Raw genomic sequence first — 72,089 nt, forward strand, 5'->3', positions numbered from 1 at the left:
CCCAAGAATGGAAGAAAAAGTACCCAATGTACACAGCCCTACTATGAAACTAATTTGGGACTCTCACATGAAAGTTATAACCCAGCTGCAACTTAACAATAGGGGGAAGTGGAAGGGGGGGTGGGTAGAGGGAGGGGAATCGGTGGGATCACACCTGTGGTGCATCTTACAGGGGTATTTGCGAAACTTGGTAAATGTAGAATCTAAATGTTTTGGCACTGTAACTGAGATAACGCCAGAAAGGCTATGTTAACCACTGTGATAAAAATGTGTCAAATGGTTTATTAAGCGAGTGTATGATGCCCCATGATCATATCAATGTATACAGTTATGATTTAATAAAAAAAAAAATTTACAACTCACATGAAATGGAAAAATTCCATGGAAAACACAAACTACCAAAACTCACTCTGGAAGAAACTTAATAGCTTCATATATGTACATACATATATATTATATATACATACACACACATATATACCTATATGTATATGTCACACATACATATGCATATATTTATGCTGTATATATGTATATAATATACATATATAATATACTATTTTATACATATGTGTATATATTATATATAATTATATGTTTTTCATGTCATCATATATATACATATATAGCATATCATAATATACACATATATATGATGCATATACTTGTGTATATGTATATATGATGACATTAAATTTGTGGTCAAAAATCTTTCCACAGGAAAATCTGGGACAATAATTCAGAGGTGAATTTTACCAAACATTTAAAGAAGCAGTAATGCCAATTTACACAGCATTTTAAAAAAAAATTAAAAAAGAAAGAATATCCCCCAACCAATTCTATGATACTGGAGGTAATAGCAAAATTAACAAAGAAAATACAAGGAAAAAAACTATGAAAAATGTTCTTAGTTTGTGAAAACTAATAAATTTGGTTAGGTATAGAAATTCTATTCTATTTATTTATTTATTTTTTTATTAAATCATAGCTGTGTACATTAGTATGATCATGGGGCACCATACACTTGGTTCATAGATCGTTTGACCCATTTTCATCACACTAGTTAACATAGCTTTCGTGGCATTTTCTTAGTTATTTTGCTAAGACCTTTACATTCCGCATTTACTAGGATTCACATATACTCTCGTAAGATGCACTGCAGGTGTAATCCCATTAATCCCTCGCCGTCCACCTACCTCCCCCCTCCCTTCCCTCCCTTTCCCCCTTCTCCCTATTCTTAGGTTGTAACTGGGTTATAGCTTTCATGTGAAGGTCCTACATTAGTTTCATAATAAGGGTGAGTACATTGGGTACTTTTTCTTCCATTCTTGAGACACCTTACTAAGAAGAATATGTTCCAGCTCCATCCATGTAAACATGAAAGAGGTAAAGTCTCCATCTTTTGTTAAGGCTGCATAATATTCCATGGTGTGCATATACCACAATTTATTAATCCATTCGTGGATCGATGGGCACTTGGGCTGTTTCCATGACTTAGCAATTATGAATAGAGCTGCAATAAATATTCTGATACAAATATCTTTGTTATGATGTGATTTTTGGTCTTCTGGGTATATGCCCAGTAGAGGGATTATAGGATTGAATGGCAGATCTATTTTTAGATCTCTATGTGTTCTCCATATCTCTTTCCAAAAGGAATGTATTAATTTCCATTCCCACCAGAAGTGCAAAAGTGTTCCCTTTTCTCCGCATCCACGCCAACATCTCTAGTCTTGGGATTTTGTGATGTAGGCTAGTCTCACTGGAGTTAGATGATATCTCAAAGTAGTTTTGATTTGTATTTCTCTGATGATTAAAGATGATGAACATTTTTTCATATGTCTGAAGGCCGTGCGCCTGTCTTCTTCAGAGAAGTTTCTCTTCAAGTCCCTTGCCCAGCCTGCGATATGATCCCTTGTTCTTTTCTTGCTAATGCGTTTGAGTTCTCTGTGGATTCTGGTTATTAAACCTTTCTCGGAGACAACCTGAAAATATATTCTCCCATTCTGAGGCCTGTTTGCTTGCTTTACTTACTGTGTTCTTGGCTGTGCAGAAGCTTATTAGTTTTATTAAGTCCCAATAGTGTATTTTTGAAGCAGCTTCAATTGCCCAGGGGGTCCTTCCCATAAAAAACTCGCACAACCCAATTTCTTCAAGGGTTTTCCCTGCACTCTCTTCTAGTATTTTTATAGTTTCATGTCTTAGGTTTAAATCCTTAATCCAGTGAGTCTATCTTGGTTCATGGTGATAGGTGTGGGTCCAGTTTCAGTCTTCTACAGGTTGCCAGCCAGTTTACCCAGCACGATTTGTTAAATAGGGAATCTTTTCCCCATTGAATGTTTTTAATTGGCTTGTCAAAGATTAAATAACGGTAATTAGCTGGATTCATCTCTTCATTCTCTATTCTGTTCCAAATATCTACTTCTCTGTTTTTGTGCCAGTACCATGCTGTTTTGATCACTATCGATTTGTAGTATAGTCTGAGGTCTGGTAGCGTGATTCCTCCTGCTTTGTTTTTATTTTTGAGTAATGTCTTGGCTATTCGAGGTTTTTTCTGATTCCACATAAAACGAAGTACTGTTTTTTCAAGATCTTTAAAGAATGACAGTGGAGCTTTAATGGGGATTGCGTTGAAATTATATATTGCTTTGGGTATTATGGACATTTTAACAATGTTGATTCTTCCCAACCAAGAGCATGGTATATTTTTCCATTTGTTAACATTCTCAGCTATCTCTTTTCTTAGAGTTTCATAGTTCTCTTTATATAGATCTTTCACGTCCTTTGTTAGATACACTCCCAAGTATTTCATCTTCTTTGGAACTACTGTGAATGGGATAGAGTCCTTAATTGTTTTTTCAACTTGACTATTGTTGGTATATATAAAGGCTACCGATTTATGAATGTTGATTTTGTAACCTGAGATGCTGCTGTATTCCTTGATCACTTCTAAGAGTTTTGTAATAGAGTCACTATTTATTTTCCAGATATACAATCATATCATCTGTGAGAGCAAAAGTTTGATCTCTTCTGACCCTATGTGGATACCCTGGATCGCATTTTCTTCCCTAATTGCAGTGGCTAAAACTTCCATTACAATGTTAAAGAGCAAAGGAGACAATGGGCAGCCTTGTCTGGTTCCTGATCTGAGTGGAAATGATTCCAATTTAACTCCATTCAATATGATATTGGCTGTGGGTTTGCTGTAGATGGTCTCTATCAGTTTAAGAAATGTCCCTTCTATATCAATTTTCTTAAGTGTTCTGATCATGAAGGGATGTCGGATGTTATCAAACGCTTTTTCTGCATCGATTGAGAGAATCATATGGTCTTTGTTTTTTAATTTGTTTATGTGCTGAATGACATTTATAGATTTATGTATATTCAACCAGCCTTGAGACCCTGGGATAAAACCGACTTGGTCATGGTGTATGATTTGTTTGATATGTTGCTGGATTCTGTTTGTCAGAATCTTGTTGAATATTTTTGCATCTATATTCATTAGTGATACTGGTCTATAATTTTCTTTTCTTGTTGGGTCTTTTCCTGGTTTGGGGATCAGGGTGATGTTTGCTTCATAGAACGTGTTGGGTAGTCTTCCTTCTTTTTCTAAATTTTGGAACAGGTTGAGTAATATAAGTACTATTTCCTCTTTAAAGGTTTGGTAGAATTCTGACGTAAAACCATCTGGTCCCAGGCTTTTCTTTTTGAGTAGGTTTTGTATAGTTGATGTTATTTCCGAACTTGATGTGGGCCTGTTCAACATTTCCACTTGATTTTGGTTAAGTCTTGGAAGGTGACGTGCTTTCAAGTAACGGTCAATTTCCTTCAGATTTTCGTATTTCTGAGAGTAAAGTTTCTTGTAATATTCATTAAGGATTTTTTTGGATTTCTGATGAGTCTGTTGTTATTTTGTCTTTGTTATTTCTGATTGATGAGATTAGAGATTTTATTCTTTTTTTCCTGATTAGGTTGGCCAAAGATTTATCTATTTTGTTGACCTTTTCAAAAAACCAGCTTTTTGATTTATTGATCTGTTGTATTATTCTTTTGTTTTCAATTTCATTTAGCTCTGCTCTGATTTTCGTTATTTCTTTTCTTCTACTGGATTTGGAGTTGGAGTGTTCTTCCATTTCCAGTCTCTTGAGATGTCACATTAAGTTGCTTACTTACTCTCTTTCTGTTCTCCTGAGGAGGGCTTGCAGTGCTATAAATTTCCCTCTTAGAACTGCCTTTGCAGTGTCCCAGAGGTTCTGATAGTTCATGTCTTCATTGTCATTTTATTCCAAAAATTTGGCAATTTCCTTCTTGATCTCATCTCTGACCCAGCTATCATTCAGCATAAGGTTATTTAACTTCTATGTTTTTGTATGAGTATGCAGATTCCTCTTGTTACTCATCTCAAGTTTTATTTAATGATGGTCCGAGAAGATGCATGGAATAATTTCTATTCCTTTAAATTTACTGAGGTTAGCCTTGTGAGCTAAGATGTGATCGATTTTGGAGTAAGTTCTGTGGGCTGATGAGAAGTATGTGTATTCAGTTTTGTTGGGATAAAATGTTCTGTAGATGTCTGCTAAATCTAAATGCTGGATGGTTAGATTTAAATTTAGAATTTCTTTACTCTGCTTTTTGTTGGAGGATCGATCCATCACTGCCAAAGAAGTGTTAAAATCTCCGACTATTATGGAGTTGGAGGAAATCAAGTTGCTCATGTCTGTTAGAGTTTCTCTTATAAATTGAGGTGCATTCTGATTGGGTACATAGATATTCATAATTGAAATCTCATCATATTGAGTCTTACCCTTAACTAATATGAAGTGACCATTTTTGTCCTTCCTTACTTTTGTTGGTTTAAAGCCTATTGTATCCGCAAATAAAATTGCAACTCCTGCTTTTTTCTGGTTACCATTTGACTGAAATATGGATGACCATCCTTTTACCCTGAGTCTGTATTTGTCTTTTAAGTTAAGATGTGACTCTTGTATGTAACAAATGTCTGGCCTGAGTTTTTGTATCCAGTCAGCTAACCTATGTCTCTTTAGAGTGCAGTTCAAGCCATTTACGCTAATGGAGAGTATTGATAAGTTTGGTGAAATTTTGGGTATTGAGTTTTTCTAAAATCCAGTGGGCATTTTTAATCCTTTTGCCATTGTGGAAGTTGGAGTTTGATCAGAAGTTTCTGAGTGAGTTTACTTTTGTAGTAGAGGATTGGGTTGGTTATTATGGAGGATAGGTCTGAGAATATCCTGAAGAGCTGGTTTGGTTATGGCAAATTTCTATAGCATATGAATGTCATTAAAGTATTTAATTTCTCCATCATAAATGAAACTCCATTTAGCTGCATACAAGATCTGGGGTTGAAAGTTATTTTGCTTGAGGAGATTAAAGGTTGATGACCACCCTCTTCTGGCTTGAAAATTTTCAGCAGAGAGATCTGCAATCATTCTAATGTTCTTCTCTTTGAAGGTAATAGTTTTCTTTCACCTGGTCGCTTTGAGAATTTTCTCCTTAGTATTAACTTTAGGGAAGTTAATTATGATATGCCTGGGGGATGTCCTATTGGGGTTGAGTCATGCTGGGGTTCTGAAGCTATTTGCTATCTGAATTTCAGGTTTTCTAGGCATGTCCGGAAAATTCTCTTTCATAATTTCATGCAGAAGGCCCTTGTGCCCAGTGAGGCCACTTCATCTGTTTCAGGAATTCCTATGAGTCGGATATTTGCCTTCTGCGAGTTATTCCAGAGCTCTGTGAGAGAATGATCCATTTTTGCTCTCCATTTCTCTTCCTCTTTGAGAGTTTGGGAGCATTCAGAGGCTTTATCTTCAATGTCGGAGATCCTTTCTTCTGCTTGGTCCATTCTGTTGCTAAGGGATTCTACTGTATTTTTCATATCTTTGAGGGCTGCAAATTCTTGCTTCAGTGTGTCTAAGTCTTTGGTGGTTTTGTCTTTAAATTCGTTAAATTCTTGAGACAGCTTTTGAATTTCTCCACGAATTCCTAGTTCCATTTTGTTAATCTTGTTTGCCATCCAAATTCTGAATTCAATTTCTGACATCTCAGCCAGTTGTTTGTGAATGGGATCTTCAATTACATCTGCCGTATCTTTCCTTGGGGGGGTTGATCTATTCTGGTTATTCACGTTACTAGAATTTTTAGCTGATTCTGCCCCATGATTGTTTTACTCCCTTTGATTTCTCCCCTGGTGTTTTGTCGAGGACCCATACAGTGCTGTGGCCTGAGAAACTGGGCGGTGTTTTGTGTAGAGTGGCTAAGTGTTTCTGTCTGTTTTCAGCTGGTTTCTGTTTGACCCTAGTGAAACAGTTACTTTGGGTTGAAGTCTGAGCTGTGGAGAAATACCAGAAATTAAGTCACCCCACCCACCACAGGCAACAAATAGAAAAGGAAAATCAAACCTTCCTACAACCACACACCCAGGGCACCACCTGGATAGTCCCCAGGTGAGTGGCTCAGTTCCAAATGTCCAAATCAATTGTCTCAGTCAGCAGCTGCCTCAGGTGGGAGAGTTCAAGAGGTCCCTGGGAAGTGGATCACAGGGGTCTGGTGACTGCTCTAATATGGCTTGCTCCAGTGCTGCATGGAGTCAGGAAGAGCCACCCATTAAATAGATCAGTCTGGGAAGATTGATGCCTCCTTCCCCACCTTGTAGCTCTGTCACACCCAGTCGCTGCTAGCCCCACAGGGCTGTGACCCAGTCAGTTATGTTCAGTAAGCAGATACTCCAGGGGTTTGTACCTGCCTTAGTCACAGGGTAGTCTGTGTCTGCTCATCTAGGCTGCTACTCTCTGTCTTTATCCAGCAGGGGCTGGTGTGTCCTGTCAACCTGGGCACTTGATGGAGGCTGGAGGTGTTCACTCAGTTCCAGCCCCACCCTTAGTTTATGTTACTGGGTGAACAGAACAACCCTGTGGGAGTTTGTTTCTGATCCTGCTAGATTCTTCTGCAGAGGAGAGGCTAATTTGAGTTCCCAGAACCTGTGCCTCAGGCCCTGTCTTTAGTCCTGTGGGTTTGTATTCGCAGCATGATCAATTGTTGGCTGTAGCCTCTTGGCCTCCTTTGTCTATATACTGGTGATCCCCTGAGGGCCAGGTGTGTCTTAGGCTCAGTAAAGTGGTCCTCTGGATCAGCCCCACCCTGGGAGTTTCATGGCTCTGAGGGTGTGTTTTCTAGTCCCCGTGTTCCACCCAGGTCAGTGCCGCCTCAGGCAAACCCTTTACTCACGGGGCCTGTGTTTCAGTCCCAGGTCTGTTCCATGGTGGTTGCCATCTGAGAACATGCTTGGCCTCATCTGGTTGCCCAGGAAGACAGGAGGAGAGGCTATGGGATATCTGGGGGTGGGCCTTGTTATTGCTGAAGATGGCTGTTGCTCTGCACCTTGGAGTACCACCGCTCCAGTGTAATTCCCTCTTAGCCGACCATCATCTTCTCACTCCTTTGCTACAGAGTCAGCACTGGCCAGGTGCAGTCCAGGTCCTGTCTGCACCTCTCAAGAGTTCACCCAAGAATCTGGACTCCTGGGGGGCAAGTCTCCAGATCACAGAGTGAGAGTGGAGGGGAGTGTTAGGAGCTCAAAGTCGCAGGTCGTAACACCAAGCTCATTGAGACCAAATGAACAAATAAACAGATACAAAGGTTACCAGGCACACGGGCCCATAGATACAGAGACAGACGGAAACACACAGACATACAGGTAGCAGCCACAACAACAGCAATATACGAACAACTGCAATAAAAATAGTGATAATTGTAAAATAATTGAAAGAAAGGAAAAAAAGAGAGAAAAAAGTGGTGTTAGTAGGGTTGTTAAATGAAAAGAAAGAAGAAATTAAAATTAGAAGACATAGAAATAAAAAATATATCTGTATAAAAAGTAATAATAAAAAATTATCAAAATCTCCTCTAAGAAAATGGTGAGGAAAAGAGAAAAACAAAACAAACAAGCAAAAAAAAATACGAAAGCCAAAAAAAAAAACAAAACATAACAAAAAAAAGGCACCAACTACAAAAATATTCTTGTGTGTAGAAATATACCTATATATATCTATATGTTTGCTGTAGGGAACAACTTTCATAGGTATATATTCATACTGCAATATACTTTCTGGACACCAGGTGGCACTGTGAGTGGTTCCGAGACTTATACCTGATTTACAGGTTATATTGTTACCATGGTAACCACCTTCTGTGGCCGAGCACCATTTTGGAATTTCTGTAAAAGTTTGTCGCCTAAGAATTGTGTAACCTCAGCTGTTATTTTCCAGACAGCACTTGCGACCGTCCTTCCCACTCAGTGCAGATGTCCACGCTTCTTAAGTCTTTCCACTCTGTTCCCAGGTTCTCCTGCAAACTGGCGACTGCAATCAGCTGTAGGGGGAGTGTTGCTGAGTTGGCCCCGTCCTTGGCTGGCTTGCGGTTTTATCTGCTGTAGCTGGCTCCCAGGGCTGAAGCCAAGTTTGGGACTTTAGCAGGTAAAGCTGGGTCCGCAGCTTCAGTAGTTTCACGGCTTTAGCAGCTAAAGCTGGGTCCTCAGCTTCAAGCCTGTTCCCATGGTTGGAGCATTCGGGGGACTTATTCTGAGTTTTATGGTTCAGAGTTTCCCTTTTGGATCAGCGCATGCTAGTTCCCCGCACAGCCTGAACCGCCAGCCCCCTCCAACAACTGGGGGAAAGGTGCCTGCCCTTTTGGGTAGTTCAAAATGTCTGTTTCCCGGGCAGGATCCCTTCCCTTCAATTGTCCAACAGTTTGCCCAGCTCCCTGTGGTTTTGAGTGGCTCTCCTTTCGGATGCCTCCCTCCATTCAGGAATAATTATTTGTCAATTGGGTTTTGTCAGCATTTACAAGCTGCTGACCTCCGTAGGGGAGGGGCCTGCTGGCTGGCATGGACAAGCAGGGAAGAATCTCTACAACAGAGTCTGTGATTTTAAATTACCCCTCATATATAGCAATCTGCCAGTTCTCTGGGCGTCTCCAGCTGTCTGTCCACTCCAATAATCCACACACAGGGAAGGTCCAGACCCCCTTTCCTCTCACCTGATGGCTTGGGAGAGGTTGGGCTACACGTCCGTCCTGTCCGCCATCATGCTCCACCCTGGTATAGAAATTCTAAACAAAATACTATCTAGTTGAATGCATCAATACATAAAAGATATAAATATAAATATATAATTATATAAAAATATAATAACATAAATATATGATCATATATAAATACAATACATAAAACAATACATAAAATGCATCATGACTAAGGATTTCATCTCAGGAATGCAAGGTTAGTTGCACATTCAAAAATCAGTTAATATAGTTCATCATATTAACAAGCAAAACAATAGAAATAAATTTGACATTTATCATACCGAATAAAATTTTTTTCCAGGAAACAATTTTATAAACATAATTTCCTCAACCTGATAAAGAACAATTATGAAATACCTGAAGATAATATTCTTAATGAGAAAAAACTGAATGCTTTCCCACTAGGATCAGGAAAAAGATAAGGAAGTCTGCCTGCAACACTTCTATTTTATCTTAGCATATGGGTTGTAGCTATTGCAGTAAGGCAAGAAAAATAAATGAGGTGCATCTAGATTGAAGCAGAAGTAAAAGCATCTTCATTAACAGATCACATGATTATCTATGTAGACAATTCAAAGCAATATACAAAAAGGTCTACCAGAATTAATAAGTGAGTTTAGCAAAGTTGCAGGACACAAGATCAATGTATGAAATTTCATTTTTATATACTAGCAATGAATAATCAGTTGTTAAAGCAATAACATTAACAAAACCATTATATATAAAATATTTAGGGATAATTCTGAAAAAAGATATAAAACATTTGTATGCTAAAAGCTACAAAACATTGCTGAGGAATTGTAACAATTAAACATTAAAGGTATTCATCTTGTTTATGAGTTTGATACTCTTAAATAAGTCTATTCTTCCTAAATTAACCTACGAATTCAATGCAAGCCCAATCAAAATCCCAGGAGACTTGTCAGAACAAACTCTAAAGCTCATGTGGAAATTCAAAGACTTACAATACCCAAAATAATTTTGAAATAGAGCAAAAATGGAGGTCTAAACCACCTGTTTCAAACTTATAATAAAGCTACCATAATCAAAACAGAATGTAAAGGAGTAAAAATAGACAAGTAGATTAATGGTATGGGACAGAGACCTGAATAGACTCACACAGTTGACTTGTGACAATGATGCAAAGGCATTCAGTAGAGAAATTCTTTCCAGAAAATGAGGATGAGACAATTTCACATCCATATTTAAGAAATAAATTTCAACTTACATCCCTGCCCATGTATAAAAATTAAGTAAAATAGACCACAAGCCTAAATATAGATCCTAAAATTTCTAGAAGGAAATGTGTGAGAAAATCTTCACAATGTCGCAAAAATTTCTTAGATAAGACATCAAACCAGACAGAACTATAAAGGAAGAAATAGATAAAGTGGACTAAATTTAAACATAAAACTTTTGTTCTTGACAGTTAAAAGAATGAGAAATCAAGCTACAGGTGGGAAGATAATAGTTGCAAAATATATATTTGATAAAATGAATACATAGAGAACTCACACAAGTTAATATTAAGAAATTAATTCAATAAGAAAAATGAGCAACTTCACAAAAGATTCACGTATCCAAGTGGCCAAGAAGCATACAAAAATCCCCAACATCATTAGGCTTTAGAGAAACGCAAATTTAATCCACACTGAGATGTTTCTATATGCCATTCTGCTTATAAGAATAGATAAAATGTAAAAGCCTGACTATACCAAGTTTTGGTATGGATTTGGAAGAATAAGAACTCTTATGTAGGGCTGGTGGTAAAGTAAATTCACAACACCACTTTGAAAACTGACAGTTGCTTAAGAAACTAAGCATACATCTACCCTATGATTCAGTCATTTCAGGCTTAGCTATTTGCCCAACAGAAAAAGAACATAATATGGGCTCAGCACCTGTAGCTCAGCAGCTAGGGAGCCAGCCACATACACTGAAGCTGGCGGGTTTGAGCCCAGCCCAGGCCTGCCAAACAACAATGACAACTATGTCCAAAAAATAGCTGTGTGTTGTGGCAGGCGCCTGTAGCCCCAGCTACTTGGGAGGCTGAGGCAAGAGAATAGCTTAAGCCCAAGAGTTTGAGGTTGCTGTGAGCTGTGACGCCACGACACTCTACCAAGGGTGACATAGTGAGACTCAGTCTCAAAAACAAAGAAAACAAGAACAAAAACAAAAAATGAAAAAGAACATATGTCCACACAAAGTCTTGTGCAGAAATGTTATTTATTATAGCCCCAAGGTGGTAACATTTTCCAAATGTCCAATGACAAGTGAGTGAAAAAACAAACTGTGATATCCATACAGTGAAACACCATCCAACAATATAAATAGATAAACTATTAACACACACACGACAACGTAAAAGAATATCAAAATAATTTTTGTGAATGAAGCCAGATATAAAAGAATATATACTATATTCTTCCTTTTATATAAAACTCTACAATAATACAAATCAATCTGTTAGTGACAGAAAGCAGATCAGTGGTTGCCTAGAGAAAAGGATGGAGGCATAAGGAGGAGGGGAACTTTGATATGATAAATGTGTTCACTATATTAATTGTGGTGTATGCTTTAGATATGTGTAATTCATTGTGTGACATCTTGTCTCAATAATTCTGCTTAAAAATCTCATTTTGGGACAAAATCTTTACTTACATCTCAAAGTACCTAGAGAATTTTTAAGGTGTGTAGCTTGAGGCTGGGGATGTGCAGATCTTGTATCTTCACCTGCTTCTGAAGCACACTTCATTCAAATTCTTTCAATATTCTTTGGTGTTGTCATGTGTGTGCTCATAGTTCACCTCTTCAGATTGTTGGGACAGCATTCCATTGTGTGGACAGAACATCTGCCTGTTGCTATTAGCCTGTTGACAATGAAATGGAAACCCTAAGATATTGTAGGTGCTCTTGATGTTCAGGGGTTCCATGCAAGATTCTTAAAGACTCAACAGACACCCAGTTCTATGATTCACCTTGATGGACATGTGGGAAAGTGTAATAGCTCTGGTATAAATGGGTTTGGATATAGCAAAAGTTAGGAGACTTGCATAGACATTGTGAATGAATACCCTGGAGCCAAGGAAGCCATCACACCGCATGGGGTGGCCTTTGGTGCCAGGCAGGAGAGTTAGAGGAAGAAACTTGCAACTATGGGGGAACTTTTGAGTTCCAAAATTAGGACTTGTTGCCAAGGAGTCCATATTTACAGAAGGGAGAGGGGCTCATCTATTTGGGGAATTAAATGAACAAAATAAGAAAGCAGTGAAATTGGGTCTGAAGGGGTGTGGGTAGAGCAATATTGAATTGGGATTGTGGGACAAACCTTGTCTCTCAGCATTCAATGTAAATGAGAATACTTGTTCTTATCCTGAATCAGAAATAAAAGAACCAAAAAATAGGATCACAAAAATTGTGAGGGAACCTCACTGATCTAGGTAAATTCTAAAATTCTGTTTTATGTATTAATCTGGGCAGGTGGAGCTGTGCACTTATAACCTGAATAACCTCGGATAGGACACTTTATTTGATCTTAGAAAATATGATTTACACAGCTCTGCAAATAGAATTTGAGAGTACTATATGCCTTCTGTCAAGACTTGTTTGCAATGTGATACTTATTCCAGCCACAAAATGCTAAAAACATTTCACTAGAATATTATTTGATTTTTCAATAGCTGTCTCAATTCGTACTATTAAAATAGAATACCTTTTGCTTATCACACTTCCCATAACAACCATGGATTTTAGTTGCCATAAGAAGGCCTTTAGAAAGGTAAGCTAGGGGCATTAGATGAGAAAATAAAGGGTTAGGAGAGGCTGTAGTAAAATAAACAAGCTACTAGACACATCATGGATTGACAGAATGTCCTATGACCTTTAGAAAACATGATTACCATATTCAAAAACTCAAGAAGTTTCCCAAAGTTTGCACCACAAAACTCCCTCATTGGGCAGCATAGCTTTAAAGGATGGACAGAGAATGAGGCCTCAACAGGGTGCCAAACAAAGAACCAGGGCAGAAAGGCTGCTCCTTGGATCTTGCTCCAGAAGGAGAAAATTCTTCTCTCCTAAAGGTTGGAAACATCACAAAAGTGGTTTGAGAGCCTTCTCTGCGGGCGATTTTTGTGAAGAATGTTTTTTACCAATTCCAGCATATGAAAGCCAAGATCAATTTTATCTCCCAGAACTACCTTCCCCCCCTTTTATTGTCATATACACATACATCATGAATACATTTATGCATTTGTAGGGTACAATGTGTTGATTTTCTAATACAATTTGGAGTGTTTATATCAAACTAATCAATATAGCTTTCACCTCATTTACTTAATTATTGTGTTAAGACATTTATGTTCTATACTTGATAGATTTGACTTGTGCCCTTGCAATGTGCTCCATAGGTGTGGTCCTATCATTTACCCTCCCTCCACCCCACCCCTCCCTTCCCACTCCATTTCTCTCCTTCACCCTGGGCTATAGTTGTGATCTATCTTTCCATAAGAAAGTGTGAGTAAATATAAGTTGGTTTCATAGAAGTACTGAGTACACTGGATACTTTTTCTTCCATTCTTGAGATACTTTACTAAGAAGAATAAACTACTTTCATATACCCTACTGTAAAGTTTCTCACCTTACAGCAGTACTTGGCACATTACTTTCACTGGATACACATATGTAGTTTTCACAGTGTGACTGTGGCAGTGGTTTTCATCTATTTTTATAGTCATCTTAAGCTGCCTGCTGGATATTTCGCCTGACTTCTGTTGATACCTCCAACTTAACATGATCAAACAAAATGTCTACTGACTTTCCTAATTCCCTTTTATTGTCTCGCTTCCTCCTCCTGCCTATGCAGCTAGTCATTCCATTTTAATCCTACCCTTATAATTTCTCTCACATTCACTTTTTTCACTTTTTTTTTTTTTTTTTTTTTTTTTGCAGTTTTTGGCCAGGGCCGGGTTTGAACCCACCATCTCCGGGATATGAGGTCAGTATCCTACTCCCTTGAGCCACAGGCGCCGCCCTTCTTTTCACTTTTATGTTGATTCTTTTATTAAGGCTTGATTATCTTGTATTTATACTATCAAGGGGGGGAAATTTGGTCTTCCTTTTCAAAGCATGAAGTCCCCAAGGGTAGGCAGACTGTAGGCTGGATGGATGGAGAAATGGTTTTCCTTCATGTGGACGGAGCTCAGGCAGAGTGGGGTCAGACCAGGACGGGGGAGCTGTATCTGGTCAGAGCTGCGAATCAGGGACTGAGGTGGGAATTCTCACTCCCTATTATCTGTAGGTCAGAGTAGGGTCAGTACTTCTAGAGACACTGTGCCTGCTCTTCCAGATAAATATTCACCTTTTGCTTATTTGTAGCTTCAACAAGAGAGAGTATGTTTGTTGGAGACAGATATTACCCTTTTCCTTATAACGCATATGATCAACACAGTGCTTTATAGGTGGTTGTATTGTTGCTATTATGTATATTATTTTAATAGTCTTTATTTCAGAGTTTAATCTTTTAGTTCCACTTCAAGACCCATGGAGTTTTCTCTGGAGTTGTTTATTAGATCATTGGTGTTCCCTTAAGCTAACTTAGAGTTTATAAGAGCTTTTCTGTTCAGAAAGGATACTATTTTCAGGAAGAGATGGGTCCTAAGTTGTCTTTGAAATACTCAACCATTTGCCTGTGACAATATTATACATGTGTATCTTCTTTGTAAAAACTGTTTCAAAGCATAATTTGGATTTATTTTTCTCAGAATTCAAAAAATAAGTATTTTGAATCTTTCATTTGGTTTCTCAAGATCATCTCTAAATCCCCCATTTGAATCATCTTGTTAGATGCCATACTATTTTATGGTAATTTAATTTATATAAACATTCCTAGAGACTCCTCCCCAAATACCAATTCAAACTTTAATAGCAGTTCTTGTTTTTTCAAAACTAGAAGCCTTTGTGAGAAAAATATTCAAATATAATTTTCACCTTTTGCTTCAAATAATTTACTACAAGTGTCTCTCTGAAGAATACTGTAATCCTTTTCTTAGTTACCAGCATAACTATTAGTCTGCCAAAGCTAGATATACAAAATTTTCCAAAACCCAGTTTTTGCCTCACGTTCTCTTTGTCGTATGTGACTCATGTGTCTAAGAATTTAAACATTAAACCTCATAGTACCCACGTGCCTTTCCAAAAACAACCAACCACACTGTAACTACTAGATGAAATAAAACTTCAAATGAAAAATAAAAATCAACCTAATTTGTTTTCAGTGGTTAAATTTTTGACTTCCGATCACCCCACTAAATGCTGCTTCTTTGTTCACTTTGAATTATAAAAATCACTGATTATTGCGTGACTATTCAAGAGGACTGGTTGTAAGATCCAGCCTTGTAGATAATTTGCCGGATGACTTTGAGCGAGTTGTTTAATCTCCGTGGTTCTTAATCTTGTAGCTTAAAAATGAGGAACTTGTAGTATTAGATGATTTCTAAGTTTTTCCCCACTCCAAAAGTCTGATTCTATTCTTAAAGAAGAAATCCAAATTATTTTTAAATATCCAAACTGGATATCCTGAGTAAGGAATTTTGAAACCCAGTGACATGAAGAGTGCTGGAGGGTCTATGGAACCTGGTTTGGAGGAGAGGACACCCAGCAAGTCACCGGAGAGGAACGTCATAGAAGGAAGCAGGTGAGCCTGGAGGTCAGCGGTGGTTCCACTAACCCAGGCCGATGGGGCCAAGGTGGCCGCAGCACCTGATGGCACCCGGACCGCGAAAGGGCCACCCCGCGCGACAGACGCGCCCGGGGGAGAAAGGGCGGCGTCCCCTCCCAGGCTATGACGTCTGCGGCCCGCGGCTCCGTCCGCTCCGTCCACCTCTGCACGCGTCCCTGCGCCCCAGCCCCGTCCTCTCCGAGCCCGCCGCCCAGTCCGCCCCCCATCCCCGCGCCCCGTTCTCCATCCTCGCAGCCCCGTCCGCCTCGTCCCCGTCCGCTCCATCAGCCCGGTCCCCGTCCGCCCGGTCCGCCTGGCCCCACGCGTTCTAGCAGCACAGCACCGCTGGCCCGGTGGCCGTGACGAGCGGTGACGCCTCAATGGTTGCCAGGGCGCGGCGCGCGGGTTTGGAGGCGGCTGCTGCGGGCGGCGGGGTCGCACCTGTCTTGGACGCGCCGCTCCTCCAGCCACTGCGCCATGAGCCCCGGGGGCACGGGCTGCGCCGCGGGGCTGCTGCTGACCGTCGGCTGGCTGCTCCTGGCCGGCCTGCGGTCCGCGTGCGGGACCAACGTCACCGCCATCCAGGATAGCGGCAGCCTGACCCGCGCGGGCGAGGGCGACGGCGAGAGCGAGAGCGAGAGCGAGGCCGAGAACGAGAGCGAGGCCGAGAACGAGAGCGAGGCGGCCGAGTCGGAGAGCCCGCCGGAGCCGGAGGAGGACGGTGAGGACCGCCGGGCGGGCGCAGGCGGGCGGCCAGGGGCCTGCTCTCAGCCCCGCACCCTGTGTATCCGCCTCGTGCATCTCGTGGCCTTGAGGAAGGACGTGCTAATTCTTCAAGGCCAGAGCCAGATAAACAAAGAAACATAGAAATCACTGCAGAAATACTGCTAGATATTGCTTTGGATACGCAAAACGATTTCTTTAAGGAGTGGGAGGTAGCCACCACCCCCCACCCCCAAAGGAATCATTTTGACTCCTCTCGGAGTCGTGTTTCCTTCCCATTGTCCACTTTTAAGTTCCAAATTGCTTGGGGTCCTCTTCCTTTCCATGCCTGCGCTTGGAGTTGGGACTCAGTATAATTCGGAATTCCCCTTACTGCGACCATCTAGACCAATATGTTGACAAAACTGCCCAGACGCCGGGTCTCACCTAGGTGAGGCCTTTACCCTCTAAAGGCTCTGCAGCAAGGTGGTGGTTTATTGGTATGTTAAACTCTGAACAGAGGAACTGGGGCAGGAGAAAACACCTTTCAAGGGCTTTGCTAGATGCCTCCTTGTTAAGAAGGAGAAATGAGGAGCAATGTGTACTGTGCTTAGGACATAAATTCATTTTATGCTGTTGGTTTATTAAACAATTGGACGTGTAAACTGTCCTGCACGTTTCATTGATTGGTAACTCACACGCCGGTACAGGAAGGGCAGCTGCGGCCTGCAGCCTTCTAAGGAAGGGGTTTCCTTCCCCCATAAGATCAGATGCGATCGTTTTAGCATCGTTCACATTCTCAGGTCTCCTTAGTCTGTGTGTACAGAGGGGGTGCTGTGTTTATCAGCCTTTCTTTGTTTGCTGATGATAGTGACCTTCAGCAATGGAAAGAAATTGCTGTCTGGGGTTAATAATGGGATCGAGGTTTGCACTGCTTCGGGGGAGCTTTAGAAGGTCCTTGACTTTGGAAATGTGGGGAAGAAAGATGAGCAGGGGAGAAGAGAGTGTTCTAAACCAGAGAAGAATAGCTATTGCTTCATTCCAATCACTAGAGTAATTAAATTTACAATTGTAGCATTAAACTGGTCAAGGGGTACTACTAGCTATAAAATGCTAAATATTATTGAGGCTACACCCAGGTGATGGTGCTACCTACCTGCCAAGCAAATTCATATATAGGTTAGTTACAAACACACATTGTCTCAGTGTTTGAGTTTCCTCACCTGTGGGCTTCAGGAAATCCACAGGCCTTCTAGAATTTTATATACACAATTTCACGTGTAAGTGCTTTCTCCTGGGGAGAAAGAGAATCCATAACTTTTAACAATCTGACGTGTCAAAGATCTGGAAATTTCTAGAAACACTATTAAGATTTGCACAGCCCCTCTACCATGCAGGGGACAGCCAAGTCAGTCACCAGTGTTTTGCTCTACAGTGGACAAATCTTAATTAAAAATTCTTTTTAATTTTTTTAAGTGATTTTACAAATCACTTACAGAAATAAAGGGCTAGTGAAAACTTTGTTAAAAATTTAATAAGAATTTAAACATTAAAAAACTAAAATTTTTATTGTATATATCCTAGTTTTGAAGGTGTACTCACATACACTCTAACTGGGTGAAGTACTTTGGATACAACTAAATGCTCAGCTGCTAAGCATGAACCTGGAAAGCATTCATCATTTACTTTCTGATTCCAGATTTCACTGGGTCCCTAACAGATTCTAGCTTATCCTTACTTTGGGTTTTCTCTGTGCTTGTGTTGTCAAAACACAAAACTTTTGAAAACTATGAAGGCACGTATATATTTTGTTGAAGAGAAGAATGCCGTCTTCTTTGCTTCAAAATTGTAAAACATTTCTATTTTTAGCTTTATAAGCAACTGGAATGATTGGTGCAATTAGTTTTATTCATTTCTACATCATCTATTTTCTTTCATTCATTTCTGAATACATACCTACCTGTCATGATATGTTCATCTAGAAACTTTATTGAGTAAAAATTGGTGCATAAGGAGCATTGGTGCATAAACATTATAAAAAGAAAAGACAGAGAAGGAGGGATGGGGTGTGGGCAAGGAAAGAAAAAAGTGACTAATTCTCATATAAATTGGATTTAATTTTGACCAAAGTACGTTACTTAAACATTAATTTTTAATTCAACTTGTTAACATGTTGGTTAGGATATTGCATTCTCATTTATAAGTGAAATATGTTTGTAATTTCCCCTTTATAATGATATATTTTCTCCAATTTTAATGTCAGGTGTATACAGATTAAGTAGAATGATTTTGAAATATTTCTTCTTTTTTATTGTCTATAAGATTTGGCATGATCTGTTTTTTCAAATTATTTTTTACTTTTATTTATAAATATTAGTTGTCTATTTTTTGAGACTTTGGGAAAAAAGAATAATAGGAAGTTAACTGATGACTCCATATTGAACCTCAGAGTTAAAGCATTGTATGATAGACATACTCTTTTGGACAATGTGAATGTTACTTTCTTTGCATTATTATTATTATTATTATTGCTTAATATTTCGATGCAGTAATCGTCTGATTTCTTTTCTGAATGTATTTATTGTCGTTTGTTCTTTACGAGGTTTTTATTTCTAGTCCTTATCTTAAACATTGTTATTGTTATTTAAAAAAAAAAAAGAAAAGAAAAGAATACTGCCCACATCTTTTTAGCAAAACACTATGGTCCTGGTTATGGCCACAAAATACTTTAGGATTAAATCTTTCCTGTTGAAAGACTATCTGGGTGAGAATATCATATATCCTTTTTATCCTTAGAAATATAAAGTTCACTCACAAATTCTTAAAGAAGACTCATCCAGGACATTATCTAAAATGTCACCTCTCACAGATTTTGCTTATACAATCATTTCAACATCATCATTAGCATTTAAAGAGCTGCTATCTGTTTCTCTTTGTTCATCTTCTGATTGATTCAATAATTGTGAAATGTTTTTCTCTGTCATTTTTCCTCTTTTGTCATTATGGGCAAAAAGTGAAACATTCTGAAATCTCAACTTTATTCAATGAAAAGCCAAAAATAGGCCACAGGGAGGATGTTTCTAGGTTTTAAATCTTCCTAAAAGATGATGCAATATTTAGGGCAAAGCAATAAGAAAAAAGAGGATGGGGCGGCACCTGTGGCTCAAAGGAGTAGGGTGCCAGCCCCATATGCCGGAGGTGGTGGGTTCAAACCCAGGCTGGCCAAAAACTGCAAAAAAAAAAAAAAAAAAAAAACAGAGGATAATGTAATAGCTATGATTTATTTCCACACTTCTACCGACTTTCTAGGCAATTCCAATCATTGTTATATTTTTAAATTTTAGTTTTCTGTAAAAAGCATGTTTGGGAATAATTGATGAATAATAATGAAATAATAACATCATTGTGGAAGAGGAAGTAATAAAATGTTTCAAGATGAGGCAAAAACCACTAAGATATTAGAGTTATACTCTCTTACATTTTATACCTTACATATCCTTTTATAAGCCTTTTTAATATATTTTATACTTTTATATAGGTATACCTTTAAATTTGTAAAGGGGTCCAATAGACCTACATAATAATTACAAAACAGAGTAAGTTTTATTCTATAAAATGAGTTTTACCCTATAAAATATATTTTCTAATTTTCTTTGAAGACTGCTAGAAAATATTATGAAATATTAACAAATTAACTGTCAAGAAAGAAACTCAAAAGCTAAAATTGATGACACATACCAAAATTACACCGTGCTGTCCAGAACTGAAGACCACATTCCAGGATCAGGCCACAACAGAAGGCAAGATGGGCACACCAGGCTTTGTGCAGTCTAAGACCCGGCATATCTTTGGCAAGCCTGAGCATGTTCTTGCCTCCTATTGAACTCTCTACTGAACTCTCTCCCTTCATTTTTAACTGTTCTTCTGTCAAATTAAGATGACCCACAAAATATTTTTGGACAGTTGACTTTTCAGCTCTACATGTAGGGGTGGTTTCATTCTTCTAAGGTTTCATTTTGTTAACTTTGTCCATTTATTCTGCCCTGTCATTTTTAGACTCACATTTATAAAACATATTTTCTATCCTTCTTAGCATCTTTTCCACATCATTAATAAAAATACTGAACAGGACAGAGCCATGGGACAAGACTCCTTCTGCTATGTTGATGCCAACTAGTTTATTAAAAGCACCAGTGGGTCTTAGTGCTTAACAGTTACACCTGAACTTTTCCTGACATTTGATCATATTTTTTCCTTAGTATTTAAAGGTATATAATGGGATTATATTTATGATTATATATCATTAGTCATAATTTTGACAAATGCCACACTGAAATCCAGATATGTATAATTCCCTTAGACCTACCATTGTAGGTTTTCCATAAAAATAAGTCATTGAATGACTTAATGGACACTCAATTTATCATACAATACTAAAGCTGAAAGGTATTTTAGAGATTATCTGATTCAATCTTCTCATTTATTTTTCACTAGGTAAACATAGGAGAATTGAGTAGTTTTTCCAAAGTATCGTAGGTAGTGAATGGTAGAGCAGATTGACTAGTGGTTTTTGCATAAAGCTTACACTAATATTTAAAAATATCCCAGTACTTATTTTCCTATCCATGTTTTCTCTGTTTAGGATTTGGCTACTTTTAACTTAATATCTCATAAAATGTCAGCAGAAAGTATCGAATTATTTCAAGCATTAAAATTTCAATTCAAAATTGATCTTCACGGTAGTAAATCACTTATTTAGCGAAGTCAATATTGGTTTACTTCTGTGTGTCCTATTGTGCTTATTGTGTATTCAAGGTGCTATATTTTGTGTTTGTGAGTACAGAATGGAAGTGTTTTTGAAACTACTGATGTTTTACAGTAATCAAAATAAGAAAACAATCCCATGAAATTAGTAAGTACAAAATGAGTTTAAATTGGCTAATTATATCTTAAGTATGTGTATAGGGCTAAACAATTTATAGAATGCTTTCATGCTCATTATCTTAATTCTTACAATAATCAAATGGGATGGATTCTCCTTTTCAGATTTTACAGAAGGGTTAACTAAGCTTGACAGTGTTTAATTAATTTGCTCCAACCCAAACAGCTAATTAGTGGTAGCAGCAGCTCTTTGGATGCCAGTCACTGGGCTTCCCCAGGGGATTCCCCAGGCCCCAGGATGCAATGCCTTTTAAAAGTTACCTTCTAACATCTCATTTTGTGTATTTTCCATTGACATTTAGTCCTGATTTGAGCTATGAAGGACTGGTTCTATACTGTAGCTAGTGGAATTCTATGCCAAACTGCAGAATAATTTCAAAAGAGATTTAGAACCAAGAATATTTCACTTCTTGAATAGTGATATGTTACTAGATTATCCTGCTGAATAATGTATTGAAATAAATTCTTAAAAATATTTAAATTTTCCATCTTAACATGGGAAACCAGTAGAGCCAATCTGTAACTTTTATGATTTTAATGAATAGTTGGTAAAAAGACCTTTTTTGAATGGAAATTATCACTCAATTTTAGAAAATAGAGAACATAAAAGATTTGTATTTACAATAAACAGACCTTTATGTGTTTTTATGACCTTCTTTAGAATTTTAACTCAGTATATATTAACTGATGAAAAAAATTAAACTATATACCGAGTTTAACCTTCTTTTCAGGTTATTTCCTAATTTAATTCACTTCTTTATAGATTTAGGATTTTTTTGATTTAGATAATAACAGAAGATGTACTAGGAATAGCATTGCTTTTCTGGTTTAAGTACAAAACTTAAAACATGTCTGCAGCCCATATGACAAATATTTACATCTTCCATCCCCCAGTAAGAAGTTTTTCACTTAGTAGAGTTTTCATATGATTAATTAATGTATCTTTACATTTTATGTTTAGTTTCAAATAGGACAGTAGTGAAAGAAGTAGAATTCGGGATGTGCACCGTCACATGTGGTAAGTAGTGTGGAGCAGAGGAACAAACCATATTGTAATTTTGGGGGAGGAAAAGTAAAAACAGATAGTGAGGCAACTTTTTATTTGTAATTTGTGTACTTTCATTAATCTTGTATTGATTTCTTTTCCTAATAACTATAATTTATACACAAAATCCAGACTGATTGCTTTAAAAGGTAAGATATTTTCAGCTTGTAACTCTGAGTTTTATTTTACACCAGCTTCTCATAATTTTTTGGCATATAAACTGCCTTCATGAAAGTAAAATTTTCTCTATCTCACAGATGTTCAGAAAATGAAAGACTTTCCAATGTATCTCACAAATGTCTTCCCACATACTACATTGGCAAATCTATCAAGAAACTTGCTTATTTGTAATAGTCTATTATAAATTCTAGATTTCTCCAATTTGTATGTCATATCGTGGAGACAAGAGGTATTGGCATTATGGGAAAGATAATCTTCAAAGAACATGACATTTTGATTATTCCAGGGATAGAAATTTGACATAAACCTCTTAGCATGGGGTTGAGACTAAGGACGAACATGTTGTAATAGTGGTTCTCAAACAGCCGTGTACCCCAAGTGCCTGAAGGGCTTGTTAAACACAGATGACTCAGCCTGCACTGCACCTCCATAGGCCTGTGGAGGGGCCTGAGAATTTGCATTTCGGACAAGTTTGCAGTGAAGTTGACGCTGCTAGTTGGAGCACTATCCTTTGAGAACCAATTCTGTGTAGAACAAGGCGCAGAGAAGACAGTGTAGATAATTCACAGTGAAATTGAGTTTATTCTAATAGAATCTGCCTCCAAAAACAAAGACAAGGGTGAGAGGGAAAGGGGGATAATAACTGGTGGGTAAGATGATGGAAATTTCACGGGGACCTAGATCACAGTGAATTGGAGAGGTAGGTGTCAAAAACTATGTGTGAATTGTTTTAATTTGAGATAGTTGTTTTTAATGTGGCAAGATATAGCTAACATGTATACACAGTAAACAATTCAGTAGACTTAGGCCCATTCACATTGCTGTGTGACTGACCCCCACAGCTGCATGTCTCCAGAACTCTGTCATAGTCCTGAACTAAAACCCCCAGCCCCTAAGCATGAGCCCTCCCCCAGCCCCGTGCCTCCCAGCTCCAGGCATTTTTCTTTAACTGCTTGCTTGATACATTTTTAAAGGTAGAGAGTTATTTTTTTGACAGTTATAGTCACTTATATTGTTTTCTATTATTTAAAGACATATTTTAGAAATTGTATACAAGTACTTATTCATTGAACAAATGTGTTTTTTATTTTTAATTTTTTGCCAACTAAATGGCAGGCACTGTCACAGGTGCTGAGAACAAAGCGGTGAGCTCTCTGCCTCAGAGAATGTATATTTTAACAGAGGCAGGCACATAATATGTATAATATCTAATGTGTCAGATGGCAATGATTCTTAAGGAAAAATAAACCAAAAGTGTTCAAAATAATTCAACTTAGAACTATTTAGAAGCGAGAACTGATGCAGTGATGATTCTATTTATCCCTAAGACAATATTCTAGCAGTCAAGAGTTTACTTTCCATTCAGGCATTCATATTTGCATGTTTCTTGACCTCACAGAAAATCTCACACCCACACACATCTCAGGGAAGTGTATTTAGCTAAATAAATACTTATGTATGATACCTGCCTGGAAAATATTTATGCATCTTAGAACAAGGCTGTGCTTCTAAAGAGTCTTTCATAAACTCAAGGGGGGCTCTCCTGCAGCAGTTCTCAGCCATCTCTCTTGGAGACCTTCCCTTTCTACTCTCCCATCCCCCTGTGTCATATGGAGTCCTCTCCCCACTACTTGCAGTGTGGCTCCCAGACCTGCTGTGTCAGTGTCACCTGGGGAGCTTGTTATAAATGCGAAATCTCCGACCCACCCAAGACCTACTGAGTCAGAATTTTCATTTTAGTAAGATCTCCAGGTGACTGGCAGATACTCTTAGCTTTGAGAAGTACCTGAGAGCCCAGCTCCGCTCTTCAACCTTCCTCTACCCTCAAGGATGGTTCTATGATTAACACCTTGTAGGGGCTGAGGGAGGGACCCCAGTGGGTGAGGAAGTTGGGACAGACTCTTGCTGAGCCTGTCTTCTGGCACAGGTTCAGCTTGCTGCTCACCCAGCACTTTCTCTTCTCCCTCCATTCTGGTGATGAAAGGCAAACTCAGTGGAGCTCTGTGGGCAGTTAGGATGGTGGTACAATGTACCAAAGTATTTCATCAAATCTAAGATGCACAGTAAATAAAATAGAAATAAGCTTTTATAGCTTAAAATAAATAAACTCTAAAAAGGAAAAATGCTGCCAATTAATTTACGGCATCCTATCAATCATAAATGTATTCTTACTTTACAGATGTTGCAATGTAAAAAAATCACATCATAGATTAGTGAAAATTTATGCACAATAGTATATTAATTTACTGACATATAAAATATTCCCCTCAAATTCTATAGTGAAGTGGTCCCTTTAATTTAATTTGAAGTAAAATTTTCAAATGTGCATGATCCTGGAATCCTTTTACTTATGGTAACAGAAGAACTAATGTTCTGTGTAACTCACTTCAGAAAGTGCTATTTTATGCCGTAAAAATGAGGCACCTAAAAAATTTAAATGTGATGATCTTGGATTTAGGAATTTATTTACAGAAGTTAGGATAAAAGTGTCAATAAGAGACCTTATTTTTGGGAAAATGACAGAGTGAGACAGAGGACACTCTGGAATTTGTTTTTTCTTAACATTTGCTTCCCCCTTCTTTTTTTCTTCTTTTAAACAAAAGGTATCGGTATGAGAGAAGTTATATTAACAAATGGATGCCCTGGAGGTGAATCCAAGTGCATTGTCCGGGTGGAAGAATGCCGTGGGCCAGTGGACTGCGGCTGTGAGTTGGACTGCGTGTTGGAGGGAGACTGCAGGGAAGAGTTTAAGCTTCCCCATGAGTGTAGGGAGGCGATCAATTGACAGACTGAAAGGAAATCATAATAAAATTTTAAATTCTACTTCTTCTCTAAAAAGTTGTAGTTCTGAGTAACTTTGTACTTTAGCTTTACATTTTTTAGGGATGTCTACAATTTAACATACATTCTCTATAATACACTGGAGCCTTACTGCACTCAGATCTGTGGTTGAGGCTGTCCTATGGTGAAACTATTTTGATGATTTGGTCATGGCATTTTATTGGTAGATTGGTAAACCTTAAATTGGGATTTTTTTTGAGACAGGGTCTCACTCTGTTGCCTGGGCTGGAGTGCAGTGTGTCATCCTAGCTCACCGCGCTCAAACTCCTGGCTCAAGAGATCCTCCTGCCTCAGCCTCCCGAAGAGCCTGGGAACTTTGAAAGCTGTTCTGTATCAAATGATGCTATTCTGAGGTTTTGATAGCTTTAATGGGAATTCCCAACCAGTAAATTGGAAGCCACTAATACATCTGAATATTTGATAGCAGATCACTGAGTTAGTTGCCCTTTCTTCCTCTTTGCAATTGTTCTGCATGAAGAGCAGAGAACCATGGTTTCGCTTGGTGACTTCATCTTTACATCCATCACTCCTCAGTTCTTCTTCACTCAAACCCTTAACAACAAATAATGAGTTTGATAATTTATAATAATTGACTTTAAAACGAGAAGGTGGCTTTTAGAAGTAGTAGGTATGTAAAGCAATTCATAATGCCTATTTATGTATTTAATTTTTCTTTCTTTCAGGGGGTAAGCCTCTTTCAGAAAGTCTTGAAAATGTTAGACTGGCGTGTGTTCATATATCTCCTTCAAATCGTTTCAAATATATGTGGAAACTTCTAAGGCCAGACCAAGTGAGTAGTGAATGTATGTAACCTGGTGCTGCCTCCTGGAGAATATGACATTTGTTATCTGCTTCTGATGACTCTCAGAAAACTTTCTCTTTAAAAGCAGTTTGCCAAAATGAAATTTAAAATTATATAACTTTATTATTACTATAATGTTTTCATTATTTAGTTGACTAAGACTTTGCATATATGTCTTAGGGAGAACTATAATTAGAAATTAAAAATATTCGTTTATATAAAGGGCTCTATTTTAGAAGCAAGATTTTCATTGACTTTTATAGGAGTTGTATAACGATAATAGTGGCTAACCCTGATTAAGAGTTTATTAAGTAAGAAAATGCCAGGAAGGCTATGTTAACCAGTGTGATGAAAATGTGTCAAACGGTCTATGAAACTAGTGTATGCTGCCTCATGATCACATTAATGTACACAGCTATGATTTAATAATAAAAAAAGAGAGTTCATTAAGTGCCAAGCATATATCAAGTGCTAGAGTCTCGTTTAACCCACAGACAACCTTATTGGTCGACTGATCATTATGCCCTGTTTACAGATGAATGATGGAGGTGCAGTGAGTTACTTGTCCACAGTTGCACAGGCAGGAAGCAGTAGGGTTGGGATTTGAAGTCTGGATTTTGTGACTCCAAGGTCCATGTACACAATTAATTACGCAAGGAGGCTAAGAGAGACAGTAACTTTTCTTTGTTAAGGAAAATAAATTGTTTCCTGACCTTACTTATGCTTGAAGAATGTTGATACTTTGTTATTTTTTGTTTTAAAACAGCAATCCGTTGTACTGATAAATGATACAGCAATTCTAGAAGTACAGAGGGACGTCCATCCCTTGGCTTTCGAATGTGACACCTATGATAATAATGAACTAATAGCAACTATAAAATTCACAATCTATACGGTATCTGGTAAGTGCCTAGCAATGTTCTGGTTTGCTTATGTCTCAGACTTTACAGAGCATCCCAGTCACCTGTGAAAACAAAGCTGTCTAATCCTCCCCTGCCCTGCAGAGTCTTTGATTCAGTAGATTTAAGATGCAGCTGATGCAAGAATTTGCATTTCTAACACATTCTCGGGTGATGCTGCTGCTGTTGGTCCAAAGCACAATCTGAGAAGCACTGGATTATGTCATTTAGAATTTTTTTACATGATAGTACTTAATTTCTTTTTTGTAAAGTAGAATCAGATGTGCTTCACTTTAGGAATTGGTATATTTCTGAAGTGTCTCCACAGAACAGTCTTCTAACTTGAATTATTCTTAATTTTACTTATATTAAAAGTGAAAATGGATTGGGTGGCGCCTATGGCTCAAAGGAGTAAGGTGTCAGCCCTGTATGCCAGAGGTGGCGGGTTCAAACCCAGCCCTGGTCAAAAACTGCAAAAAACAAAAAAAGTGAAAATGGATAAACGGAACTCCTAGATGCTTGCACAAATTTTGGTACAGTAAATTATATGAAATTAAACATGATGTCAGAGCATGTCTCTTTAAAAATTATGCATTTGTAGAAAATGTTTTTTGATGAAGCAATAATACAGTTCTCAATATAGGTCACAAAATGCAAATCTTGTTCTGAACACAATTTTATATAATAGAAATTATTTCTTCTGTGAGTTGGATTCATTTGCAGTTTTTTCAATTTAATCTATGATGCCTTCTGTATTCATGTAATTATTTTCTTTCGTTCCATTGCTCTTAACAATTTTTATTATTGTGGTTGTCTTTGTTAGAGGTAGAAGGGGAATTTGGTTGGTTGGAATGTGGCAGTATTTAGATATAGGGTTGTGGCAGATACAGTTAGTTAGGATGAGGCTACACTAAAGCGGGACTCTAATCCAATGTGACTGGTGCCCTTCGTAGGAGAAAGAAATTAGGACCCGCGCCCCCACCACCACCACATGCACACACACACACACACACACAGAGACATGCCAGGTGCAGACATAGGAACACACAGAGACACGGATTAAACAGCCATATGAAAATGGAGGCAGAGAATGGAGTTAGGCTGCCTCAAGCCGAGGAATGTCTGGGGTCACCAGAAGCTGGGAGAGGCAAGAATAATCTTCCTCTAGGATCTTGGGAGGAAACATGGTTCTGATAAAACATTGTTTTTGGATTTCCTGACTCAGGAGATAATATCTATTGTTTTAAGTCACCCAGTCATGGTACTTTGTAATGATGATCCTGGGAAACTAATATACTCATGTACATAAGCTTCATTTATCTAAAAAGTGATAGTATCAGAGTTAGTTTATTTTTCCTTAGAAAATTTCAATAGGAAGTTCAGCCTACCTTTTATTAGCTATAAAACTAGCCCAGGTGACCCTTTTGCAATAAGACTACTATTATAATGGACTAAAATCTTCATGCCCTCACTTTTTGTTGCAGGGTAGTAAATAAATGAATTCTGCATTTTTCCTTTTAGTTCTCAAAGCTGTCTTTTATTTTGTAATCTCATCACTTATGTATGTCTGAAATTATTTTAAAATAAAAAAGACTTTAGAAATCCAAAAATGTTGAGATATAAATACAGATATAATTCTTTATCATACTTGGAACTAAATTGAGTTTATAGCTCTAGAATTACTAGGGAAAATGGAAAGTTATACTCATAATGGGTATAGGCTAGGAAAAAGAAATCTAGAAAAATAAGCATTTGAGATTGCCCAGGAGGCTACTTCTGACAAATACACACACACAAAGACATATTATAATGTTTTTGCAATCTTGGAATAAACTGTCAGATTAAAATAGATTTCATGAGTAGAAACAATCAGAAATGTAACTATCAGGATTACATCATTCAGTGTAAGCTAATCAACTTGCTACCAGCGAAACCAGATATCCATGTGCAATCACTGATCCATAGTAGGTTCAGTATGGAGCCTGGAAATCGGAGTCTCCTAGAGAGAACCTTTTGAAAAGGAACCTACTGCACTGAGAATATGCAGAGTACAGATGAAGTAGCTGCTATGGTCTAAATGTGTATCTCCCAAATCCACACACTGAAAGCTAATGTGGCAATATTAAGAGGTGAGAAAACTGGGAGGTAGTTGAGTCATGGGGATAGAACCCACATAAATGAGATTAGTGCCCTTATAAAAGAGCCTCGAGGGAGTCTTTTGCCTTTTCCACAATGGGAGGACTCAGTGAGAGCTCTCTCTGAACCTGATGAGTGAGCTATCACCAGACATGGAGTATGCTGGAGCCTTGATCTTGAACTTCCAAGCTTACAAACCTATAAAAAATAAATTCTTATTACTTATTAACTATGCTGTTCATGATATAACAGGGTAGTTATATTATATTTAATATTTTAAAATATTAAACTAGTCAAAATATAGTTTGTACAAATCATTAAACCTCCCTGGACCTTGGTTTACTTAGGTATGTAATGCGATGGTTGGGTCCTTTTCTCCATGAATCTTTTGTGATTCTAGAATTTGAGGACCAAGAAGAACCACAAGAAAACTATGTTATTCAAAACAAGTAATATTTGGGCGGCGCCTGTGGCTCAGGTGCCGGCCCCATATACCGAGGGTGGTAGGTTCAAACCCAGCCCCAGCCAAACTGCAACCAAAAAATAGCCGGGCGTTGTGGTGGGCGCCTGTAGTCCCAGCTACTCGGGAGGCTGAGGCAAGAGAATCGCTTAGGCCCAGGAGTTGGAGGTTGCTGTGAGCTGGGTGAGGCTACGGCACTCTACCGAGGGCCATAAAGTGAGACTCTGTCTCTACAAAAAAAAAAAAAAAACAAGTAATATTTTATGTAAATTGGCTTTTCATCAGTTTACAGTATAACAATGCTATAACACATATAGTAGACTGGCTTTGTTCAATAGACTAATTTTCAGAGATAACAGAAAAGTATGAGACATAATGATTGATGTAAGAGTTATGTATGAGCCAGGCTTGGTGGCACAAACCTTATAGTCCCAGCTCTCAGGAGGCTGAGGCTGGAGGACCACTTGGGTCCAGGAGTTCAATACCAGACTGAGCAACATATAGAGACGTTGTCTCTTAACAACAACAAAAAAAGTAGTGTGTGGATATTTGTATGGAAAATAGTAAATGAACCTCAACTCCTACCTTATGTCACATACAGAAATTAGAGATGTATGTCCTAAGTATAAAAGCTAAACCATAAAAGTTTGTGAAAGAATATTAGGGAGTATTTGCATGATTCAGGAGTGGGCAAAGGTTTCAATGACATAACTCCTAAAAATTGCCATAAAGGAAACATTGAATAAATTAGACATCATCATCAAAATTTAAAAATTTTTTTTTTTTTTTGAGACAGAGTCTCAAGCTGTCACCCTGGGTAGAGTGCTATGGCATCACAGCTCATAGAAACCTCCAACTCCTGGGCTCAAGCAATTCTCTTGCCTCCACTTCCCAAGTAGTTGGGACCACAGACGCCTGCCACAATTCCCGGCTATATTTTGGTTGCAGCTATCATTACTGTTTGGCGGGCCCGGGCTGGATTTGAACCTGCCAGCTCAGGTGTATGTGGCTGGCGCCTTAGCCACTTGACCCACAGGCGCCAAGCCTAAAACTTCTTTTAAAAGAAATGCTTAGGATAATGAACAGATAAACCAAAATCTGGGAGGAAACATTTTCAAAACAAATACAGTCAGTACATTCCGTTTGGGAAAGGTCTTACAGGTTCATAGAAAACTAAGCATACGTCTATCATTTTGCCTATGACCCAACAATTCCAGTCTTAATTATTTATACAAAAAATTAAAATGCACGTTCACAAAATGGCTTGTACAAGAATATTCATAGGAATTTTATTTGTAATAGTGCCAAACTGTAACAGCCTAGGTATTCATCAGTAGAATGATTAAAGAAATTGTGGAATACTACTCAGTAATAACAAAGAAGAAACTGTAGTTACATGTAACACTATGGATGAATTTCTTTTTTTTTTTTTTATTGTTGGGGATTCATTGAGGGTACAATAAGCTAGGTTACACTGATTGCAATTATTAGGTAAAGTCCCTCTTGCAATCATGTCTTGCCCCCATAAAGTGTGACACACACCAAGGCCCCAACCGCCTCCCTCCATCCCTCTTTCTGCTTCCCCCCATAACCTTAATTGTCATTAATTGTCCTCATATCAAAATTGAGTACATAGGATTCATGCTTCTCCATTCTTGTGATGCTTTACTAAGAATAAGGTCTTCCACTTCCATCCAGGTTAATATGAAGGATGTAAAGTCTCCATTTTTTTTTTTTTTTTTTTTGTAGAGACAGAGACTCACTTTATGGCCCTTGGTAGAGTGCCGTGGCATCACACAGCTCACAGCAACCTCCAACTCCTGGGATTCAGCAATTCTCTTGCCTCAGCCTCCCGAGTAGCTGGGACTACAGGTGCCCGCCACAGCGCCCAGCTATTTTTTGGTTGCAGTTCAGCCGGGGCCGGGTTTGAACCCGCCACACTCAGTATATGGGGCCGGCATTTAACCGACTGAGCCACAGGCACCGCCCAAGTCTCCATTTTTTTTAATGGCTGAATAGTATTCCATGGTATACATATACCACAGCTTGTTAATCCATTCCTGGGTTGGTGGGCATTTAGGCTGTTTCCACATTTTGGCAATTGTAAATTGAGCTGCAATAAATAGTCTAGAACAAGTGTCCTTATGATAAAAGGATTTTTTTTTCCTTCTGGGTAGATGCCCAGTAATGGGATTGCAGGATCAAATGGGAGGTCTAGCTTGAGTGCTTTGAGGTTTCTCCATACTTCCTTCCAGAAAGGTTGTACTAGTTTGCAGTCCCACCAGCAATGTAAAAGTGTTCCCTTCTCTCCACATCCACGCAAGCATCTGCAGTTTTGAGATTTTGTGATGTGGGCCATTCTCACTGGGGTTAGATATCTCAGGGTTGTTTTGATTTGCATTTCTCTAATATATAGAGATGATGAACATTTTTTCATGTGTTTGTTAGCCATTCGTCTGTCGTCTTTAGAGAAAGTTCAATTCATGTCTCTTGCCCATTGATATATGGGATTGTTGGCTTTTTTTCATGTGGATTAATTTGAGTTCTCTATAGATCCTAGTAATCAAGCTTTTGTCTGATTGAAAATATGCAAATATCCTTTCCCATTGTGTAGGTTGTCTCTTTGCTTTGGTTATTGTCTCCTTAGCTGTACAGAAGCTTTTCAGTTTAATGAAGTCCCATTTGTTTATTTTTGTTGTTGTTGCAATTGCCATGGCAGTCTTCTTCATGAAGTCTTTCCCCAGGCCAATATCTTCCAGTGTTCTTCCTATGCTTTCTTGGAGGATTTTTATTGTTTCATGCCTTAAATTTAAGTCCTTTATCCATCTTGAATCAATTTTTGTAAGTGGGGAAAGTGTGGGTCCAGTTTCAGTCTTTTACATGTAGACATCCAGTTCTCCCAACACCATTTATTGAATAGGGAGTCTTTCCCCCAAGTTATGTTCTTGTTTGGTTTGTCGAAGATTAGGTGGTTGTAAGATGTTAGTTTCATTTCTTGGTTTTCAGTTCGATTCCAAGTGTCTATGTCGCTGTTTTTGTGCCAGTACCACGCTGTCTTGACCACTATGGCTTTGTAGTACAGACTAAAATCTGGTATGCTGATGCCCCCAGCTTTTATTTTTGTTACAAAGAACTGCCTTAGCTATACGGGGTTTTTTCCGGTTCCATACAAAACGCAGAATCATTTTTTCCAAATCTTCAAAGTACGATGTTGGTATTTTGATAGGAATGGCATTGAATAGGTAGATGGCTTTGGGAAGTATAGACATTTTAACAATGTTGATTCTTCCCGTCCGTGAGCATGGTATGTTCTTCCATTTGTTAATATCCTCTGCTATTTCCTTTCTGAGGATTTCATAGTTTTCTTTATAGAGGTCCTACACCTCCTTCATTAGGTATATTCCTAGGTATTTCATTTTCTTTGAAACTATGGTGAAGGGAGTTGCGTCCTTAATTAGCTTCTCATCTTGACTGTTATTGGTGTACACAAAGGCTACTGACTTGTGGACATTGATTTTATATCCTGAAACATTACTGTATTTTTTGATGACTTCTAGTAGTCTTGTGGTTGAGTCTTTGGGGTTCTCTAAGTATAAGATCATGTCATCAGCAAAGAGGGAGAGTTTGACGTCCTCTGCTCCCATTTGGATTCCCTTTATTTCCTTGTTTTGCCTAATTGTATTGGCTAGAACTTCCAGCACTATGTTGAATAGTAAAGGTGACAGATGACAACCCTGTCTGGTTCCAGTTCTAAGAGGAAAAGCTTTCAGTTTTACTCCATTCAGTACAATATTGGCTGTGGGTTTGTCATAGATAGCTTCAATCAGTTTTAGAAATGTGCCACCTATGCCTATACTCTTCGGTGTTCTAATTAGAAACGGATGCTGGATTTTATCAAATGCTTTTTCTGCATCTATTGAGAGGATCACGTGATCTTTATTTTTGCCTCTGTTATTATGGTGGATAACATTTATGGACTTGCGTATGTTAAACCAGCCTTGCATCCTTAGGATGAAGCCTACTTGATCATGATGAATGACTTTTTTGATGATAAGCTGTAATCTATTGGCTAGGATTTCGTTGAGAATTTTTGCATCTATATTCATGAGTGAGATTGGTCTGAAATTCTCCTTTTTGGTTGGGTCTTTTCCTGGTTTTGGTATCAGGGTGATGTTTGCTTCATAGAATGTGTTGGGGAAGATTCCTTCTTCCTCAATTTTTTGGAATAATTTCTGCAGTACAGGAATAAGCTCTTCCTTGAAGGTTTGATAGAATTCTGGAGTGAAGCCATCTGGACCAGGGCGTTTTTTGGTTGGAAGATTTTCTATTGTTTCTTTGATCTCATTGCTTGAAATTGGCTGTTCAGGAGCTCTATTTCTTCCTGGCTGAGTCTATGGAGAGGGTGTGATTCCAAATATTGATCCATTTCCTTCACATTGTCAAATTTCTGGGCATAGAGTTTCTGGTTGTATTCAGAGATGATCTCTTGTATCTCTGTAGGATCAGTTGTTATTTCCCATTTATCCTTTCTGATTGAGGTTACTAGAGATTTTACTTTTCTATTCCTCGTTAGTCTGGCCAATGGTTTATCTATTTTATTTATTTTTTAAAAAAACCAACTCCTTGTTTCATTAATTTTCTGAATGATTCTTTTGTTTTCAATTTCATTGATCTCTGATTTGATTTTGGATATTTCTTTTCTTCTACTCAGTTTAGGCTTAGATTGTTCTTCTTTTTCCAATTCCATAAGATCTCTTGTGAGATTGTTGATGTGCTCTCTTTCTGTTTTTCGAATGTAGGCATCTAGAGCAATGAATTTTCCTCTCAAAACTGCTTTTGCAGTATCCCACAGGTTTTGGTAGCTTGTGTCTTCATTGTTGTTATGCTCAAGGAAGTTAATGATTTCCTGTTTTATTTCTTCCTGCACCCATCTGTTATTCAACAGAAGATTGTTTAATTTACATGCCTTTGGGTGGGGTCGAGCATTTTTGTTAGAGTTGAGTTCCACCTTTAATGCCTTATGGTCTGAGAAGATACAAGGTAAAATTTCAATTCTTTTGATTCTGTTGATATTTGTTTTGTGTCCCAGGATATGATCAATTTTGGAGAATGTTCCATGGGATGATGAGAAGAATGTATATTCTTTATCTTTGGGATGGAGTCTTCTATATGCGTCTATCAAGCACAGTTGTTCTAGGGTCTCATTTAAATCTCTTATATCCTTGTTTAATTTCTGTTTAGAGGATCTGTCCAGCTCTGTAAGAGGAGTGTTAAGGTCCCCTGTTATTATGGTATTATCAGATATCATATTGCTCAGACTGAGTAAGGTCTGCTTCAAGAATCTGGGAGCATTTAAATTGGGTGCATAAATATTTAGAATTGAAGCGTCTTCTTGTTGTATTTGTCCCTTGACCAATATAAAGTGACCATCTTTGTCTTTTTTGACTGTACTTGCTTTAAATCCACATGTATCTGAAAATAAGATTGCAACTCCTCTTTTCTTCTGAATTCCATTTGCCTGAAAAATTGTCTTCCAACCCTTGACTCTGATCTTTAATTTCTCTTTTGAAGTCAGGTGTGTTTCTTGCAGACAGGAAATGGATGGCTTGTGTTTTTTAATCCAGTCAACCAAACTATGTCTCTTCAGTGGGGAATTCAAGCCATTAACATTTATTGAGATAATTAATAAGTGTGGTAGTATTCTATTTGTCTTATTTGGTGAGAGTCCATTGCTTCGTTTTATCTTTTGCATCAGTGTGGAGGTTAGGTTCTGTCCTTTAATTTCTGAGTTCTTACTTTGCTGCTGATCCATTGTGGTGTTCAGTGTGCAGAACAGGTTGAAGTATTTCCTGTAGAGCTGGTCTTGTGGTGGCGAATTTCCGCAATGTTTGTATATCCGTAAATGATTTGATTTCTCCTTCAATTTTTGAGCTTAGCTTAGCAGGGTACAGAATTCTGGGCTGTAAATTGTTCTGTTTAAGTAGATTAAAGTAGATGACCATTGTCTTCTTGCTTGAAAAGTTTCATTAGAGAAGTCTGCGGTCACTCTGATGGATTTGCCCCTGTACGTCAACTGGTGCTTACTCCTGGCAGCTTGCAGAATCTTTTCTTTTGTCCTGACTTTGGACAGGTTCATCACAATGTGTCTTGGAGAAGCTCGGTTAGAGTTGAGGCGACCTGGGGTCCGATATCCCTCTGAAAGCAGTGTGTCAGAATTTTTGGTGATATTTGGAAACTTTTCTTTTATAATATTCTCTAGTATGGCTTCCATTCCTCTGGGGCATTCTTCTTCCCCTTCTGGAATTCCTATAACTCGTATGTTGGAACGCTTCATAAAGTCCCATAATTCTGACAGTGAACGTTCTGCTTTCTCTCTCTTCTTTTCTGCCTCTTTTACTATCTGAGTTATCTCAAGAACTTTGTCTTCTACCTCTGAAATTCTTTCTTGTCCATGGTCTAAACTGTTGCTGATACTTTCCATTGCATCTTTAAGTTCCCTAATTGACTGTTTCAGTTCCTTCAGCTCTGGTTATCCTTTTTATATTCTTCATATCGTTCTTCTCTTATTTGATTCTGTTTTTGGATTTCCTTTTGGTTATTTTCCACCTTATTAGCAGTTTCCTTCATTGTTTCCATCATTTCCTTCATTGTTTTCATCATGTGTATTCTAAATTCCCTTTCTGTCATTCCTAACATTTTTTTATAGTTGGAATCATCTGTAGTAGGTACCTCCTGGTCCCTTGGTGGGGTTGTTCTGGACAGGTTCTTCATGTTGCCTGGAGTTTTCTGCTGGTTCTTTGTCATGAGTGATTTCTTTCATCTGTTTCCTTGCCCTAATTTTCCTTTTACTTACTCTTGCTCTTTAAGTTCTCGTGCCTGTGGACTAAGGGTTATAGGACCAGAAGGGTGAGAAGGTTGAAGAGCAAAAAATGGATAAAAGAGAGGAGGACCGAGTGATAAGAAAAACAAAGAAAAATAGAGAAAGGAGAGGGGTTGGGTAAAAGGAATATTGACAAAAAGAAGAGAGGCACAGAAAGAGGGAGACAGGGCAATGTAGGTGTACAGTAGGGTACTTTGACACAACCTTAAAAAAACCTCACCTTATGGGGGTGCCCACTTGGGTGGTTCCCTTGAGGTCAGCAGCTCTTTGCTAACCTGATCAGACACAGTACCCCACTTCCACCAAGTAGAGAGGAAAGACAAAAATGCTATAAATCAAACCAAAACAAGCAAACAGAAAACTTTATGGGATAAAATTGGGTGGAAAACCAAATAATAGCTGTAGAAACACTAGCAAATATGAAGTTCTAATTATTGAAACAGGCTGCAATGGGAAATTATAATGAAACTAGAAAAGTTGAGAAAGAAAAAGGATCTATATGGAAAAGGTTGAACTTAAAAAACAAAACAACATCAACAACATCAAAATAAACAGAAAAAACAACCAAACCAAAGGAAAAAAAAAAAAACACAACCAAAAACCAAGCAGTATGTATATGTTATTGAATATTGTCTGGGCAACACGTGGTCTTCTGGGGTATGAGATGTTAATCACAGTTCTGATACAACTGGAGGCTGCTGATTTCTCAAACCCCAGCAGGTAGACACCCTAAATCTCTCTTCAGCCCACTTAAAAGGCACTTTGAACTTGTTCACTTGCTGAGCAGAAGCTTTCTCAGGAAAGTGCTTGTCGCTGGAATCACTGCTGAAGTGACTTTCCACTTACTCAGTGTGCCAGAACTGGTCTCACTCTGCCCCTGAGGGTTAAGGCCTCAAGGCGGCTCAGACCCCACCCTTAGGCTACTCGGTTGCTGGGTTACCAGCTCCCACCCAATTCTAGCTCTGTGACTCTGAGGGCAGAGCTTGCCAGGGCAGATCGCTCACAATGGCTCCCTGTGACCCACAGCCAAACACTATTAGCTCCGTCTGGCTCAGCAGCTCAGACTGGGGCCCTAGACAATGGCCAAAGTTCTCCATACTTCCATTCGGGCTCTCCCCAAGGCAGTTCAACTGAGTGCCAAGTCCAAAGACACCAAAACAGTTCACAGGTAAGGCCTTTCTGGTTTGCAGTCTTGCCGCTACGGAGCTCACAGTTGCGGGTGGGTTTAGACGGATTGAACACACGCTACCACTTGCCGTTTTTCCACTGTTTTAGTCCTCCTCTTGGGGTCCAGAAGTCTCTCGCTGACTCCCTGTATCCTCGCAGGGGTGATGATAGGCAGATCCCACCAGCCAGAGATGCCTGGAGTCCTATCTCCCCAGACTCACGTGCCCAGATGCAAGGAAGCTGTTACTCGGCCGCCATCTTGCTCCGCACCCCCCCCCCAAAATTGTATTTTTATAGATCTACTATAAACAACTCTCTAGGAGAGTCTTATCCAGGATAAAAGTAAGGGCAGGGCTCTCCCTGGTCCTGTCCACGCGAGTCCTGCCCGAAGGTCTCGAATTTCTAAAACATTATTCTGGGTTTAAAAAAAAAAAAGCATTACACAAGAGATTACATAATACATGTTTCTATTCAAATGAAGTTCTAGAATATGCAGAACTAATTTATGGTGGGAAAAAAATTAGAATAGTATTGCCTCTGGAAGGAGGGACAGGGATTAACCAGGAGAGGGCTCCATGGAACCTGCTGGATGACATTTGATTACATGTGTAATCACCAAAACTAAGCAAATGCACATTTAAGATATTTGTGTAAATCAGTGTATGAAAAGTTTACCTCAAGGAAAAACATAAATATTAAACCCTAATGATGTTTATGATGTTTACTGGAAAAATTTGGGGGAAGTGTGCTGACATCTGAAAATTATATTGAAATGAATCAATAAGATGGATTGATGAATTAATGGAGGGATGGATAAATAAATACTAACATATTAATGTAACTACTATCTGTATCTAAACAGATAGTTTAGAAACAGGAAAATCTTAACTGAAAATCTTGGCATGTGCAAAAATGGTCCTCAAGGAGCTCACTGGTGATCAAGAGCAAAGTATCTGTATCTACTACAGATGATAATTACAACTCTACTATCTGTAAAACGTAAAACTTGTAAAACAGCTACTAAGGTATAGTCCGACCTGAGTTCTGTGAGATACAAAGACTGAACATCTCTTGACCTTGTTAAACATGTAACACAGTTTCTTCTTTGTTATTACTGAGTAATATTCCATAATTCTTTATTCATTATACTGATGAATACGTAGATGAACCTCTAGAAAATGATAATGCAGGGTCAATTTCATTCATTGTCAAATTCTTTCTTTCTTTCTTTCTTTCTTTCTTTCTTTCTTTCTTTCTTTCTTTCTTTCTTTCTTTTTTGTATATTTGAAAAGGAAATTTCAAATGTGCACAGCAAGTTCATTAACAATAATTTTTTCCCAGTAATTATTTCTGTATTTTTCTTCAGTTGTTTTTAAAATACAAAGTCTCCATCCAGAGATCCATTTCTTTTTCGTTTTTTGTTTTGTTTTGTTTTTTGGTAGTAATAATCGTCAGGTGTGTGTGTTTTCTCTAGAATTGCAGATGAGGAGAATGAGCCGACCAGATGCTGATGCAGTGCTAGTTTTTGTGCTGACCATAGGAGTGATTATCTGTATATTCGTGATCTTTGTGTTGATCTTCATAATTGTAAATTGGTAGGTGAATGGTGGGATGTGCCATATCCTTGACTGGTGCCCTCGTCCCCTTTCCTCCCTCATCTAGAGCTGTAAGGCCCTGTTGGTGATGCCTGCTACCACGTCCTGAATCTGTCCAGCTCCCTTCCCTGCTCCCATGACTGTCTCTTTCTGGGGATGCTTTTTAAAACAGTCCCATGACTTGCTTCTCCAAACAGGAGAGAGAGCCTTTAAATGCAATTACCATTTCATGTGGCAGTTGTTAACAACAAAAAAAGCTTATTTAATGAATATTTGTATTTTTCAGTTGTATTTCTCATAATTCTAAAAATTGGTTTTTTTAACCTACTAACTCTTTGATATGAGAGTATTTATTCCACATATGTGAGCGTAATACCCTGGCAAGCCTGAGACTCCATGGACCAGCACACAGTGCAGGTGACGCACCACAGACTAAACTGAGTCACCAATAAAAAGGGCCTTGTGTTTGCAGAAAGTGTAGATACAGTTCTACGTAGTTTTAGTTTTCACTTCATATGATGGTTTTTGTTTTTGTTCTTCCAGGGCAGCGGTCAAGGCTTTCTGGGGGGCAAGACTCTCAGCTACTGAGGTACAGTCCGACCTGAGTTCTGTGAGATACAAAGATTCAACTTCTCTTGACCAGTCACCAACAGAGATACAGGGAGCAGAAGATGATGCTTTAAGTGAATGGAATGAATGATGTGTGGATGATAGATGACAAACCAAAAGATATTAGAGCTTATCAGATTGATTATTATAAAAATAAAATATATACTGAATACTTTAATAATGTTGTGGTGATGCAGTGTGAGGACAGGGCTTTTGGGGTACTTCTTTATGGTAGAGTCATCACTTACTACTTTTAATTTATTCTCAACACTCATCATTTCAGGTTGGGGACATTTATCAACAAATCTTCTCTACAAAATTTTAATCACTTTGATAACTTCTTAGTTGACTTAATTTTTCTGTTCTGAATAAGAAAAATGGAGCATAATAATGCCTTGCATTTGGCCTCCCTTCCCCCTTGAGAGTGCTGGATTGAACTTGCTAATGCAAATCAAACTTCAGAACCTCTGCGTGTGACAGACAAGGCTTGTAAGACATGAGATACTGCCAATAATGATGACAACTAACACAGGGCAACTGCCACGTGCCAAGCATCGCTCAAAGCATTTTCCATATATTAAGTAATTTCATTATGATTGTATATAAGAAATGTGTAAGGAAGAACTGGAGAGGAACTCGGAGATGACTGAGAAAAGGACACGAATTTACGGAAGCAGTGAATTGTGGACTTTTGAGTGGCCACTGACAAACGGTTTTATTGTTCTTGGTATGCAGGTGATAACTTCTCAGCACCCAGTACTTATTTCTGAGACCATGACTGCCCTGGTTTGCTGTGTCATCATGTGACACAGTTATGGCCAAGTATCAAACAAGTACCAAGGATTAGGTAGTTTGATTTCATATACTTTGTTAGAAATTGTCAGAGGTTATGATAACAGCACAAAATACATTTAATTTTTCCTGTTTAGTTGAAGTCTTTGCCAACTCCATTGCTACTATCATGGAATTTATCTTATGACACCGTGAACTCTTTGTACACCTGTACAGAATGTATGTGAGTGGACATTTTTGGTATACTACCCTCTCATAGCCTGGAAAAGGCTATGCTGTGGTGTTAACCATGGTTTCTGTTACTTGAGAGAAGCAATGAGGAATTGGCTGGAAAATGATTTTGTTATCTATTAGGGGAAGTGCTGTACTGAGCACTTTAAATGAAAAGAAACTGTTTTTCTAAAACTTTCCAAAGACTTATTTTTTGTGACCTCACCCCCACCCCATAAGTGTTTTTTTAAAAGTAGCCTGCCACTTCTTCCTGAGTACCTATGGTCATATAACCTTAGTCTGGGCACTGAACATTCTTGAGTAGGAGTTACTATCGATCCTTATCTTTAGAGCCATGAGCAGTATCAGGTGCCAGCCACACTTCAGTGAGTGTCAGTCGTACACCAGGCCTTGTCATGAATGACATCACTGGGTATTTTTTGGCTGTCAAGATAGTATTTTCTCAGCTTCTCACGGTTGAGTGGGATCATGTGACTAGTTCTAAGCCAAAATTCCAAAGTTATGAGTCACTTTCAGGCTCCAACATTTAATCGCGAAGACACCCAACCTTACATTCCTTCTGCTAGAGCCACCAAAAGAGCTCAGAGGAGACTGCTCTGACTCCTGGTCCCAGAGTGAGGACTACGTGGCAAAGATCTCCAGTCAACCACAAGGGATGTGTATGATATCATTAATATTAGTTGAAATGTATTTATTCACAAAATAATATAGCTAGATGGTCTGAGAGAGCATATCAGGAAGTCAGTGTTGGTTCTCTCGGTACTCCCTGCTTCCCCATGCCCTCCTGGAGTTCACTTACTGTTGGCCTTTTGACAAATTACGAGTGTTGGTCCTGAACCTAGATGGGGTAGTCTATATTTTAACCTGGGATCCTTTGAGTCATACTAGGAATGCAAGACTGTCAATGAGACCTTAATTTTCTTTCATAATGGTTTCTAATCTATTCACACATCATGCAGTTAAAAACTGGAAAAGGAGATTAAGAGTCCCTCACAATGGCCCTGGTGGCTGGGTGTACCTCTGGGTCAGCAACAGGTGATGGGCTGGTTGGTAGATCCAGCAAGCTTCATTTTCTACAGTCTTGGATGTGATCATGGAATGAGGTACATGACTTTACTCATCTTATTGAAAGACATTCCAGTTTTTTTCTGTTAACATAGCATGACGCTTCAATTCAAAATAGTCTTTCCAGAGCGGTTCTGATAGATTCTTCATGTCTCTGTTTTTGTCTACTTAATCTTTTAAAAATTGACATGATTTTTCTATTTTGGTTTTATTTTATATTTTACGTTTGCTTCTTTAGACATTTTTTTTGTTATATTCTAGAGGGCAATCTTTTTGGAATTCATAATCCATCACTGTTGTGAACTACCATCTGTCTCAAAAAACATAGAGCCCATTTACATGGTTATTTAGGCTTCAAGGTTTGTGCAATTTTATTATCTGTGATCAAGTCATTTGTATGATGGAAAACAGTTTATCTTTGACAATTTTCTGACTCTTATTGAAAATGAAACTTGGATGCTGAATTTTAAGGCTTTTTTTTAACCATTTAAAAGCAGAAAAGGAATAAATCTTTCTTTGATATACAAGTTCTGCATTTTTTGATAATAGCAAGTGCATTTAAATAAATGAGAGGTATTCAATTTTTTTTTCTTTTTGAGAAGAATTAGAATGAAGCAACAATTATTTAAATCCTGCTCCTAGAGACATACAGACTAGTCTGTTATTCTTCATACTTGTCTATGTATTTATAAATAGAGACCCTATTCAAAATCAATCCTTTAGGCTCTACCGGATTTTCACCAAAGGTTAAGTACAATAGTACGTATGCTAAGTGAGCCCGGCATGAGCAAGGACTCCGAGCAGGTAGTGCAGAGTGTTGCTTTCTGTGGTGACAATGGCTATGTCGGGGGAATTTCTGTAGATGGAGAGACGTCTGTGCTGAGCAATGCATAATGCAACAGAATTTCTTATTTACTCAAATGTGTGTCTTTTTCTGTGTTATTTGTTGAGGACAATAGAAAAATCACAGCTTCCTTTCTGTACATTAATTTTCTTCCTCTTTTTGACAGACGTGGTTTTCGTCCAAGTATTACTAGGACAACACTGAAGGTGCTTTTGGACAAACTGGTGGGGTGTACCCCTCACATCAGAGAGGCCTGGTGAGACTGGTGTTATTATGCAGCACCCTGCGGCAAGACCAATGAGTGCTTTACAAGCAGCAGAAATTATCTGGCAGTAATGAAACCATGTTCTTCCAGACAAACAATATAAGATACTAGAGGTAACAGGGACAGGACAGAGTATGTAAAAGCAATACTCTTTTTGTACTCTGGGGAAAGCAGCCCACAGCACATAGTAGAGCTGTGACCCTCCCTGGGAAGGGTGTGCTATGCTGTCCACAGCAGAGGAGGGACTTGTGTGCGTGCACCTGAGCGGTGAGGTCTGCAGGGAGGATGATGGAGGGTGTTAGCCTGAAGTTATAAATTGGTGGTTAACGGTGCCGCAGAAGATGAGAGGCCAGAGGAAGGAATGGGGGTTGGGAAGGTGGGGGCTGAGGGAAAGATGAGGAGGGGCTATAAGCAGGTGCAGAGTCACAGGGAGGTTGGAAGGTGAAGGGAAGTCAAAGCAGAGTGAGAGAAACACAGTCCAAACAGCAGGAAAGGAAAATGGACTTGTGGGAATATTTGGCAAAGACTAGCGTAGGGAATTGATGAGAAAGAGACCAATGGAAAGGAGTTTGTGTAAATCAAGGCAGAATGCGATGAGTGTCTTGGCAGCAGAGAGAAATAAAAGAGAACAGATTTTGGGGGAAAAAAGATTCCAAGTAAAGCTAGATATGAGAGTATACAAATAAAGTGAACACAAATCCATGAGCCATGTTTAACCTCTGTGTTGCTGTTGAGCCTCCCTATCTCCAGAAACCTTCCCTTGACCTTCAGTAGCACTGTTTGTCTGTTTTCCGTCTACTTATCCCTTGCCAATGGCTTCAGTCTTTCCTTGGGATGCCACTAATTATATATCTCCAAAAGCTGGGTGGATGTTTCCTCATGGCTGTACTGCCTTCACCTCAGGGTATATAAAACTGAAGTTTCCTTCATATCTAAGTACATAGTTCCTCCCTTGCAATGTCCATGTCCTCCATTCACACCTGCCCTGAACCACACACCCTTGCATAGCCAAATAGTCACCAAGGCCAGCCGATGTCTTCCTGCTCTATCTTTCATGCCCATGCAGCTTGACTCACCTTTCCTCACCCTCCTGGGAGGTGCCTGTGCCAGCTGCCTCTGGCCATTCAATGTCTTTACAACGGGTTAGGCTGTTAAAACCTTGGGTCCATTTCCTGTGTGAAGAATTTTATGTTACTTAGCTTTTATTCAAATGTTTCAAAAATCCCACCCAACTCTCAATTTGTTTTTGTCCTTTATCCTCCTATGCATATATCTTTAATTTCTACATAATTGATCCTTCAACTCCTCTTCAAATATGTCATGTGCTACATTTACATCTTTGCTTTTACTTTTTCTTTATGTGAGAATTATCACTTGGTTTTTGTCTTCCATCTCACTCTTCACTTCTGTTTAATCTACATTCTAGCTACCCTTCAAAGCAGTTCACTGTGAAACTTCCTTTTTACCACTGTACAGGTTAAGCTAAGAGATCAAATCATTTAATGACCAAAAAAACACAGAGATTTATTTTCCTCTCTTATGTAATAGTTTACATGGAGGCAAGCACTTGGTCACATCTCACAGGGCAGTACTTAGTCAAATGACCATACCTAGCTGCAAGAGAGGCTGTAGAATGTAGTCTCTATCTGGGATTCTGGTCCTAGCTAAAATTCTGAGTCTTAGTACTAAAAGCAAGAAGCAGAAGTATAGGAAGTACAAGGTAAGGATAATTCTGGAGGGTGGGGAGCAAGGGAGGGGGAATTAGCACCTTATGTCTCAATCACCAGACCTCCCCCCCACCAGGAGCTATGCTGCCTCTCATCTTCTGTCCAAATCTGCTTCCATAGAATTTGTGTTCCTTTGCTTTGTCATTTCTTCTTTTACATTTTTCTTACCTTTCCACTTAAAATATAAGCTCCTTAAGTACTTCAGCTCATGATAAAATCTTTGAGTACCTAGTGTAATAGTTGGCACATATTGGGTGTGCAAAATGATTATTCCATAAATTATAATGATGATATGCCTTTTGGACTTGAACATGATTGAGATTTGCAGCACAATGCTACTCTGGTACACAGAGCAAATCTTTTCCTTAAAAGTGCTTTGATATCATTTAACTAATCTTTCTAATGCCATAGGTGAGAATTATAATCAATAGACCTGAGGAATTTAAGTGTCAAGTTCATAAGCTTGTTGAATATTTACATTTGCATGAGGTCCGTATTAGCCTGGAGCTGCTAAAGAACTCATCCTCAAAGTCCCAGACCTGAAAATTAAGTTCATGAACTTGCCACTGTGCTTATGTTAGCAGTACTGTACAGTCTGGTCAGTATGACCTTGGCATATCGGTTCTGTGCTCACATCCATGTGTGCTGGTGTTTTGCTGAGTGGCAGTCATTGTTGTTGTGTGTTTTTGTGTGCCATCACAAGAATGTTGGACTTTGAATTAGAGCAATGAACAAACATTAAATTTCTTATTCAACTTGGAAAGAGTGGAAATGGAATCAGGGGCATGTTAGTCCAAGTTTATGGGGATAATGCCACGAAGAAAACAGCAGTGTACAAATGGATTAAGCATCACTGATGAAGAGAGGTCAGGGTGGCCAGTAATGAATACAACTGATGAAAACCTTGCAAAAACTCTTCAGATTGGTATCAAAATTGTCAGATGACTGTGAGAAGCACACAGACCAAGTAAACATTGATAGAGAAATAGGAAAATCTTAACTAAAAATCTTGGCATGTGCAAAAATGGTCCTCAAAGAGCTCACTGGTGAACAAAAGCAAAGAGCTCACACAGCACTGTCCGTGAGAGAGATTTTAGCCAGTAAACAAATAACTATATTGGAACCCTTCCCCTACTCACATGATCTGGCCCTCAATGCCTTTTTCCTTACCCAAAGATAAAGGAAATATTGAAAAGAAGACATTTTGATGACATCCAGGACCTCAGGGATAATACAGCAGCTCTGATGGTCATTCCAGAAAAAAAGAGTTCCAAAATTGCTTTGAAGAATGAACTAGGCACTGGTGTCAGTACATTGCTTCTCAAGGAGGGTACTTTGAACGTGACCATGATGATATTCATCAATAAGGTATGTAGCACTTTTTCTAAGATACATTTGGAAATTTAATTGTTAGGCCTCGTATCATTTGAGTATCGAGTAATGGTTAACATCTGTTTTTTTCAGACTTTAAGTCCAGCTCCGTTCCTATCTAGTATCAATTTATGAGTACAATATGTGTAAAATGGAAAAATAAGATAAGCAAAAATACTGAACATAAGATAGTTTTAAAGAGAGAAGGGAGAACTTAATAGTCAAGTCCATAGAACCCAATGTGATTGTTCAGCCAATTGTACTGTTAGGCTAGAAATTGGGGGAGACCCAACAAAAGCCATGTTGTAGTGTTTTAACACAAATGAAGCAAAAACTCCTCATTCTTCTGAAGTCTGAGGGTCATAGTTCTAAATACTGTATTACTATCAACAAATTTCAGACCCTTGCTTGTTGACTCTGCCAGCTATCAGGAATGCTAAAAAAGCAGTTGTGAGGAGGCCCCAGGAGTGTGTGATGGAGGGGAATGGAGGGAATACACAGGGATAGCTGGAGGGCTGCAGCATTGCGGGTAAAGGACTAAATCAGGTTACAAAGCACTACAGAGTGGCCCAGGGGATATGTGAAAGAAGTCAGGTAAATAGAAGGAAGTGATCTTCTCAACACAGGAAATGGATCTAAGCAGCATGAGAAAATAATTCTCAGTAGATGGCCCAGAAGTCACCAATAAACACAGCCACGTTGAATGAAATGGGCAAAACTCAGCTTCATGCTCATTTAATAACAAGGTAAAGAGAGATGTAAGGTGCAAATGTAATTGCTTAATAAGTTAGAGGATTCTGGCAAAATGGAGGGTTCAGATAATGCTGGGTAACAAAAGTTTTTGGGGTGTCAATTTTAAATGAAAGATCATGGCTTCATGGTGCTAATTTCACAGATGAGACCACAGCCAGGCCCAGCTCTGCTGCTGTGCTTTTGGGAGCTTGCACAGCCTTCTACCATTAGGTCAATGGCAGCTTACAGTTCATTCCTGCATTTTCATTTGGAATATGGATAAGTGCTCTTATGCTATTAAGTTGTTTATTAATTTCCTAATGATGTCAGAAATTTGACATTATTCTGGTCCAAAGGATCTTTCACATAGATTTTCTTTCCAGAAAGGGGAATATTGGAAGAAATACCATCAAAAATTTATTTATTTATTTATATCTGATAGACAGGACAAGCTGCTTTTTTTGTCAGTAGAGATGATGTGGTTATATCAATAATAAATTGCCTATCTCATTTAACAGCATGCTGTACCTGAGACAGACCCCTCATATTCTTTGACAGAGTTGGGGATGAAAGTCTGAAACTTTAGAGTGGAGACATGAGATCTACTTTAAGAGAAAATTGGCCCTTTTTACACTGGGAAAGCATCTGTTTTAGCTTTATGGTTAAGCAAAGATGAAGCAAAAATTTTTTTGTAAGTGGTAAGAATTGTCTCCTGCAAGAGATGTTATATCCCAGAAGAAGGTGCCCTGAGCCTGGCAGTGAAGGACACTTCTGAGGGTGGTCTTGGCTGGCAAGGCCGGGCTGGCACCAGCACCAATGAAGGAGGCCCTGACCTAAGCAGACAGACTCTAATATGAGGCCAATGGTGGGACATGGGTACCTTGGGCACATTTTGGTTTTATATCAATTTTTTTTTAGGTTTTATGCTTTAATTCCCTTTTAGAATTCATAAGCCAACAGTAAAATTTGGTTAAATCACTAGTCATCAGAGAAAGGCAAATCAAAACTAGAGTGAGATATTTATTATCTCACCCTAGTCAAAATGGCTTTTTGTCAAAGAAAAAAAAAAAAAGAAAAGAAAAGAAAAAAGAAAAAACAACAGATACTGGCAAGGATGCAGAGAAAGGGGAACCCTTGTAATGTAAATTAGTATACCCACTGCAGAGAACAATATGGAGGTTCTTCAAAAGACTAAAAACAGAGCTACCATGCGATCCAGCAATGCCACTACTGGGTATACATCCAAAAGGCAGGAAACCAACACATCAAAAAAAAATCTGGATTACATGTTTATTGCTGCACTATTCACAGTAGCCAAAAGACAAAGTCAACCTAAATGCCCAATCAGTGGATAAATGTAGAAAATGTGGTACACATGCCGTAAACAATAGAAAGGAATGAAATCCTGTTACTTTTAGCAGATGGGTGGAATTGAAGGTCACATGTTAAGTCAAATAAGCCAAGCACCAAAAGACAAATATCACATGTTCTTGCTCATCTGTGGAGGAGCTAAAAACGTGGGTCTCACGTATGTAGAGGCTAGATTGGTGGTTGCCAGAAGCCAGGAAGGATAGGGCAGAGGGGGAATAAAGATGAGTTGATTAATGGGCACACATATATGGTTTGATAGAATAAGATCAAATGTTAGATCGGTAGGGTGACTGTCATTTGCAATAATCTAGTATATATTCCTACATAGCTGGAAGAGAATAATTCCGAAGTTTCTAGCACCAAGAAGAGACAAATATTTAAAGTGATGATATCCTAAGTACACTGACTTGATCTTTACAAATTACGTTAGCATAGTATCATCAAATTATCACATGTACCCTGAAACTGTGTACAACTATTATGCATCAATAAAAACTCTTTAAATTAAAAAAAAAGATTTGGTAGGGCGGCGCCTGTGGCTCAGTCGGTAGGGTGCCGGCCCCATATACCGAGGGTGGCGGGTTCAAACCCGCCCCGGCCAAACTGCAACCAAAAAATAGCTGGGCGTTGTGGCAGGCGCCTGTAGTCCCAGCTACTCGGGAGGCTGAGGCAAGAGAATCGCTTAAGCCCAGGAGTTGGAGGTTGCTGTGAGCTGTGTGACGCCACGGCACTCTACCGAGGGCCATAAAGTGAGACTCTGTCTCTACAAAAAAAAAAAAAAAGATTTGGTAAACATGACGCCTGGCCTTGCTGTGCATTGGAAAATTGAAGACAGGTTTGTGCCTGTATTAAGAGAAGTGGCAGAGGAGGGGCAGTAGTGTGAGAATGCATGGGGGTCAGGTAGGGATGGGGAACAGTCAGACAGGTGTGTGGAACGTGGAAGAATTCTTCATGGGTTCACTGAAATACAGAGGGGCAATTACAGCTGGGTTAAATCTTTGACAGAAAGTTCCAAAAACTTTGCCCCTTTGGAAAAATTTTACACATCTGTCTCAACTTCAGTGGTGAATTAAATAAATATTAATATTAAATAATTCTTTATTTCTGTTGTGTGAGTAGTACACACCAAGTAGTACACACCAAGTGAAGAGATAGCTCTTCACTCGTCCTTTTTCCTTATTCTGCTCTGTCCAAACCAAGCAGCTCACCAGGCACTGGCTAGAGCCAGACCCTCACCTCCTTCCCTGCAGGCTCTGGCATGTTCACCTGGAGCCTGGTAGAGCTCCCCGAGGTCAAACCAGATGCTCAGAAGGCCAAGATCTCTGCAGCCGGGTTACTTCTTCACCCCAACTGCTAACCCGGTATGATCCCTTATCTGCCATTTCTCCAACATTCTATAGGGCAAACCAGAGATTTATAACCCAGGGAAGGTCATATGAGAAAGTGCTATAACTTTAAGGGCTTAACCTCTCTTTAGTAGCCCTTTTATGGAGAGCCAGGTGAATTTTATAAAAGATAACATTTTCTTGGGAAGCTCATTACTGGGAAAATTTGTTGGTCGGATGGCATCTTCCATGCAGTATTCTAGTTTAAGGGCAGGTCAAAAAGGGAAATGCAAAAGAATTGTCAGCTAAAAATGTCACTGTATTTTGCTTTGGCTTCCCCAGCACGTCAGCCAATGTACCAGAAGGAAGCAGAAGAGGAGGGCTGTGTGATGCCATTTGGGTCTGGAACCGCATTGTCTGTGATGACCAGTGGTTGATGTCCTCACAGACGGATCCCTCCCTATGCTGTGGAGAAACTTATTGCCTAAATTCTACCCTCCAGCAGCATTTCCCCAATGCACAGTGGGAACACTTTCTAAACCGTTAGAAGGAAGAGACTCATTCAAAATCAATTAGTTGGAATCATCTGAAAGAAGAAGAGGATGACAGGAAGAATATGCAGATATCAGGTAGTTCACTAAATTTAAGGTGGGAAAAAATACCTTGCATCAGGGAAGGGGACAATCTCCAAGTTTTTTTTTTTTTTTTAATGAAATTTACTGCTACTGTTGCTTTTTGCATTTCCTATTCTGTTTTTGTGATAGAAAAGAATAAGCCTCTGAAATCATACTAACATTTATCAATAGAAGTGATATAGGACTTGAGGTTAGAGAGATGTGGAAAGGTGTCATCTCTGCCACTTACTTTGTGTGTGACCTTGCCACAAGTTACGTAACCTTGGGGCTTGTTTTTCACTTTCAATAATTACAGCTACCTCATTGGTTTGAGGAGAGGTAAAAGGGAATCTGAATACAGAGCACATAACGTGTGTCTGGCACTTAGGTAGACACCATAAACGGCAGCTGTTGTTATTATCACTGTACTGATAATTATTATAACTATTGCAGCACAAACTCCACACAGAAAATCAGAGCAGCAGAAGCATAAAATTACTGAAATCTTGGAACCACATCTTCCCACTACAGCAACTTTTAAGTATCAATTTAGTTTGCAAGATTCAAGTTCCTAAGGAATACCAAAATTCCAGACATAATGCATAGGCATTCATGGTTATGATGCTACTTTCTACTACAGACAGCTGGGTAAGAGGATGGCAGCCCTTGTTGGCCAGGAGCTGACACTCACAGCTAGGCTGCAGTGTTCTTCTATTAAACATAAATAATTTCAAGAAAGCCATTTTCAGACAAAAATGAACATTGTCCAAACAAAGAAAAATGATAAAATATCCCCAAATTCTAATACAGGCAATTGTTTGTTCTTTACCAACCACAGCTTTAGCTTCATTCTTCTTACCCAACCACAAAATTATTGCTTCTTCCCAACTGCATTAAATCCAAAATTTCTCACTTTCTTAAAAAGTCCCTCAATTCACGAATATACTTGATTGTCTTTAAAAGTATGTAGACATGTTGCTGGATTCTGTTTGTTAGGATCTTGTTGAACATTTTTGCGTCTATATTCATTAGTGATATTGGTCTATAATTTTCTTTTCCTGTTGGGTCTTTTCCTGATTTGGGGATCAGGGTGATGTTTGCTTCATAGAACGTGTTGGGTAGTCTTCCTTCTTTTTCTACCTTTTGGAACAGGTTGAGTAATGTAGGTACTCTTTAAAGGTTTGGTAGAATTCTGACGTGAAACCATTTGGTCCCAGGCTTTTCTTTTTAGGGAGGTTTTGTATGGTTGATGCTATTTCAGAACTTGATATGGGCCTGTTCAACATTTCCACTTGATTCTGGCTAAGTTTTGGAAGGTGACATGCTTCCAAGTATTGGTCAATTTCCTTCAGATTTTCATATTTCTGAGAATAAAGTTTCTTATAATATTCATTAAAGATTTTTTGAATTTCTGAGGAGTCTGTTGTTATTTCGTCTTTGTTGTTTCTCATTGATGAGATTAGAGATTTTACCTTTTTTTCCTGATTAGGTTGGCCAAAGGTTTATCTATTTTATTGACCTTTTCAAAAAACCAACTTTTTGAATTATTGATATTGTTGTATAATTCTTTTGTTTTCGATTTCATTTAATTCTGTTCTAATTTTGGTTATTTCTTTTCTTCTACTGGGTCTGGGGTTGGAATGTTCTTCCTTTTCCAGTTGCTTGAGATGTCCCATTAAGTTGTTAACTTCCTCTCTTTCCGTTCTCTTGAGGAAGGCTTGCAGTGCCATAAATTTCCCTCTTAGGACTGCCTTTGCAGTATCCCAGAGGTTCTGATAGTTCGTGTCTTCATTGTCGTTTTGTTCCAAAAATTTGGCAATTTCCTTCTTGCTCTCATCTCTGACCCAGCTATCATTCAGTATAAGGTTATTTAACTTCCATGTTTTTGTATGAGTATGCAGATTCCTGATGTTACTGAGCTCAATTTTTATTCCATGATGTTCCTAGAAGATGCAAGGAATAATTTCTATTCCTTTAAATTTACTGAGGTTAGACTTGTGACCTAAGATGTGATTGATTTTGGAGTATGTTCCGTGGGCTGATGAGAAGTATGTGTATTCAGTTTTGTTGGGATGAAATGTTCTGTATATGTCTGCTAAATCCAGATGTTGGATGGTTAGGTTTAAATCTAAAATTTCTTTTCTCAGCTTCTTATTGGAGGATCTATCCAACACTGCCAAAGGAGTGTTGAAATCTCTGACTTAAATTATGGAGCTGGAGGAAATCAAGTGGCTCATGTCTGTTAGAGTTTCTCTTATAAATTGAGGTGCATTCTGATTGGGTACATAGATATTAATAATTGAAATCTCACTATATTGAGTATTACCCTTAACGAATATGAAGTGACCATTCTTATCCTTCCTTACCTTTGTTGTTTTTTTTTTTATTTTATTTATTTATTTATTTTTTGTATTCCTTTTTTTTTTTATTGTTGGGGATTCATTCAGGGTACAATATGCCAGGTTACATTGATTGCAATTGTTAGCTAAAGTCCCTCAGGCAATCATGTCTTGCCCCCATAAAGTGTGACACACAACTAGGCCCCACCCCCCTCCCTCCGTCCCTTTTTCTGCTTTTCCTCCCCCCCATAACCTTAATTGTTATTAATTGTTCTCATATCAAAATTGAGTACATAGGAATCATGCTTCTCCATTCTTGTGATGCTTTACTAAGAATAATGTCTTCCACTTCAATCCAGGATAATACGAAGGATGTAAAGTCTCCATTTTTTTTAATAGCTGAATAGTATTCCATGGTGTACATATACAACAGCTTGTTAATCCATTCCTGGGTTGGTGGGCATTTAGGCTGTTTCCACATTTTGGCGATTGTAAATTGAGCTGCAATAAACAGTCTAGTACAAGTGTCCTTATGATAAAAGGATTTTTTTCCTTCTGGGTAGATGCTCAGTAATGGGACTGCAGGATCAAATGGGAGGTCTAGCTGGAGTGCTTTGGGGTTTCTCCATACTTCCTTCCAGAAAGGTTGTACTAGTTTGCAGTCCCACCAGCAGTGTAAAAGTGTTCCTTTCTCTGCACACCCATGCCAGCATCTGCAGTTTTGAGATTTTGTGATGTGGGCCATTCTCACTGGGGTTAGATGATATCTCAGGGTTGTTTTGATTTGCATTTCTCTAATATATAGAGAGGATGAACATTTTTTCATGTGTTTGTTAGCCATTTGTCTGTGATCTTTAGAGAAGGTTCTATTCATGTCTCTTGCCCATTGATATAAGGGATTGTTGGCTTTTTTCATGTGGATTAATTTGAGTTCTCTATAGATCCTAGTTATCAAGCTTTTGTCTGATTGAAAATATGCAAATATCCTTTCCCATTGTGTAGGTTGTCTCTTTGCTTTGGTTGTTTTCTCCTTAGCTGTACAGAAACTTTTCAGTTTAATGAAGTCCCATTTGTTTATTTTTGTTGTTGTTGCAATTGCTATGGCAGTCTGCTTCATGAAGTCTTTCTCCAGGGCAATATCTTCCAGTGTTTTTCCTATGCTTTCTTGGAGGATTTTTATTGTTTCATGCCTTAAATTTAAGTCCTTTATCCATCTTGAATCAATTTTTGTGAGTGGGGAAAGGTGTGGGTCCAGTTTCAGTCTTTTACATGTAGACATCCAGTTCTCCCAACACCATTTATTGAATAGGGAGTCTTTCCCCCAAGGTATGTTCTTGTTTGGTTTATTGAAGATTAGGTGGTTGTAAGATGTTAGTTTCGTTTCTTGGTTTTCAATTCGATTCCAAGGGTCTATGTCTCTGTTTTTGTGCCAGTACCATGCTGTCTTGAGTACTATGGCTTTGTAGTAGAGACTAAAATCTGGTATGCTGATGCCCCCAGCTTTATTTTTGTTACAGAGAACTGCCTTAGCTATACGGGGTTTTTTCCGGTTCTATACAAAACGCAGAATCATTTTTTCCAAATCTTGAAAGTACGATGTTGGCCGGGGAGACAAGATGGTGGACTGAAGCCAGCTTTCAACAAAGGCTCCCGTCCAGAAGGAGAGTTAAGGGACAGGAATTTAGTAAGTATCCTGGTGGACTTGAGCCTCACCAAGAGAGAAGGCTGAAGAACGCACATCAACACCGCTGAGGCAAGTTGTGATCACAAGGACGCAAACAAAAGGTACAAAATCCACCACCAAGCGGATGGGAGTCCCCCTCCCCCATGAGACCGGCTCAAGAGCCCCACAATTGAACAAGCGGGCAGAAATGAAAGGCCCTCCCACTACACTCCACGGGAGTTCTAAAAACTGGACCTATCTCCCCTACTGGGGTGCCGTGTTGTTCTCCTGCCAGACATAGGGCTGAATAAAACTTTGGGAATCCTTTGCCGGCAACCCTGAATCCCCGGCGCTCCCCTCCCACCCACTGAGGTCTGGAGGCCTGTCCCCCAGGACTTCGGATCCTTGGGTGATTTCTCAAGGGGAGTGGAGAGTCCCCGAGTTGCGACTGGTCAGCATTGACTCTGAGGCTCTCAAGTAAGGAGAGGGCACCGGGCTGAGGGGGAGTCACGCCTCGTGGCACTTCCCTGCGGTGCAGTGCACCAACCCTCCCCGGGCATACGGGGCCCAAGACTGAATAAGTCTCTGGCCTCCCCGCTGAGAGCTGAGAACCCCTACTCTCACTCGGGGTCTGAGGGCCTATCCCCCAGGAGTTCGGCTCCTTGGGTGATTTCTCGAGGGGAGTGCACAGTGCCTGAGCTGCGTCAGGTCAGCGCTGACTCTGGGATACGTGAGCGAGGAGAGGGCACTCTGCTGAGGGGAAATCAAGCCTTGGCGGCACTTCCCTGCGGTGCAGTGCAGGAGCCCTCCCCGGACCCTAGTATTGCGTAAAACTGAATGAAACTCTAGCTTCCCCCCCCCCACTCCCAATCGGGGTCTGGGGGCCCATCCCCCAAGAGTTCTGATTCTTGGGGGATCTCTTAAGGGGTGTGGACCCAGCACAAACTGCGGCCGCTCAGTGCTGACTCTGGGGCGCGGGACAGAGGAGAAAAGGGTCGCCTGAGTGCCCACACCAGAGCAGCAGTTCCCTGGAGGTAGATCAACAGCCGTTTTTTCTTTAATGGCAGAACGCTCACTTCTGGATATTCTGAGGCCACACCCCCTGTCTCCCTGGGCAACCAGAGGAGGCCACCGGCGACACGGCTCACAAACCCGGGAAGCTTACAGGGCGGGGCCGACCCAGAGAGGTGTTCAGACGCAATTCTCCAGCAGCAAAGACGTTTGAACTCAAAACAGCCCATCTTCTGTAGGCGACGACAGGAACAGAGACAGAACCTCACAAAGTTGTCTGTTCTGTTCTGTTCTGTTAGCAGCATCCATCAGGGACGGGGCTAAGCCTGAGTGAACACCTCCTTCCCATCACCTGCATCAAACACTCAAAGATGTCAGGCCCCATCTCCTCCTGCTAGATAGCGGCAGTCTGCGGGGGCCTGGCAGACTTCCTTGCGATTCAGGCAGGTGCAAACCCCTGGAGTGTCTGTTCACTGTAGGAAACTGGGTTAGCCATCTGCAGAGATACCAGTGACTGGGTCCGACGGAGGGGCAAAGTGGGGAAGGAGACGTCAACCTTCCCAGACTGCTCTGTTTGCTGGGTGGCTCCTCGTGACGCCACGCTGCACTGGGGTGAGCTGTGTCAGAGGAGTCACCAGGCGCCTGTGATCCAGTTCCCAGAGACCTCTTGAACCCTTCCACCCGAGACAAGTGCCGATTGAGACAGTTGATTCGGACCTTTTGAACTGGGCTAATAGACTGAGGACTTTTCAGGCATTGCCCTGGGTGTGCGATTGTAGGAAGGTTTGATTCTCCTTCTCCAACTGGGGCCAGAGGTGGGCAGGCGGGGTGACTTAATTGCTGATTTTTCCACACAGCTGAGACTTCAAGCCAGAGTAGAAGTTGCAATAGGATCGAACAGAAACCAGCTGAAAACAAGACAGAACCACTTTGCTCCACCACACCAGACAGGGCCCCAGTTTCTCAGGCCACAACACTGTACGGGCCCTCGATAAAACCCCAGGGGAAAAACCAAAGGGAGTAAACCATGGGGCGGAATCAGCGGAAAAACTCTGGTAACATGAATAACCAGAATAGATCAACCCCCCCAAGAAAAGATACGGCAGATGTGATTGATGATCCCATTCATAAACAACTGGCTGAGATGTCAGAAGTCGAATTCAGAATTTGGTTTGCAGACAAGATTAATAAAATGGAATTAGGAATTCAAGGAGAAATTCAAAAATTGTCTCAAGAATTTAACGAATTTAAAGACAAAACCACCAAAGACTTAGACACACTGAAGCAAGAACTTACAGCCCTCAAAGATGTGAAAAATACAGTAGAATCCCTCAGTAACAGAATGGAGCAAGCAGAAGAAAGGATTTCTGACATTGAAGATAAAGTCTTCGAACGCTCCCAATCTCTCAAAGAGGAAGAGAAATGGAGAGCAAAAACGAATCACTCACTCAGAGAACTATCAGATAATTCGAAAAAACACAACATAAGGGTTATAGGAATTTCGGAGAACGATGAAGTGGCGGCCAAGGGCACAGAGGCCCTTGTACATGAAATTATGAAAGAAAATTTTCCAGACATGCCTAGAGAATCTGAAATTCAGATAGCAGACAGCTTCAGAACCCCAGCACGATTCAACCCCAATAAGCCATCTCCCAGACATATCATAATTAGCTTCACTAAAGTTAACATGAAAGAGAAGATTCTCAAAGCAGCCCGGCGAAAGAAAACTATAACGTACAAAGGTAAGAATATTAGAATAACGGCAGATCTCTCTGCTGAAACTTTTCAAGCAAGAAGAGGCTGGTCATCAACTTTTAATCTCCTAAAGCAAAAAAACTTTCAACCCACGATCTTGTATCCAGCTAAACTGAGTTTCATCTATGATGGAGAAATTAAATACTTCAATGACATTCATATGTTGAAAAAATTTGCCATAAGTAAACCAGCTCTTCAGGATGTTCTCAGACCTATCCTCCACAATGACCAACCACATCCTATACCACAAAAGTAAACTCACTCAGAAACTTCGGATCAAAGTCCAACTTCCACACTGGTGAAAGGATTAAAAATGTCCACTGGACCTTTGAAAAACTCGATACCCAAAATTCCACCAGACTTATCAATACTCTCCATCAATGTGAATGGCTTAAACTGTCCTCTAAAGAGGCATAGGTTAGCTGACTGGATACAAAAACACAAGCCAGATATTTGTTGCATACAAGAGTCACATCTCAACTTAAAAGACAAATACAGACTCAGGGTGAAAGGATGGTCATCCATATTTCAGGCAAATTGTAATCAGAAAAAAGCAGGTGTTGCAATCTTATTTGCAGATACAGTAGGCTTTAAACCATCAAAAGTAAGGAAGGACAACAATGGTCACTTCCTATTTGTTAAGGGTAATACTCAATATGACGAGATCTCAATTACTAATATCTATGCACCCAACCAGAATGCACCTCAATTTATAAGAGAAACTCTAACAGACATGAGTAACTTGATTTCCTCCAGCTCCATAATCGTTGGAGATTTCAACACTCCCTTGGCAGTGTTGGATCGATCCTCCAGAAAGAAGCTGAGCAAAGAAATCTTAGATTTAAACCTAACCATCCAATATTTAGATTTAGCAGACATCTACAGAACATTTCATCCCAACAAAACTGAATACACATACTTCTCATCAGCCCACGGAACTTACTCCAAAATTGATCACATTTTAGGTCACAGGTCTAACCTCAGTAAATTTAAAGGAATAGGAATTATTCCATGCATCTTCTCGGACCATCATGGAATAAAACTTGAATTGAGTAACAACAGGAATCTGCATACCCATACAAAAACATGGAAGTTAAATAACCTTATGCTGAATGATAGCTGGGTCAGAGATGAGATTAAGAAAGAAATCACCAATTTTTTGGAACAAAACGACAATGAAGACACAAACTATCAGAACCTCTGGGACACTGCAAAGGCAATTCTAAGAGGGAAATTTATAGCACTGCAAGCCTTCCTCAAGAGAACAGAAAGAGAGGAAGTTAACAACTAAATGGGACATCTCAAGCAACTGGAAAAAGAAGAACATTCCAACCCCAAACCCAGTAGAAGAAAAGAAATAACCAAAATTAGAGCAGAATTAAATGAAATTGAAAACAAAAGAATAATACAACAGATCAATAAATCAAAAAGCTGGTTTTTTGAAAAGGTCAATAAAATAGATAAACCTCTGGCCAACCTAATCAGGAAAAAAAGAGTAAAATCTCTAATATCATCAATCAGAAACAACGAAGACGAAATAACCACAGACTCATCAGAAATCCAAAAAATCCTTAATGAATATAACAAGAAACTTTATTCTCAGAAATATGAAAATCTGAAGGAAATAAACCGATACTTGGAAGCACGCCACCTTCCAAGACTTAACCAGAATCAAGTGGAAATGTTGAACAGACCCATATCAAGTTCAGAAATAGCATCAACTATACAAAACCTCCCTAAAAAGAAAAGCCCGGGACCAGATGGTTTCACGTCAGAATTCTACCAAACCTTTAAAGAGGAATTAGTACCTATATTACTCAACCTGTTCCAAAATGTAGAAAAAGAAGGAAGACTACCCAACACGTTCTATGAAGCAAACATCACCCTGATCCCCAAACCAGGAAAAGACCCAACAAGAAAAGAAAATTATAGACCAATATCACTAATGAATATAGATGCAAAAATATTCAACAAGATCCTAACAAACAGAATCCAGCAACACATCAAACAAATTATACATCATGACCAAGTTGGTTTTATCCCAGGGTCTCAAGGCTGGTTCAACATACGTAAATCTATAAATGTAATTCAGCACATAAACAAATTAAAAAACAAAGACCATATGATTCTCTCAATTGATGCAGAAAAAGCTTTTGATAATATCCAGCATCCCTTCATGATCAGAACACTCAAGAAAATTGGTCTAGAAGGGACTTTTCTTAAACTGATAGAGGCTATCTACAGCAAACCCACAGCCAATATCATATTGAATGGAATTAAATTGGAATCATTTCCACTCAGATCAGGAACCAGACAAGGCTGCCCATTGTCTCCTTTGCTTTTCAACATGGTAATGGAAGTTTTAGCCACCGCAATTAGGGAAGAAAAGGCGATCAAGGGTATCCATATAGGGTCAGAAGAGATCAAACTCTCGCTCTTCGCAGATGATATGATTGTGTATCTGGAAAACACTAGGGACTCTACTACAAAACTCCTAGAAGTGATCAAGGAATACAGCAGCGTCTCAGGTTACAAAATCAACATTCATAAATCGGTAGCCTTTATATACACCAACAACAGTCAAATTGAAAAAGCAGTTAAGGACTCTATCCCATTCACAGTAGTGCCAAAGAAGATGAAATACTTGGGAATTTACCTAACAAAAGACGTGAAAGATCTCTATAAAGAGAACTATGAAACTCTAAGAAAAGAAATAGCGGAAAATGTTAACAAATGGAAAAACATACCATGCTCATGGCTAGGAAGAATCAACATTATCAAAATGTCCATACTACCCAAAGCAATATATAATTTCAACGCACTCCCTATTAAAGCTCCACTGTCATATTTTAAAGATCTTGAAAAAACATTACTTCGTTTTATATGGAATCAGAAAAAACCTCGAATAGCCAAGACATTACTCAGAAATAAAAACAAAACAGGAGGAATCACACTACCAGATCTCAGACTTTACTACAAATCGATAGTGATCAAAACAGCATGGTATTGGCACAAAAACAGAGAAGTAGATATCTGGAACAGAATAGAGAACCAAGAGATGAATCCAGCTACTTACCGCTATTTGATTTTTGACAAGCCAATTAAAAACATTCAGTGGGGAAAAGATTCCCTATTTAACAAATGGTGCTGGGTGAACTGGCTGGCAACCTGCAGAAGACTGAAATTGGACCCACACCTTTCACCATTAACTAAGATAGACTCTCATTGGATTAAAGATTTAAACGTAAGACATGAAACTATAAAAATACTAGAGGAGAATGCAGGGAAAACCCTTGAAGGAATTGGTCTGGGTGAGTATTTCATGAGGAGAACCCCCCAGGCAATTGAAGCAGCTTCAAAAATACACTACTGGGACTTGATCAAACTAAAAAGCTTCTGCACAGCTAAGAACACAGTAAGCAGAGCAAGCAGACAGCCCTCAGAATGGGAGAAGATATTCGCAGGGTATATTTCTGACAAAGGCTTAATAACCAGAATCCACAGAGAACTCAAATGCATCAGCAAGAAAAAAACAAGGGATCCCATCGCAGGCTGGGCAAGGGATTTGAAGAGAAACTTCTCTGAAGAAGACAGGCGCACGGCCTTCAGACATATGAAAAAATGCTCATCATCTTTAATCATCAGAGAAATGCAAATCAAAACTACTTTGAGTTATCATCTAACTCCAGTGAGACTAGCCTATATCACAAAATCTCAAGACCAGAGATGTTGGCGTGGATGCGGAGAAAAGGGAACACTTCTGCACTGCTGGTGGGAATGCAAATTAATACATTCCTTTTGGAAAGATATATGGAGAAAACTCAGAGATCTAGAAATAGATCTGCCATTCAATCCTGTAATTCCTCTGCTGGGCATATACCCAGAAGACCAAAAATCACAACATAACAAAGATATTTGTACCAGAATGTTTATTGCAGCCCAATTCATAATAGCTAAGTCATGGAAAAAGCCCAAGTGCCCATCGATCCACGAATGGATTAATAAATTGTGGTATATGTATACCATGGAATACTATGCAGCCTTAAAGAAAGATGGAGACTTTACCTCTTTCATGTTTACATGGATGGAGCTAGAACATATTCTTCTTAGTAAAGTATCCCAAGAATGGAAGAAAAAATACCCAATGTAGACAGCCCTACTATGAATCTAATTTGGGGCTCTCACATGAAAGCTGTAACCCAGCTACAACTTAACAATAGGGGGAAGTGGGAAAGTGGGGGGTGGGTAGAGGGAGGGGGATTGGTGGGATCACACGTGTGGTGCATATTACAGTGGTATTTGCGAAACTTGGTAAATGTAGAATGTAAATGTTTTGGCACAGTAACTGAGATAACGCCGGAAAGGCTATGTTAACCACTGTGATAAAAATGAGTCAAATGGTTTATGAAGTGAGTGTATGATTCCCCATAATCATATCATTGTATACAGTTATGATTTAATAAAAAAAAAAGAAAAAAGAAAGTACGATGTTGGTATTTTGATAGGAATGGCATTGAATAGGTAGATTGCTTTGGGAAGTATAGACATTTTAACAATGTTGATTCTTACAATCCATGAGCATGGTATGTTCTTCCATTTGTTAATATCCTCTGCTATTTCCTTTCTGAGGATTTCATAGTTTTCTTTATAGAGGTCCTTCACCTCCTTCGTTAGGTATATTCCTAGGTATTTCATTTTCTTTGAAACTATGGTGAAGGGAGTTCTGTCCTTAATTAGCTTCTCATCTTGACTGTTATTGGTGTACACAAAGGCTACTGACTTGTGGACATTGATTTTATATCCTGAAACATTACTGTATTTTTGATGACTTCTAGGAGTCTTGTGGTTGAGTCTTTGGGGTTCTCTAAGTATAAGATCATGTCGTCAGCAAAGAGGGAGAGTTTGACGTCCTCTGCTCCCATTTGGATTCCCTTTATTTCTTTGTGTTGCCTAATTGTATTGGCTAGAACTTCCAGCACTATGTTGAATAGTAAATGTGACAGAGGAGAACCTTGTCTGGTTCCAGTTCTAAGAGGAAAAGCTTTCAGTTTTACTCCATTCAGTAAAATATTGGCTGTGGGTTTGTCATAGATAGCTTCAATCAGTTTTAGAAATGTGCCACCCATGCCTATACTCTTCAGTGTTCTAATTAGAAAAGGATGCTGGATTTTATCAAATGCTTTTTCTGCATCTATTGAGAGGATCATGTGATCTTTATTTTTGCCTCTGTTATTAAAATGTTTAACTTAACATACGCAAGTCCAACATTTATGGACTTGCGTATGTTAAACCACCCTTGCATCCCTGGGATGAAGCCTACTTGATCATGATGAATGACTTTTCTGATGATAAGCTGTAATCTATTGGCTAGGATTTTGTTGAGAATTTTTGCATCTATATTCATGAGTGAGATTGGTCTGAAATTCTCCTTTTTGGTTGGGTCTTCTCCTGGTTTTGGTATCAGGGTGATGTTTGCTTCATAGAATGTGTTGGGGAAGATTCCTTCTTCCTCAATTTTTTGGAATAATTTCTGCAGTACAGGAATAAGCTCTTCCTTGAAGGTTTGATAGAATTCTGGTGTGAAGCCATCTGGACCAGGGCATTTTTTGGTTGGAATATTTTTTATTGTTTCTTTGATCTCAGTGCTTGAAATTGTTCTGTTCAGGAGCTGTATTTCTTCCTGGCTAAGTCTAGGGAGAGGGTGTGATATCAAATATTGATCCATTTCCTTCACATTGTCAAATTTCTGGGCATAGAGTTTCTGGTAGTATTCAGAGATGATCTCTTGTATCTCTGTGGGATCAGTTGTTATTTACCCTTTATCATTTCCGATTGAGGTTACTAGAGATTTTACTTTTCTATTTCTTGTTAGTCTGGCCAATGGTTAATCTATTTTATTAATTTTTTGAAAAAAACAACTTCTTGTTTCATTAATTTTCTGAATGATTCTTTTGTTTTCAATTTCATTGATCTCTGATTTGATTTTGGAGATTTCTTTTCTTCTACTGAGTTTAGGCTTAGATTGTTCTTCTTTTTCCAATTCCATAAGATCTCTTGTGAAATTGTTGATGCGCTCTCTTTCTGTTTTTCAAATGTAGGCATCTAAAGTGATGGATTTTCCTCTCAAAACTGCTTTTGCAATATCCCACAGGTTTTGGTAGCTTGTGTCTTCATTGTTGTTATGCTCAAGGAAGTTAATGATTTCCTGTTTTATTTCTTCCTGCACCCATCTGTTATTCAACAGAAAACTGTTTAATTTCCATGCCTTTGGGTGGGGTCGAGCATTTTTGTTAGAGTTGAGTTCCACATTTAGTGCCTTATGGTCTGAGAAGATACAACGTAAAATTTCAATTCTTTTGATTCTGTTGAGATTTGTTTTCATGGAACATTTTGGAGAATGTTCCATGGGGGGATGAGAAGAATGTATATTCTTTATCTTTGGGATGGAGTCTTCTATATGCATCTATCAAGCACAGTTGTTCTAGGGTCTCATTTAAATCTCTCATATCTTTGTTTAATTTCAGTTTAGAGGATCTGTCCAGCTCTGTAAGAGGAGTGTAAAAGTCCCCTTTTATTATGGTATTATTAGATATCGTATTGCTCAGACTGAGTAAAGTCTGTTTCAAGAATCTGGGAGCATTTAAATTGGGTGCATAGATATTTAGAATTGAAACATCTTCTTGTTGTATTTTTCCCTTGACCAGTATAAAGTGACCATCTTTGTCTTTTTTGACTTTAGTTGCTTTAAATCCACATGTATCTGAAAATCAGATTGCAACTCCTCTTTTGTTCTGAATTCCATTTGCCTGAAAAATTGTCTTCCAACCCTTGACTCTGATCTTTAATTTGTCTTTTGAAGCCAGGTGTGTTTCTTGCAGACAGCAAATGGATGGCTTGTGTTTTTTAATCCAGTCAGCCAATCTATGTCTCTTCAGTGGGGGATTCAAGCTATTAACATTTTTTGAGATAATTGGTAAGTGGGGTAGTATTTTATTCATCTTATTTTGTGATAGTCCATTGCTTAGTTTTATCTTTTGCATCAGTGTGGAGGTTAGGTTCTGTCCTTTAATTTCTGAGTTCTTACTTTGCTGCTGATCCATTGTGGTGTTCAGTGTGCAGAACAGGTTGAAGTATTTCCTGTAGAGCTGGTCTTGTTGTGGCGAATTTCCTCAATGTTTGTATATCCGTAAATGATTTGATTTCTCCTTCAATTTTTAAGCTTAGCTTAGCAGGGTACATAATTCTGGGCTGAAAATTGTTCTCTTTAAGTAGATTAAAGGTAGATGACCATTGTCTTCTTGCTTGGAAAGTTTCATTAGAGAAGTCTGCGGTCACTCTGAAGGATTTGCCCCTGTAGGTCAACTGGCGCTTACTCCTGGCAGCTTTTAGAATCTTTTCTTTTGTCTTGACTTTGGACAGGTTCATCACAATGTGTCTTGGAGAGGCTCGGTTAGAGTTGAGGCAACCTGGGGTATGATATCGCTCTGAAAGCAATGTGTCAGAATCTTTGGTGATATTTGGGAAATTTTCTTTTATAATATTCTCTAGTATGGCTTCCATTCCTCTGGGGGCATTCTTCTTCCCCTTCTGGGATTCCTATAACCCATACATTGAACATTTCATAAAGTCCCATAATTCTGACAGTGAACGTTCTGCTTTCTCTCTCTTCTTTTCTGCCTCTTTTGCTATCTTGAGTTATCTCAAGATCTTTGTCTTCTACCTCTGAAATTCTTTCTTCTGCATGGTCTAACCTGTTGCTGATACTTTCCATTGCATCTTTAAGTTCCCTAATTGACTATTTCAGTTCCTTCAGCTCTGCTATATCCTTTTTATATTCTTCATATCATTCATCTCTTATTTGATTCTGTTTTTGGATTTCCTTTTGGTTATTTTCCACTTTATTAGCAGTTTCCTTCCTTGTTTCCATCATTTCCTTTATTGTTTTCATCATGTGTATTCTAAATTCCCTTTCTGTCATTCCTAACATTTCTTTATAGGTGGAATCCTCTGCAGTAGCTACCTCATGGTCCCTTGGTGGGGTTGTTCTGGACTGGTTCTTCATGTTTCCTGGAGTTTTCTGCTGAAACTTCCTCATGAGTGATTTCTTTTATCTGTTTCCTTGCCCTAATTTTCCTTTCAGTTCCTCTTGCTCTTTAAGTTCTCGTGCAGTTGCAGGCGGGTTTAGACCGATTGAACACATGCGACCACTTGCCGGTTTTCCACTGTTTTAGTCCTCCTCTTGGGGTCCAGAAGTCTCTCCATAAGCCAGATTTTATTCCACAGCCAGAACAAAAGGGAATTGGAAGAATTGGAGGGATTTGTCTCAGGGGCCACGAGGGTGGCGGGTTCGAACCCATCCCCGGCCAAACTGCAACAAAAAATAGCTGGCCGTTGTGGCGGGTGCCTGTAGTCCCAGTTACTCAGGAGGCTGAGGCAGGAGAATCACCTAAGCCCAGGAGCTGGAGGTTGCTGTGAGCTATGACACCATGGCACTCTACCCTTATTTTATGTTTTAAATTTATATTACATATTTATTAAGGCAAGGAACTATATAGAAAAAAACAAACATTTGTTCTGCTTAAGGCATACTTGGGAATAAACCATTGTACAAATTATTGCACATCTGAAACCACAGTGCATAACAGACTTTCTGCATAAAAACATTAAAGTAAACCAGGCATATTTACCTGACTTAGGTCATAAATGTAGATTGGAAGACAAAAATAGATTTATTTTCCTTGTCAGTGTATGCAGCAGTTCGAGAACTTTGGCTTCCTTGTTTGGTACCTTTTGAACCAAGACTCACCAAGCACCATCAATTTTTAGGCTATTAGAATACATTTTCAGTACCTGAATTTCTTTCTTTTCTTCTAGCATAATAATGGCTTTTAGAAGGCAAAAAAAAAAAAAAATACACAAGGTGATCTTTATGCTTATATTGCATTAAACACAATTCAAGGGAATTCTGGTCTTCCCTCCCCCAACTAATGGATCTAATTTATACCCTGATAGCCACAACTTCCAGTCACCCCCTCAGAGTTTGTGTTAAGTCCAGGAATATTCAAGTTGAATTTAGAATTGGAATGATAGAAGATCCAGTCACAGACCCCATTGGTTCTTTGATTTTTGACTTTTGGCTTCTTCATGTTTCCTCATCACTCATTCATAAGTTGACTCAGGTGGGAACTTGACCATGATTGTCTCCATTTCCAGCTGGGTTCTTCCCCTCCTCCTCAGGAAGGCAACATGAAAGCTATAAAATACTGAATTCTCTTCTGGCAGTGTGGGTCATATCCACTGTTTGAGACTTAAAAGTGTCTCTTCATGTGTAAGGCGAGGTGGTCCAACCTAGAAAATGCACGGTCACACTTCTGGCACTGGAACGGGCAGTGCCCCGTGTGTTTGCGGTAGTGCCTCCTCAGTTCATCCGACCTGGCGAATTTCCACCCACAGCCATCCCAATCACAGAGGTAGGGTTTCTCACCTGCGTGGGTTCACAGGTGTGCCTTGAGATGAGAACTCTTTGTATAGGTTTTGCCACAGCCCGCGTAATCACAAGTGTGGGTGGCGGTTCTTTTCCGGGGCCATGATCTTTTTCCCCTCTTTGGCTTGGGCTCCTCCGAAATGCAGGAACCAGGTGGCACGAGTTCTTGGTAATGGAGCGGCGGGACTTGTGGCTGCATCTGGTCTGGCAGGAAGGGTGGGTAGTTGGGACCCGGGTGGGGGTGGAAGCCCTGGGGCAGCGGCAGGGCAGGGTGACAGTCCCTGGTGCCCAGTAGTTCCTCGGGACCCAGGGTTGGGGTAGTCCTGCTGGGGAGCGCCGCCCCAAGGAGAAATCATGTGCAGTTGGCCAGTGGCTATTACTGAGGGGGGTCCAGCACCCAAATGGGCCTCCAGGGGCCGGCCATCGGTGCAGGAGGGGACTGCCTCCTGCTTGATCTTAGGGCACATACGCGGAAGCCCGCCACTGTAGGGCGCCACTACCACCGGGTGGCTGCCGTCAGGGCTGCTTTTGCTAACACTGATGACCAAGGAACTGCCATACTCACTGCCAGGGGCGCTCATCGACGACTTCAACACAAACTTGCCCATCAGCCCGCCACCTGGCGGCTGCGGCTGCAGCGGCTGAATGTACACGGGGTCCAATTCAGACCTCAAGAGCTCGGCCACGAAGCCGCCAGAGGGGCTCACGTCGTTGATGTCCGCCAGGTTCAAGGGAGCTGTGGGAGGGGGCGCAGATCTCAGCTATAGAAGAGGCCTCCGCCTGTGCCGCCAGGCGCCACGCTCGGGTCGCCCTCGGCTGGGATCAGATAGCTGAAGCTACAGGTGGAGGGGCGCTGGCAGGGCGGCTGCTCAAAAGGGAGGACGAGGATGAAGCTGACGCCGATGAGGACACGGTGGCGGCCACCGACTCCGAATGGGACAGCGAGTTGGAAAGGATAAAGTCTAGGTCCAGGAGATTGTTATCATTGAATACCTCGGTCTCCCTCCGGGGTAGCAGGGCCGGGTTGCTACCACAGCAAGCCGCCCTGGCTCCGCCGCTCTCGAGGTCTGTGGTCACGGTCGCCACCGCCAGGTTGTAGGGGCGGCCAGGAAGCACTGGGGGAAGTCGCTTCATGTGGGAGAGCTCCTCCCTTCAGCGGTTATTCGGGGCACCTGCCGGATGCGGTGGCTTCTCCCTTCCCGCAGGGCCGGAGGCAAACGTGGAGAAAGATGGAGCAGCGTCGCTGACAGCCATGTCAGACTCGCCAGGTGGCTGCCTCATTAATGTGGGGGCCCAGAAAGTCCTCGGAGCCCTTAGCGGGGGGGGTACCCGAACCCCAAAATCAACGAAGAAAAACTTAGAAACGAAGCCAAAACCCAAACCCCCAAACTGCCCCGAGATCCTCCTTCTTTCGATTAAATATAAATTGAAACCTTCTTTTTAAGAAAGTTCGTTGGTATACAAAAGTTCTTAGAAAAGCTGTAAACTCTTAAAAGTAGACAATCGGCGAGGCGAGTAAGTAGGTCCGGTGGCCAGTCTGTGCTCTTTGATTCGGCAGTATCCCCCACCGCTGTCGCAGTCGCCTCGGTTGTTGCTATATCACAAAATCCCAAGACCAGAGATGTTGGCGTGGATGTGGAGAAAAGGGAACACTTCTACACTGCTGGTGGGAATGCAAATTAATACATTCCTTTTGGAAAGATATATGGAGAACACTTAGAGATCTAAAAATAGATCTGCCATTCAATCTTATAATTCCTCTACTGGGCATATACCCAGAAGACCAAAAATCACATCATAACAAAGATATTTGTACCAGAATGTTTATTGCAGCCCTATTCATAATTGCTGAATCATGGAAAAGCCCAAGTGCCCATCGATCCACGAATGGATTAATAAATTGTGGTATATGTACACCATGGAATATTATGCAGCCTTAAAGAAAGATGGAGACTTTACCTCTTTCATGTTTACGTGGATTATTCTTAATAAAGTATCTCAAGAATGGAAGTATCTCAAGTATATTATTCTTAGTAAAGTATCTCAAAAATGGAAGAAAAAGTATCCAATGTACTCAGCCCTACTATGAAACTAATTTGGGGCTTTCACATGAAAGCTATAACCCAGTTACAACCTAAGAATATGGGGAAAAGGGAAAGAGAGGGGAGTGAGGGGAGGGAGGGGGGAGGTGGGCAGAGGGAGGGGGATTGGTGGGATTACACCTGCGGTGCATCTTACAAGGGTATATGTGAAACTTAGTAAATGTAGAAAGTAAATGTCTTAGCACAATAACTAAGAAAATGCCAGGAAGGCTATGTTAACCAGTGTGATGAAAATGTGTCAAACGGTCTATGAAACTAGTGTATGGTGCCCCATGATCACATTAATGTACACAGCTATGATTTAATAAAAAATAAAAATAAAAATAAATAAATAAAATAAAAGTGTGTATACGACAATTCACTATTTGTGGCATTGTTCCTAAAGAGAAGTCTTGGAGGCCAACTTGATTATTTCTGCCACTTAGTAAACTTATTTTTCTACTTGTCAGTGAACTTGAGATTGTTCTTATTTTTCTACATGTCAGTGAACTTGAGAATCCTTTTGTTTGTTCTTGAAGATCCATAATTTTATCAGGATATAGCTTGGTGTTACTTATTCTGTGTCATTTTCTTCTGGGTTAAATTTTTGTTTTAACCTATAGATTCAATTTTATCAATTATTCCAGGAGGGTTTTCTTATATGGTATTATTGAATACTTTTTTCTGTTTTCATATTTTCTGTTTTATTCTTCTGAAATTCCATTCAGAGATCTTACTCAATCTGGCTCTTGTGTCTACCACCCTGTGTCAAGATGCGTCACCTGCTTTTCCTGTGACCACTGCACTTACCTAGCTGCTTACAGCTCCATCTTGTTCTACCCACAACATCCTTGGTGAACTAACCTTTCAATAGGAACTTGTAGGAGATGAGCACCATGCTTATAAGAACAGTTACCAGTTATTGAGGGAAACTCTGAGAGAAGGACGGTCTCCTGGCTGGCATGGGCATGGTTTGCAGCCTGGAGACAAGCCTTCAAGCAACTTAGTGCTCTGTTGAGATAAGATTGGTCACTCCTTAGTAAGCAGGTATTGGACCTTGAACATTTGTGGTGCATCAGGGTGGGAGTCGGGCCCATGGAGAAAAAGCACATAGCAATCCTTAAGCACATAGTCGTTGTATGTGGGACTCCCCACACCTATTGTGTATCATTTCACTAAGTAGCACGGCGGAGTTTACTCGAGGGTCTCTGGCACCTCTGGGGAGCCTCACCTCTTTCTAGCTTGTACTTTCAATCTGCATATCAGTTGTTTGATGCGTGCGGTGCTGGTGACACAGTGTCTCTGACAGGAACTCTTGTTTTAATTTACCTGCATTTTATCTAACAAAAAACAAGTTATCTCTCAATGTCTTTTTTTGTGTTAACACAATTTTATTATAATGTTTGACAGCTATTTTATAGTATGTGATTCCGGGTTATTTCTCCTTCCTTTGTTGTAACCTTTTTGTTACGTTGAGTGGGTCTCAAAAGAAAGTTCGTCTTTAGCTAAAAGTATCAGAGTTTTTTTCAGTAGTTGCTCTATGATCGTACCACAGTGTTACTGTGGTTAGAATGGAATTTTTTTCCTTGACTCCCGTTTCATGTCTTTTTGTGTGATTGTGAGGCTGGTCTTCATCCAGCATACACATGTCCCTAAGTACGGGATTGGTTTGAGAGTGAGCACGGGACAGTAGGGTGTGAGGTGAAGTTTCCAAACTTCTGGGAAATACATTCTCCATCTTTAGAAGGAGCACAGGAAGCAACAGCTTTTTTTCCCTCTGTTGTTCTACATGTATGTGAGACCCAGAAATGCTCTGACCACCTGGACTTCATGTTAAGGAAGACACTGATATATGGTGTCCTCAGAGACAAGGACACTGCAGCTATAGAGCTATGCTGACCCTCAAGTTGCCCTTCCTCTATGCATCCACAAAATCTAGCCAGTGCCAAAACATGGTTGAGTTTTCTGATAACTGCAGTTTAGAATCATCTTAGCTGTCCAGGCACAGTGGATCATGCCTGCACTCTGGGAGGGAGAGGCATGTGGATCCCTTGAACTTAAGAGTTAAAGACCAGCATGAGCAAGAGTGAGATCCCATCTATACTAAAAATAGAAAAACTAGCCAGGTGTCATGGTGGGCTCCTGTAGTCCCAGCTACTCAGGAGGCTGAAGCAAGAGGATTGCTCAAGCCCAGGAGTTTGAGGTTGCTGTGAGCTGTGACACCATGGTACTCTACCCAGGGTGACAGAGTCTCACTCTGGGGAAAAAAAAAAAACAAACCATCCTAGCTAAACAATATAACAACATCATTTTTGTTCTGCCTCTGCGGGGTATGCGTTTTGCTATTGGTCTTCCACACCACATCAGCAGTAAGTTCACTTATAAATGTGTCCCAGCAGTTAATATGACCATGGTGACAACAATTGCCAAGCTTGTTTTGGATGCCTTGAACTATGTTGTGTGCACTGAAATGTCCCAGTGAAATTCCTGCATTTGTGTGTGTGTGTGTGTGTGACAATAAGCAATGTAATCCCAGATCAAAGGCCTTGTTGACTCTACCCATGTGATTTTTAGGAAAGCTGTGATTATTCTACCTGAGAAAAATAATACTTCAGAGACAGGGTCTTCAGTAAAGTACAAAGCAACCTACTGAGTATAGTTCTTGCTTTCCTTACAGAAATGTTCAATGGAAATGACAGAGCGCAGCTGAGGTACTCAAGAGTTGTAGGATGGTTGGGGGATAAGATGACCCCATGTGGTTAAAGTGAAGTCTACAGCTCAGTCTTTCCCTTCCATTCCCCTTCATTACAGCCAATGTTTCATTGAGAGAGAATTTTGTTTAAAATAAAGCTGAGGCTCAGTGCCTGTGGCTCAAGCGGCTAAGGCGCCAGCCACATACACCTGAGCTGGTGGGTTTGAATCCAGCCCGGCCCGCCAAACAACAATGACGGCTGCAACCAAAAAAAAAAAAAAAATAGCCAGGCATTGTGGCAGATGCCTGTAGTTCCAGCTACTTGGGAGGCGGAGGCAGGAGAATTGCTTGAGCCCAGGAGTTGGAGTTTGCTGTGAGCTGTGATGCTACAGCACTCTACCCAGGGCGACAGCTTGAGGCTCTGTCTCAAAAAAAAAAAAAAAAAAAGTAAGATAAAATAAAATAAAGCTGATAGTTTCATGATTAAAAAAGCTTTCTTGTAGTTTCACCCTTGAATTTTTTAATCAACTAGTTATATTTACATTTCATTATGAATTCTTTTCTTCTATTGCTAGTGTTTTGGGAGAAATCCCTTAAACCATGTTTTCCCTCCTCTCTTACACCACAATAATCACCAACATGGAAGAGCTCCATGGACA

General features: G+C 39.6%; 1 protein-coding gene and 1 pseudogene across 3 annotated transcripts; one reads left to right on the forward strand and one right to left on the reverse strand.

Annotated features, from left to right (window-relative positions):
- The first annotated feature begins 16,028 nt into the window (after positions 1 to 16,028).
- On the forward strand, positions 16,029 to 40,758 carry SPACA1 (sperm acrosome associated 1). 2 transcript variants are annotated; one of them, XM_053592704.1, is made up of 7 exons: positions 16,029 to 16,532; positions 22,416 to 22,472; positions 25,283 to 25,384; positions 26,204 to 26,310; positions 27,089 to 27,224; positions 39,339 to 39,459; positions 40,003 to 40,758. In XM_053592704.1, the coding sequence occupies exons 1-7, from the start codon at positions 16,289 to 16,291 to the stop codon at positions 40,157 to 40,159; spliced, it is 924 nt and encodes a 307-aa protein (XP_053448679.1). In that variant the 5' UTR covers positions 16,029 to 16,288; the 3' UTR covers positions 40,160 to 40,758. The 2 variants fall into 2 exon arrangements, with proteins under 2 accessions (XP_053448679.1, XP_053448680.1); XM_053592705.1 differs by lacking the exon at positions 22,416 to 22,472.
- A 24,868-nt stretch (positions 40,759 to 65,626) lies between these two features.
- Positions 65,627 to 68,799, reverse strand: LOC128586678 (Krueppel-like factor 4; annotated as a pseudogene). The gene has a single exon (XR_008380276.1). The product of XR_008380276.1 is annotated as a Krueppel-like factor 4 (transcript).
- Between the last annotated feature and the right edge of the window lie 3,290 nt (positions 68,800 to 72,089).

The sequence above is a fragment of the Nycticebus coucang genome, chromosome 5 (assembly GCF_027406575.1).
Source record: "Nycticebus coucang isolate mNycCou1 chromosome 5, mNycCou1.pri, whole genome shotgun sequence".
In the NCBI taxonomy this organism is placed as follows: domain Eukaryota; kingdom Metazoa; phylum Chordata; class Mammalia; order Primates; family Lorisidae; genus Nycticebus; species Nycticebus coucang.

Excerpts from the sequence above, each read along its gene's own strand:
- SPACA1 (XM_053592704.1), top strand. The coding sequence starts at position 16,289 with ATGAGCCCCGGGGGCACGGGCTGCGCCGCGGGGCTGCTGCTGACCGTC. Across the intron at positions 22,473-25,282 it reads GATGTGCACCGTCACATGTG|GTATCGGTATGAGAGAAGTT; the intron begins GTAAGTAGTGTG and ends TTTAAACAAAAG. Across the intron at positions 26,311-27,088 it reads AACTTCTAAGGCCAGACCAA|CAATCCGTTGTACTGATAAA; the intron begins GTGAGTAGTGAA and ends GTTTTAAAACAG.